Raw genomic sequence first — 72,089 nt, 5'->3', positions numbered from 1 at the left:
TGGAGTACCCTGAATAATATCACAATATTAAAGACAGAATACTGGAGTACCCTGAATAATATCACAATATTAAAGACAGAATACTGGAGTACCCTGAATAATATCACAATATTAACCACAGCATAATGCGGATCTGACTGTCTATTCTTCTGATAGCAGGTGTTTAATCAAAGATCCCCGCTTTTCTAGGACCAATCAGCATAGTATGGGTGGGTTCATTTTCCATTGATGGGGATTTGATTGGCTGTTTACCTGCGGTCGCAGGATTAATAACGTTAACGTTAGTTCGGCCAGATAAACAATTAAAATATACTAATTAAAATGGTTGGACCTGTGAGATTTGTACTTTGTACTTTGTAGGTCTGCATTTTAAATGTAAGGAGTAAAAAGTATGTTTTTTTTCTCTGAAATGTAATGGAGTAAAAGTACAAAGTATACAAACCTAATAATACTCAAATAAAGTACAAATCCCCCAAAACAGTACTTAAGTATTGTAACGAAGTACAATTACTCAAGTACTTTACACCCCTGCGTAAGGGGCTAATGCCAATGCAACTCACGTCTTTCTGCCAGAGAGGACCACCCAACCCAACACATAGTAGCATACTACAAAAACCTAGGGGTCCGCAAAGACGACTTCAAACTGGAAATGGTAACAACAGATGAGGTACTCAAAAAACTGAGCGCCCTCCAACCTAACAAGGCCACTGGCCATGACAACATCCCCTCCAAATTTCTCAGAGACTCAGCAGCCGCTATCACCCCAGTCATCACACACATAATAAACCATAAAACAGGGACACGTCCCCAAACTTCAAAATTGCGAGAGTGACCCCCCTGCACAAAAAGGGCAGCAAATTAGACCCAGGCAACTACTGCCCTGTTTCTATTCTTACCTCCATCTCGAAAATCATGGAAGAAAATGTCTACGAACAGGTCGAAAAGTACCTAAAAAAAATCGAATCTACGAATTCCAATCTGGCTTCAGAACATCCCACTCCACTGACACATGCCTTCTCTATTTGAATGACCACATCAAACAAGAGGTGGACGCGGGCAAATACTGCGGCATGGTCATGCTGGACCTACAAAAGGCCTTCGACACTGTCAATCACTCCATTCTGATTGACAAGCTAAAAGCAATTGATTTTGATAGTCTATCAGTGAGCTGGATGCAATCCTACCTTGAGGGGAGAGAACAGATGGTGGAGGTAAACGGTACTCTACCCCCCCCCCCCCCCCCCCCCCCCTCACAGTGAGCTGTGGTGTTCCACAAGGAAGCATACTAGGACTGCTACTGTTCCTAATTTATGCAAATGACATGTCGTCAGCTCGTGACTGCAACTTGTTCTTGTTCGCGGACGACTCAGCCCTGCTGGTCTCTGACAAGAACAAGTTAGAGGTTGAAAAAACCCTCAGCTCAGAACTCGGCAGAATCTGCACCTGGCTCGCTGATAACAAACTATCATTACACCTGGGTAAAACAGAGTCCATTCTCTTCGGATCAAATAACAAACTCAGCAAGACCGACGGCTTCTCAGTTACAGTGGGTGACAATATTGTCACAAGGAAAGATGATATTACCTACCTGGGTTCCATCCTAGAGGCAAATCTTTCCTGTGACAAAATGGCATCCAATGTAATCAAAAAAGTCAACCAACGAACTAGATTCTTGTACCGGATCTCCTCTCTGGTAAACAAGAATACCCTGAAGACTCTGGCAGGAGCACTCATTCAAGGGTACTACGACTATGCTTGTACCTCATGGTACCAAAGCACCTCAAAGGCGCTAAAAACAAGATTACAAACATCACAAAACAAACTGGTCAGACTACTACTTGACCTTACTCCTAGAACCCACCTCACCCCTGCCCACTTTGACTACCTAGGATGGCTTAGAGTAGACGACAGAGTACAGAAACTTGCAATGGGTCTGGTCTTCAAGATACACTACACGACTAAGGTACCCATGTACATGTGTCAAAATACTTCTCAAAGGTCAGTGAATACCATGACCACAACACCAGAGGGAGCTCCACAAATCGTGTTAAACCCAGATTTGGCTCAAACAAGGGACTAAACACGTTTCGCAATTATGCCACATCAATGTGGAACACCCTACCCAAAGCTGTAAAGGAATGTGAATCACTACCCACTTTCAAAACCACTCTCAAAGAGCACCTACGGGAGACTGCAATTCGAAACTGGCCCCTGTAAATGTCCTAACCCAACCCCCTCCAATGTACAGTAAATGTCCTAACCCAATAATACACGAGACCTAACAAACTGAGACCTTACTGGGGCTCAATTTGGGAGATTCTCGAAGAGGTCACAGGGTTTGAGATCCCATGTACACCTAAATTAGCATTATTAGGAGCCATGTCTGACATTTCTCCAGATAAGAGAGGCAAGGTGCGGATCATTAAATTGGCCATGATTGCAGGGAACAAGTGTATTGCCATGCTGTGGAAAAGTGCTGAATCCCCCCCCCCATGTCTATGTGGCTTAGTGAAATCTCTTCGTACATGGCATCAGAAAAAATAATGTTCAATCTTAAGAAAAAACCACATCTCTTTGATAAATGCTGGGCTGGGTTTAGGCAATACTTAGAACATATTACATAGTAGGTTGACGATGTAGGCTATTATTGAAGCTCCCTTTTGTCTTTCTGATGGGTATATATTGCAATGAATGATACTGTAAATGTTATTAGTTGCTCTTTGAAGAGAAAAGATGTAGCGTTAGATATTTATTTGTTTGGTATAGAAGTATGGGCACCTGTTAGACGGGTGTAACTGGGTTTACTAAATTCTCAAAATGTGTAAAAAAAAAGAAAAAAATGAATTTGTTGAGGTCCTAGTCTGGGGGAGGGGAGGGGGGGTCTGGCCTAGAGGTTTTCTTTTTGTTTATAATGATTTTTTATTTTTATTTTAGGGGGGGGGGTGGTTTATTTTGTATCTATTTTTCTGTAACTCGGGGAGGGGGGGCAGTTGGCAGCATTTCCTTTTGTATGGTTGTTGAACTGTTGAACTGATGCTGTAAAACTGAAAAAAAAAGAAAATACCAATAAACATATTGTTTAAAAAAAAGAAAATACACGAGACCCTCTTCTTGGGACCAAGTAAGGTTTCGTCGATATTCCAATGTACAGTTTCCCCCACCCGCCTATAAGATATAAGATAGTTCCCCTTTAATGTATAAAGCCACGTGAGTAAACACAGAACACAAGAGCACATAAATCGCTAGCACAGTAATGAATAACAACAGCGAGTGCAACCGCAATAGCTGTCCCCTCTGGCCGCGGTGCCAGATCATTCGTTCCCTCCCACTACACAACACAGTCAGAGGAGAACACGAACCAATACTGTAGTCACTACACCAGCCCCCCCAGTGTTCACCTCAATATACAAAATCCTCACGGTGAGGAGGGCGTATGGCCCGGCCCCTACGATTGTAGGTAAAGTCAGGCGGTGCGGGAGGGGGTGTGACAACGTCCGTCACATCCTCCTGCCGAGCAGGATGGGGGTCAGTGACCAGACGCTTGCGAGCTGCGGGGGTCTGAGGGTTCACAGGGGGGAATGGCCACGGCATGGCAGGGGAGGTAGGACCGGGGGCCGGCCTCTGCGCGGCGGCAGGGCCAAGTCCAGGGGCAGTTCAAGGTCCAAGTGGGCTGGCTTGAGGCGATCCACGGACACACACTCAGGCTTACCCCCCACGTCGACCACGAAGTTCTTGGCCCTGGCCTCGATGACGCGGAAGGGCCCGTCATAAGGAGGACGTAGCGGAGTCCTGTGGCCATCGTGACGGATGAACACGAACCTCGCCGAGTGCAGCTCCGGGGGCATCCTCGACGTAGGGACCCCATGATGCGTAGTCGGGACCGGGACGAAGGTCCTGGCGCTGTCCAGCAGCGAGGAGCGCTGAGCAGCGGCAGACCAGGGCTCTGTCGACCTGGGAATGAAGTCACCGGGGACCCGTAGCGGCTGTCCAAAAACCAGCTCGGCCGACGACGACTGGAGGTCCTCCTTTGGCGCCGTCCTGAGCCCCAGCATGACCCACGGGAGCTTGTCAAGCCAGTCGCCGTCCGTGAGGCTGGCTCGAAGGGCGGTGTTGGAAATTCCCCACTATTTTGCCATACTGTGTTTTATTATTTCTATTCAGGCATTACTTTGGACAGCCCAGGGGGTATTCTTGTTCCTAGTCAGGCATCTCTCCAGACAGCCCAAGGGTCCTTAGTCTGGTAATTAAATACAGGTGGTGAATTGCCGGCACCTGTGTTTCCATTTGCAGACTGAGAGTGCGTCCTTGAGGAAGTAAGTTATCACCAGCCTCCAAAATGTAATGCCTGTGGTTTATGCTATAGGTAAATGTAGCCTGCATTGTGTGTTGTTGGGGCGCTCTGATTTATGTGTATGATTATGGCTTGGGGTTTGCTGCTTTGTGTTGTGTTTGGTCCGTGCCGCTAATTGAGCTAATGCTAGCCAGCTGGCTATGCTATATGGCATATTTCCATTGGCATGTCAGCACTGGCGCTGGCTCGGTTGGCCGCATGGGCCGGGCATGGCACGGGGTAGCGACTAGCCATGGACATGCATATGGGTCACCTAGCGGCCTAATGCAGGCAGTGGATAGTGCATGATGCATATGACCTTTACCTCTGCTAATTATGTATTATAATTTCTTGTTTCTGCTTCATGGAACGATGAAAACGCTCGCAGAGCCCATTTGCGGTCGTGCGGTGGAGCTTGACCCCCAGACTCTCCGCCACCATCGCCCACAGTTCCGAAGTAAACTGTGAGCCACGGTCAGAGGAGAGATCAGCAGGGGTGCCGTAGCGGGAGACCCACACCGCGATGAACGCCCGGGCCAGGTCGGGGGCCGTCGTTGAGGAGAGCGGTACCGCCTCCGGCCAGCGAGTCGTCCTGTCCACCATGGTGAAAAGGTAGTTGTATCCGTGCGAGGGGGGCAGCGGTCCCACCAGGTCCACGTTGACATGGTCGAACCTCCGCTCGGGCATGGAGAACTGTTCCAGGGGGGCCTTGATGTGCCGATGCACCGTGGCGCACTGGCAGGCGGTGCACGTGTCGACCCAGGCTCTCACATCCCTCTTGAGCCCCTGCCACACAAACTTCTCCGACACCAGTCGCGAGGACGGCTTCCTGCCAGGGTGAGACAAGCCGTGTATGGCCTCGAAGTTGTGGGGACTACCGGCCGCGGCTGACCCATGGAGACGTCGCACAGGAACGTAACCCCTGTGTCGCCGAACACCACCTCCTCCAGGCGCAGTCCAGTGTCCGACAACTTGAGAGCTTGGACGGCAGGATTGGCGGCCTGGTCCGCAGCCATGCTGATGTAGTCCAAGCCCAGCTGCACCGCACCAACCACCGCCCTGGAGAGACAATCTGCCACCTGGTTGGACTTCCCAGCAACGTGCTGGATGTCCGTGGTGAACTCTGACACGTAGGCGAGCTGGCGCTGCTGGCGGTCAGACCACGGCTCTGCCGCCTTGGACATGGCGTGCGTGAGCGGCTTATGCTCCACGTAGGCCGTAAACTCGCATCCCTCCAGCAAGAAACGGAAGTGCCTGACAGCAAGCCACAGCCCGAGGAGCTTCCTGTTGAACGTGCTGAACCTCTGTTCCCTGGGCGACAGCTGGCGGCTGAAGAAGGCAAGCGGCTGCCAGGCGTCCCCAACCCACTGCTCGTACACCGCTCCCACAGCAAAGTCAGAGGCATCCATGGTGAGAGCGGTGGGCGCTGAGGGCGAGGGGTGGGCCAACATGGCCGCGCGGGCCAGGGCCTCCTTGGTGTCCTGAAAAGCCTTGACCTGCTCTGCCGTCCAGTCCACCGGCTGCTTCAGCGTCTTGCCCTTCTGGGCGTCGTACAGAGGCCGCAGGATGTGAGCGATGTGGCGGAGGAAGCGATAGTAAAAGGTCACCATCCCGATGAACCCCTTGAGCTCGCTGACTGTGTGGGGGCGCGGAAATGCGGCGACAGCTTCCACCTTCGAGGGGAGGGGGGTCACCCCCTCTGCGGAGACCCGGTGCCCGAGGAAGTCGATGGCGCCCCGCCCGAACTCACACTTCGCCGGGTTGACGATCAGCCCATGCTGGCTGAGCCGTGAGAACAGGGTTCGGAGGTGGGACAGGTGCTCCTCCTCTGTGGCGCTCGCTATGAGGATGTCATCCAAGTAGACGAAGAGGAATGGTAGGTCCCGGAGCACTGAGTGCATGAGGCGTTGGAAGGTCTGCGCCGTGTTCTTCAGGCCGAACGGCATTCGCAGGAACTCGAAAAGCCCAAAGGGCGTGACGACGGCCATCTTGGGGACGTCCTCGGGGTGCACCGGCACCTGATGGTACCCCCGTACCAGGTCCACTTTGAAAAAGAAGGGACTGCATGCCAGGTTCGCCGCAAAGTCCTGGACATGCGGGACCGGGTAGCGGTCAGGCTTGGACGCGTCGTTGAGGCGGCGGTAGTCCCCACATGGGCGCCACCCACCGTCTGACTTAGGGACGATGTGCAGGGGAGACGCCCAGGGGCTGTTCGAGCGCCGAACGATGCCCACCTGCTCCATGTGCGCAAACTCCGCCCTGGCGACGGCCAGCTTCTCCGGGTTGAGGCGTCTGGCCCTGGCGTAGAGGGGAGGCCCACTGGTCTCAATGTGGTGCTCCACCCCGCGTTTCACCGTGGGCGCGGAAAAAGTGGGCTTGCTAAGGTCGGGGAACTCGGCGAGCAGCCGAAGGTACTGGTCACTTTCGGCAAGTGTATTGGACCACCCGCTGTAGACGGCCTCCCCCTGCGTACATGCAAAGAAAGCGAAAGTCTGTGAGTTGACCAGGCGCTTGTTCCCCACGTCCACTAGCAGGTTGTGGGCGCACAGAAAATCCGCGCCAAGGAGGGGAAATGTGACAGCCGCAACGACAAAATCCCACAAAAAACATTGTCCTCCGAAGCATACGTCCACCGCCCTTGTGCCGTAAGAGCGGATGGGCGTGCCGTCTGCACCCGCCAACTGCGGACCGCGCTCCTCCTTTGCCACATCCGATCTCTCTGCCGGAATGATGCTCCACTGGGCACCCGTGTCGCAAAGGAAACTGCGACCAGAGGCGGTGTCTCGGATGAAGAGCAGCCTGTTGGTGACGCCAGCGCTCAGGGCCACTACTGAGTGCCGGCCCCGCCGTTTCCCATAGGTCCGAAGGTGCAGGGTGAGCGGCACCATCTGGCCTTGGCGCCAAACGTGGCATGGAAGAAGCAATGGCCCGCTGCGTTACCCTGCTGGCCGGAAGGCCTGGCGTCATCCCTCGCTCTCCTGCGACGGTCCGGTGGCGGGGCGATCGCGGGAGCGAGCAGGTCGGCGGACCGCTGAGGCATGGCCAAAACGAAACGGTCCGCCTCCCTGGCCAGGGCGCGGGGGCCCACGATGTCGGTGTTGGCCAGTGTCATCCTCACTTGTGCCGGCAGCGTGCGCATGAACAGCTCCGTAAAGAGGATCATGGGGTCTTCGGTACCGAGCAGATTCAGCATCCTCTCCCAATTCCGACATAGCAAATAGGCGATGCACCCTCTCTGCAGCGGACAGTTCAAATGTATCTAGCAGTAGGGCATTGAGGCGCTCATATTTGTTCGTTGTCGGGGGAGCAGACAAAAAACCTACCACTCGAGCTGCGGTGGAGCTGCCCAACATGGCCACAGCATGGTTGTACCGGTCGTCGTCATCATCCACATTGCTCTTGTTGAAATTCGCCTCCACAATAGCAAACCATGCAGCCGGAGACGAGTCCCAGAACTCAGGTAGCTTCAAGTTTCAAGTTTCTTTAATAGTTGTCATACAGAAGTACAGAATACTTTTGTACAAAATGCTTCTTACTGTTGCGCTCCAGAGACTGTGCAAGACAAGATAAGTATGAAATAAAAACATAGTAAAATTAGAAGTAAAAAAAGAGGTCACAGTGTTCAGTTTAGACATATGTACAATGTTCGATGCAGAATAGACGTAGTTACCATACAATATACAATACTGTGCAGTGTACTAATATACAATACTATATAGTGCAAGGCAGAAATGGAGAAATGGGACGAGGTGCAATTTAGGTACAATTCACAGTAGGTGTACGAGTTGTAGTGCAAATCCTTTATCAATAAATATAAAGTGTAAGTGTGTTTGTGTGATCTAAAGTGTGGAGAGTGGGTGCTGCAGTGTGTTGTTTGTTTGAGTGAGTGTGTGCGTGTGGGTGTGTGTGCTGTGTGCATTTGATGGTTGTTGCATAGTGATTATTGTTCGTTTAGCGATTATTGTTCGTTTAGCAGCCTGATGGCCTGGGGATAGAAGCTTCTTCTGAGTCTTTCTGTGCTCGCCTTAAGACTCCGGTATCGCTTGCCTGACCGCAGCAGTTCAAAGAGGCAGTTGTTCGGGTGGCTCGAGTCCTTAATAATTCTCTTAGCCTTCCCCTTGCACCGCTTGATGTAAATGTTCTGGAGGGTGGGAAGCCCCCCTCCAATTGTGCGTTCGGCTGAACGTGTCACTCTTTGTAGTCTGCTACGGTCTTGTGCAGTGCTATTCCCAAACCAGGAGGTGATGTTGCCGGTCAGGATGCTCTCTATTGTACATGAGTAGAAGTTCCTAAGGATCTTCTGACTGACTTGGAACTTCCTTAGGCGCCTGAGGAAGTAGAGGCGTTGTCGTGCCTTCTTCACAACACTGTCAATGTGTGTGGTCCATGTCAAGTCCTCGGATATGTGGGCTCCGAGGTACTTGAAACTGTTCACTCTCTCAACCGGTGCCCCGTCGATGCTGAGGGGGCTGTAGTCCTTGACCCCCGACCTCCTGAAGTCCACAATCATCTCTTTTGTTTTGCTGACGTTCAGGGAGAGGCAGTTCTCCTGACACCACTGTGACAGGTTCTCTACCTCTTCCAGGTAGGCCCTTTCGTCGTTGGCAGAGATCAGGCCCACCACTACTGTGTCATCAGCAAATTTGATGATGGTGTTGTTGTTCCGCTGTGCTACGCAGTCATGTGTGTACAGGGAGTAGAGGAGGGGGCTCAGAACACAGCCCTGGGGGGCCCCTATGTTGAGCGTGATGGATGAGGAGGTGCAGTTGCCGGCTCTTACCACCTGGGGTCTGCCCGTCAGGAAGTCCAAGACCCACTGGCACAGGTCATAGTTCAAGCCCAGGTCCCTGAGCTTGGCTATGAGTTTGGAGGGGACTATGGTATTGAATGCTGAGCTGTAGTCGATGAACAGCATTCTCACATAGTTCCCCTGCCTCTTGTCCAGATGTGAGGCTGGACAAGCGTGGGAGCTTGAGCGTGGGAGTGCGCGCACCACGCGTTTCCCTGACGGGGGATGGTGATGGCTGCCGATGGCCCGAACGTCTTCCTCGTCCGGACATTTTGCAAGAATGTTCGTTCGCTAATTATTGTACACAATTCGCGTCGGGGTCACCAGTGTAGTGCCGGAGGAAAGAGGAATAAACGTAGGTAACGTAATGCTTGTTTAATGTACAAAGCCACGTCAGTAAACACAGAACACAAGAGCACATAAATCGCTAGCATAGTAATGAATAACAACAGCGAGTGCAACCGCAATAGCTGTCCCCTCTGGCCGCGGTGCCAGATCATTCGTTCCCGCCCACTACACAACACAGTCAGAGGAGAACACGAACCAATACTGTAGTCACTACAGGGTACACTTTACGAAAGTCGATGCCGACGACGCACGTTGCCACAAGTGCAATAAAACATTTGCCAGTAAGGGTGGCAATACAAGCAATTTGTCAAAACATCTGTTGTCAAAACATAACATTAGTCTGCAGAAATGCGCCGTTTTCGACTGCTTTGCTCGCAGTGTTCCATCTCCATCCACGTCCACTGCAGGTAAGCCAAGATACGGAGTTAGCTAGGCTAATAACGAATTATTATGAATAGGCTAATAAATAAAATATAATTGCTTAGCTAATTGTTTAGCTACAAATATATTAGAAAGATGAAAGATCTTCAAGCTGAGGCTGCAGCCACCATGTCCCAGCCCACCCATCCTCCCTCTACCACCACCGGTCCCAGCAAGCCCAAAGTCCCTTCACCCTAGCAGCTAGAGGAAGGATGACAGAGTGTCACAGCCTCTACTATTAACATGGAGTATTGAACCGTTTTTAACAGCTGGGTATCGGGTGGGACATTCTGATTTAAGAACTTTCTAAATAAAATAGAAAGTCCCAAAATAGTTAATTTATCTGACTGCTTGTATTAATTGATAAAAAAAAAAGTAGCCAGGTGCAGTAATATAGTTATATAAAAGAATAATAAAGCAATGTCGATTCTGTTCTTAAAATTTTTTATATTTTTTTGCTAAATAAAAAAGAACCGATAAGAGTATCGATAAAGTACCGAACCGTTAAGCAGTATCGATAAGAGTAGTAGTATCGATAAAATCCTAACGATACCCATCCCAGGTAATATTTGGACAGGGTTGTAGCCAATGAGTGTAGCTTTCCAATGATACCTCTGGGTGAGATGCTATTATGGTAACACTGGATTTGACCGCTGCCTTTGATACAGTGGATCATAAGACCCTTTTATCCCGCCTAGAACAGTGTGTTGGTATCAGAGGTGCTGCCCTTATGTTAATTCAGTCGTACCTGACTGATAGGAGTTTCTCTGTTCATCTGGGTTAATTCTCCTCAAATGTGGCCCCTCTTACCTGTGGTGTTCCCCAAGGTTCCATCCTGGGTCCCTTGTTATTTTCTTTATACTGTATATGCTGCCCTTAGGTTCTATTCTACGCAAACATAATGTCTCTTTTCATTGCTATGCGGACGATGTCCAAATTTACCTTCCTCTGAAAGTAGAGTGCAAGGACTGTCTTGAACCGCTCTTGCCGACATTAAGATTTGGATGGATCTAAACTTCCTAAATCTTAATGACGGCAAGACGGAGGTAATTGTGTTTGGGCATCTGGACCGCTTGGGAAACTCTGCTGGTGTTTTAGGGCCCCTCGATGCCAAAAAACAAAATTTTATAAAAAGCCTTGGTGTCACCTTTGACAGTGATCTGAAAGTTGACAAACAGGTTGGGTCTGTGGTAAAAGGCTCCTTTTTTCAACTGAGGCTCCTGGCAAAGGTAAAGCCCTACCTCTCTCCCAAAGACCTGGAGAGGGTCATCCATGCCTTTATATCATCCAGGCTGGACTACTGTAATGCCCTGTGTTGTGAAGGATCAGATTAAACCGAATATATATATTTATTTATGGATATATATTGAATAGTATTTGTATATCGTTTGATATCCCTTGTATATTCCTTGTACATATACACGGAATATTCCTTTAGTCTACTATAGCCCATAATAGTTAATTCTCTTATTGGACAAGGACCTGGCGCCAGGGACAAGCCCCTTGGAGCCAAGTTCAATGGTACCGACGAAACATGTCCCTACTAGCCCCGGCTCTGCGCAGGAATACGGCTACCGAAAGGAGAGTGGCACTATTTGTTCACCGTGCATATAAATATGGCGCAAGTAAATGTAGACGACCCTTAGTCCTTTACCCTTCTACCCAACTAAGTAACAGAACGTGAAGCCTCACCCCACGATACCGCGTGTGGTGTAGTATGGCCTGTTTGGCCTTAGAATAGCATTGAGACCTCGTGCGAATTAATAGCTGAATTGTCAGAGTTTGGCACCGTATTTCTATTAAGTAATAATAGTCTATTATGTATGGTGCATCGTGCGGTTAGAGTTCTAAAGTGAGCAGCATCCCCATCGCTTCCTCGTGTTATCTAGAGTCTTAACCAGGTTGGGCAGACCACACGTGGTGCTTTCATCCGAGGAGTTCTAGGCGAGGACCGAGTGGACCTGTACATTGGATTACCTACCCGACGACTGCTGAGCCCTATGCGGCATGGAATATATATTTGCTTTGGTACTTTGATTTGTGGAGCGGATAATCGCCAGCACCGGTGAGTGTTGGATCTACCCCGAAAGGAGTCAAGGTGAGACGGCGCTCAGACCAGACTGAGGTCGCCTCGCTTCTTCTTCACTGTGGAGCTACAGCTACAGCTACAGCCTACAAGAGAGCCAAGGTGTATTCATCTGTGGATCAAGATTCTACTGCACTGTCTTCTGTACGTGAAGTCTCCCTAGACATCGTTGACCAGACGGGATACTGCCGACGGCTCTCCTACCCCCCCTACCGGCTTACAACCGGGAGGACCCCTATAGTATATCCAGCTATAATCATTAAGTGTGCCATCGTTATAATTCCCTAAGAGCCAGGTTGTATACTTGCTTCCTGCGTAACCAGAGATTGGACATTCAGTGTTGATTTGCCTACGAGTACTCATTTGCCTTACAAGAGCATTCAAATCATAAACGTAATGGTGAATATTATATGTACCCTTTGCTATATATTAAATATTTGATTATTACCTTTGTGTGGACCTGGTTTCATGGTGGGAAAGTGTTCATCATATTTAGATATCGTGTACTGTATGGCCAGTAGTTAAAGTACCTAAAGCGGTAGTGGTTTAATGATACCATACTTATCAATACAGTCAGGGAATTGTACCCCTCAGTTACAATTGGTCCTTCGAGCCGGAGGGTAATTAGTGTAATATTAATATAGTGGTATTAATATTGAAATGGCCTATGATGAACACTCCACGAAACGGTCCTCCTAAAGTAGAACGCCCGCAGCGTAGACGACAGCGGAGGATTAGAGGATTACGCTGCCAGTATACTACCTAGCCTTCTACAAACGGTAAACGCGGTAAAAGTAGAAAGTAAAATTATGTCCGACCCTATCAACCAGGATACCCCGACCACAGAGGCCCTAGTGGGTTCTAATGTAACTGACCAAGCTCACGGTGGGGACCAGGAGGGAACTGACACGACTTTACCCCCCGCCAAGACCGAAGAAGTAGTCCCCCAAGAGCTCCGGGAGGAAGACAACCCTTCAGAGATGGAACTCTGCACGGAACAAGATGAGGAGAGCGCCGAGGAGATAGAACTCCAGGACTCCCCGCAGGGGAACGCATCCCCAACGGGTACTGCCAGGAGCGGCTCACCTCAACAAGCGTCTTCCCCCAGCGAAGCGGAGAGGATGCTGTCACAGGCGTTCCTCGCCACCCTGGCAGCCTCTACCGAACGCGATCGACTTCAGGGTGAACGCGATCGACTTCAGGGTGAACGCGATCGACTCCAAACACAGCAACGGAGCGAAGAAGAGCACATACGTCTGGAGCTGAGACGCCTTCAGACGGAAGAGAATATGGCAAGAGACCGGGCCGACACCCAGCGTGCCGCTGCCGGTGCCCAAAGAGAAGCAGATCTCACCAAGCGCGACGCCGAGCGCGACAGACTACAAGGCGAGCGCGACAGACTACAAGCCGAGCGCGACAGACTACAAGCGCAGCTAATGGAGCAGCTGATCACCAGGGCAACACCCCCTCCCTCCACAAGGGGTTCCAGGGCCTCGTCAAGACACGTGTCAAGGGCACCCTCCCCTGACCGAGCAGGCGACCTTGAACTCGACCACCCGAGAGAGCCTACACCTCCCTCCGAACTCCTTCCCCGACCGGTCCAAGTGCGACCCAGCTACAAGGAAGGAACAGCGGACACCGCGGAGAGGCTAAATAGACGACTACAGGATCTAGAAGACCTGGCAGAAGAAGAAGAGGGAGAAGAGGAGAGTCAAGCCCGACAGCAGCACATTACTCCACAGGACCAGGAGGTCCAGTACAGCCCAGGCTATACCCCCGCGGCTCTGCGCTACAGACCCCCGACTCGATTCACGGGTGAGCATGACGCACGACCAGTCCCGAGGAATAGCACCTGGACCAGCGGGCCATGGTACCCAGCCAGTACCAGCCCACCAAGAGGCGGAAGAGGAGACTCGCCCAGGAGGCCTCTCTTCCAACGCTCACCGATGTGCCAGCCATCCACGGCGTCATACATTGGCACACCGACGTTTCCAGACTTCACCCATGAGAACCGAGCACAGTACACGGAGCTACGGATGTGCTTAGAGACAATGATGGTGGATGTAGCTGATGAACGCCACAAGTATGCGATCCTATTGAAGCACCTGAAAGTGCCCAGAGCGCACAACATAGCGCTGGCCTATGCCACCTCTACTACCCCATACACCGCGGCTCTAGCAGCACTAGACCAAAGATATGGACGTATATGGGATTACGTAATACAAGAGATAAGGCATATTGACCGCCTACCCCCAGCAACAGACAATCGCTCACTAGACGACCTGTCTATCAAAGTACAATCCCTGGTAGGGATGCTGGGGGCGCAACGAGAAAAGGGTATGCACGAACTATACGCAAACTCGAACGTCGAGAGGATTTTAGAGAAGCTGCCGCCCGCCCGACAGGAGCGCTTCAGGCGGCAAAGAGACCACCGTGATCCTAACGGTCCCGAGCCATCCCTCCTAGACCTAGCCGACTTCCTGGCGAGAGAAGTCAGCAGCCTACGGCTGGATACGTTCGTGCAGAGCACACCAAGCTCCAGAGAGGGACCTAGGAGAGCAAACGATGGCCGAAGATCGGTGACTGTCATGCACCAATCAGAATCAGTACCGAGCAGCAAGAACCACAGTACCCCCTCGATGAAAGAGAAGTGGAAGATGGTGTGCCCGTACTGCGAGAAAGAACACTGGTTGTCACAATGTGACCAGTTCAAGAAGATGACCGCTGAAGAAGTGAGTCACTGGATAAAGTCCAACAGGCGCTGTTACCGATGTGCGCGCAGTCACATGGCAGCCGAGTGCCGCCTAAAGAAGAGGTGTAGTCGGTGTGACGGAGCCCATCTAGATGTCCTACACGACAGTAACAAAAGAAAGCCTGCACCATCCAGCAGCACAAAGGCAAGTGTTATGTACATTGACCCCGCTAGCAGCAGCGGCGCCCAGGTGCTCTTAAAGGTGGTCCGTGTAACACTGAGTTACCAAGATAAGGTCATGGACACTTACGCCGTCCTTGATGACGGGTCAGAGAAGACCCTTCTCCTCGCGTCCGCTGCGGCCCAGCTGGGGCTACGGGGGAGCGAGAACCAGATGACGATTCGGACAATAAGAAGAGATCTAAAGACGATAAAGGGCGAGAATGTCTCCTTCACTATCGCAGCCAGCGGGCAGCCCGAGAGACGGTATAGGATTACTAATGCTTTCACCAGCCAAGAAATAGGACTCTCGCAGTACACCTACCCCATCGCCAAGCTGATGGATAAATATGTGCACCTGCGTCAACTCCCTATCCCGCTCATAGACGGTGCCACCCCGACCCTGCTGATAGGCTCCGACCATGCAGACCTCATAGTCCCGATAGACCGGGTCCATACAGGACCCAGAGGTTGTCCTGCAGCAGTCGAGACCCGCCTAGGATGGACATTACAAGGCCCCCTCGCCAAGTCTCTTAACCGAACAGCAGCCACTAGCTGCCTCCACTCCAGAGTGACAGAAGGAGACACCACACTCCTGCAGCATGTCGAGAGGCTATGGACACTAGAGACAATGCCCTTTAAGAACGAAAAGAAAGACATTCGTTCTAAGGAAGATATCTACGCTATAGCCCTCCTCGAGCACGGGACAAAGAGAGTCAACGTCAACGGAGTGATGAGATACGCAACTCCACTCCTGAGGCGAGAGGGAATGCCCACCTTTCACGCCACAAAAGAGGCGACGGAGCGGTATCTATTGAACACAGAGCGGCGCCTAGCCAGAGACCCCGCTCAAGAGGCTGTGTACCGCGCTGAGATTAACAAGCGAATCACAGCGGGACACATAAAGAAAGTTGACTGGCGACGTCGTGCGCTGCTCCGCGCCTCCCTGATCAAAGACGGCTTTGATCTCCGGCAGCGGGCCAGCAGCGACCCCCCAGTATTGCGCAAACACGTCGCAGAGGACCCAGCAGCAGATGAAGAGGTCCAACAAAGTGTGACAAATAGTTTCTACGTGGACAACTGTTTACAAAGCGTCTCGACGCCAGAAGAAGCCGAGGCTCTCCTACTCAAGCTCCGCGCCTCCCTGATCAAAGGCGGCTTTGATCTCAGGCAGTGGGCCAGCAGCGACCCGCAAGTACTGCGCAGCCTCTCCCCCGATGATAAGGCAGCGAGCAGCGACACCTGGATGGCGACCATCCCAGGAGAAGCCCAAGAAATGACACTAGGACTAGTCTGGCGCTTCAAAACAGACTCGCTCCATTATAGACACAAACCCCTGATCAAGGAGCAGGGAAGGTCGACGGCAATACCGACCACCAGGCGGAGTGTATACAGAACACTCGCCAGACAATATGACCCGTTGGGATGTATTCTACCTTACACCACCAGGGCAAAGATGATTGTAAGAGCGCTATGGGACAAAGACCAGGGCTGGGATGATCCCATACCCGAACACCTTGCATCCACATGGAGAGAGTGGGAGACGGAACTCCGCTCACTCCCAGGTGTTAATATACGCCGCAGCTACTTCCCACCCACAGTGAGGCCAGAGACATGCAAGATCGACCTGCACGTATTCAGCGACGCCTCCGAAGTAGCCTACGGTTCGGTGGCTTACTTGCGTGCCCGAGAGGAGGGAGGAGAAATACATACTGCTTTCATCCTGGCTCGCTCAAGAATAGCCCCACGCAAGCAACAATCTATCCCGCGTCTAGAGCTCTGCGCAGCCCTAGCAGGAGCGCAGCTCGCCACGTTAATCCAACGTGAACTCACCATCCCGGTGCAAAGAACAATCTTGTGGTCAGACTCCACGACCGTACTCACATGGATCCGGTCTGATTCGTGCAGATACAAGGTCTTCGTGGGAGTCAGAGTCACCGAGATTCAAGAGTTAACAGAAGTAGCGAGCTGGAGGTATGTGGACACCAAACACAACCCAGCTGACGTCATCACCCGGGGAATGTCCCTGGATGACCTCACCCGTCACAACCTCTACAGTGACGGACCAGAGTTTCTCAAGCTCCCCGAAGAAGAGTGGCCTACACCCACCCCACGGGAGGCGAGTAAAGAGGAGGCAGAGAACAAGAAACCTATGTTCTGTGGGTTGACACACACACTCGTCCCCACAGACCCGGTTCTAGACGATTGCCTCACCCTAGAGAGTGCGCAGCTAAAGACATTTATGTGGCACCACCCAGAGGTTCAGCCCACAACTGACATTTCAGCAGCTGACTACGAAGAAGCAGAACTCCTTCTACTACAACAAGCCCAGAGAGACTCGTTCCCCGATGAGCTAGCCTGTCTACAGGGAGCAAAGCCCGTCCCATCAGACAGCAGACTGCTCCACCTAGCCCCCGAGAGCGACGCCCATAATCTCATCAGAGTGGGTGGTCGTCTGCGGAGAGCCCCAGACCTACCGGATGACGTTAAGTACCCGATAGTCTTGAACAGCCGACATAAGGTCACAGAGCTGATCATAAAGAAATACGACGAGGATGTGCACCACGCAGGGGCAGAGAGAGTCTTCGCGGAGATCAGACGTCGTTATTGGATACTGCAAGGGAGAGAAGCAGTGCGGCGCTTCCAGCGAACCTGTCTAGACTGTCGTAAGTGGCGCGCGCAGCCCAGTATACCCCGGATGGCTGACCTACCTCCCTGTCGCCTCCGACTCGGCGACAAGCCTTTTCACTCCACCGGTATGGACTGTTTCGGCCCGCTGTATATAAAAAGAGGAAGAGGAACCGAGAAGCGGTGGGGTATTGTATTCAAATGCATGACCACCAGAGCGATACATATCGAACTCCTCCCAACCATGAGCACAGACTCATTCCTTATGGCCTTCCGAAGATTCACATCACGGAAAGGAAAACCGTCTACATTGTTGTCTGATCACGGGACAAACTTCAAAGGCGGAGAAAGAGAGCTGAGAGAGAGCTTCCAAGCTATGGGCCCAGAACTTAAGACCCACCTCGCTCCATCCCAGATTGACTTCCAGTTTAATCCCCCGAACGCACCTCACTTCGGTGGAACCTGGGAACGAGAAGTACGTTCCATAAAGACAGCCCTGTACGCCGTGCTTGGGGCCCAGACCGTGGCGGAAGAAGTCCTAATGACAGTCCTCACGGAGATCGAGGGAGTATTGAACTCAAAGCCCCTCGGTTACGTCTCAAGTGATGTAGCAGATGTCGACCCAGTCACCCCCAACACACTCTTGATGGGGCGGCTGGACCCCGCGCTACCACAGATAATGTACAGGCCTGAAGAAGCGAACGGCCGAAGAATGTGGAGGTACAATCAAGTACTGGCTGACAAGTTTTGGAACAGCTTCCTACTCCACTACCTACCGTCTCTACAGACCCGCCAGAAGTGGGTAAAAGAGAGAGACAATTTGACAGAAGGAACAGTCGTCATGATTATCGACCCAGAGCTATGTGGCCGGCTGGCCGCGTAAGCAAAGTGATCACCGGTGCCGATGGAAAGGTCCGAGCAGCTGAAGTGCTCGTCCAAGGACGGACTTACACCCGACCCGTGGCGAGGCTAATAGAACTGCCAAGGCTCCCCGATACTATCGATGACGACCATGACCCCATGACTTTGTGAGTTGACTGACCCTTACAGCGGACATTGAGTAGTGGACAGTGCGGTTAATCTGTCTCTGCTTAACTAATTAGGTGGGACTAATTAGGGGGCGGCTGTTGTGAAGGATCAGATTAAACCGAATATATATATTTATTTATGGATATATATTGAATAGTATTTGTATATCGTTTGATATCCCTTGTATATTCCTTGTACATATACACGGAATATTCCTTTAGTCTACTATAGCCCATAATAGTTCATTCTCTTATTGGACAAGGACCTGGCGCCAGGGACAAGCCCCTTGGAGTCAAGTTCAATGGTACCGACGAAACATGTCCCTACTAGCCCCGGCTCTGCGCAGGAATACGGCTACCGAAAGGAGAGTGGCACTATTTGTTCACCGTGCATATAAATATGGCGCAAGTAAATGTAGACGACCCTTAGTCCTTTACCTTTCTACCCAACTAAGTAACAGAACGTGAAGCCTCACCCCACGATACCGTGTGCGGTGTAGTATGGCCTGTTTGGCCTTAGAATAGCATTGAGACCTTGTGCGAATTAATAGCTGAATTGTCAGAGTTTGGCACCGTATTTCTATTAAGTAATAATAGTCTATTATGTATGGTGCATCGTGCGGTTAGAGTTCTAAAGTGAGCAGCATCCCCATCGCTTCCTCGTGTTATCTAGAGTCTTAACCAGGTTGGGCAGACCACACGTGGTGCTTTCATCCGAGGAGTTCTAGGCGAGGACCGAGTGGACCTGTACATTGGATTACCTACCCGACGACTGCTGAGCCCTATGCGGCATGGAATATATATTTGCTTTGGTACTTTGATTTGTGGAGTGGATAATCGCCAGCACCGGTGAGTGTTGGATCTACCCCGAAAGGAGTCAAGGTGAGACGGCGCTCAGACCAGACTGAGGTCGCCTCGCTTCTTCTTCACTGTGGAGCTACAGCTACAGCTACAGCCTACAAGAGAGCCAAGGTGTATTCATCTGTGGATCAAGATTCTACTGCACTGTCTTCTGTACGTGAAGTCTCCCTAGACATCGTTGACCAGACGGGATACTGCCGACGGCTCTCCTACCCCCCCTACCGGCTTACAACCGGGAGGACCCCTATAGTATATCCAGCTATAATCATTAAGTGTGCCATCGTTATAATTCCCTAAGAGCCAGGTTGTATACTTGCTTCCTGCGTAACCAGAGATTGGACATTCAGTGTTGATTTGCCTACGAGTACTCATTTGCCTTACAAGAGCATTCAAATCATAAACGTAATGGTGAATATTATATGTACCCTTTGCTATATATTAAATATTTGATTATTACCTTTGTGTGGACCTGGTTTCATGGTGGGAAAGTGTTCATCATATTTAGATATCGTGTACTGTATGGCCAGTAGTTAAAGTACCTAAAGCGGTAGTGGTTTAATGATACCATACTTATCAATACAGTCAGGGAATTGTACCCCTCAGTTACACCCTGTATGTGGGTCTCGACCAGCTCTCCCTGCGACGCCTGCAGCTAGTGCAGAACGCTGCTGCACCTGCATGCCTCTTGACTGGCACAAAGAGGCGTGAGCATCAGACCAGTACTGGCTTCTCTGCACTGGCTCCCTGTTCGCTTCAGGATTGATTTTAAAATTGCAATGTTTGTGTTTAAGGCTTTAAATGGTCTGGCCCCTCACTAGCTGAACTTCTCCATGCTTGCACCCCAGCTAGAGCACTGAGGTCATCAAACAAACTACTTTTAGATGTCCCAATGTCTAGGCTAAAAACAAAAGGTGACCGAGCTTTTGCAGTGGCTGCCCCTAAATTGTGGAACAGTCTTCCACTACAAATTAGGTCTGCTCAGACCCTAGAAAATTTTAAGACTCAGCTAAAGACTCACCTATTTTCTTTGGCATTTTGAGGCTTAGTAAGCCATACATCCCTGGTCATGTCGTGATTGTTTTAATGTATTGCAGCTTTTGATTTTGTGTATACTGTCTTTTGTATTTTTTTTGTATTTCTCAGTTTTTATATATTGTATTTTTTAGTATTTCTGTTTTTATATTCTAAAGCACTTTAGTGCAACTTCGGTTGGTTTTAAATGTGCTATATAAATAAAGTTTACCTTGACCTTGATACCCCACATGGGGATCTAATACAGTCTCTATTGATCGATTTATGATAAAGAAAAGCAGGATCCCCTTATAAGAGGACCTTACAGCTTATTAAGAGTGGAAGCCGCTGTATGTCTATAAATTACATCTTAGTAATCCAAAAGAGACAAGAAAACTGCTTCAACAACTCTCTTTCTGCTAATCATAGGGAGGTTAGCTCTGTTCCTGTACAAAAATCCTTTGCTGCAATTTACTGGCAAGAAGAATTTGCTACCTTGGGTGGTTCCATTGGGTGGTTCCATTAGTGATCAAATGTCTGGTCTTAATCAAATCAAATTTTTTTGTAAAGCCCGAAATCACAAGTTAATGTCCCCATGGGCCAGACAAGTCTTCTTTAAACAAGTCAAGAAGAAACATGACAATAAATCAAGAACAAAAAAAACCACAATGAAATCCAAAATAAATGTTAAATAAATAAATGCAACACTCCGAAGTTGAGCGAAGGTAAGGAAAAACTCACTAAAAACCTAGCAATAGAAAAAAAGCACCACAGGCAATGTGGAGGAGAGAAACCTTAGAATGGCCGTTCAAGGGGGGATCCCCCTTCTTGGATGTCGGTGATAGTAGTGTTGCTATATATGATAGATGGGTGGAGAATAAAACAGGCGAAATAGTTGGTGTATGTACATATATGTGTAATAAAGCACAAATATGTATATGCAATAGCAACTGGGGTACATAAGAAAATTGTACATGCCCAAAGATTGGTTTGGCCCATATCATATCTTATTACCATATGAAAGCTCCAGAACAGGCGGATAGAAGTTTGTGTCTCAGCAGTGAAGCATTTGCCTGAGGAGACTGCTTTTCCAAGAAGATCCTGCTTCTTTTTTCTATTTTTTTTTGTGTGGATGTGTATCCTTTCCGGGGAGCGGGCCAGTAATGGACTCTAATGCAGCAAAGGAAATTACCACTCATGTCCAACCAGTACCTAGAAGGCCCCGATCAATACCAGGCCCCCCGAGGCTCAAAGACGGAGATTGGGAGTGTGTGGAGAGGAAGAAGAGGAGGCAGGATGGACTGCTTATCAACAAGTTTAAGACATGCTGTCAAACTGAATCTAAATAGAACTGAGAGGGGGGTGGGGGGGGGCATTTTAAACTGTCCAGATGGAGAGGGGGAGATCAATTGATGATTGGTGATAGATTAGAATCATGGTTGATTTGATTGTCAGGACGATGCCCCTCGTTCATGTATCAAATTAGTTGTTGGGACACTTTAAAACTCAAAACAGTGCTGCCTACATCCAAAGGCCTTTTTCACAGCAGACATTTGGACTTTTCATAGATGGGTAAACACACAGGTGTCGGAAGAAGTTGAGCATGCACATCCACTCTGGTGATCGGGTGCAGGACAAACAAAAGATCAGCATAAGAAATTATAGAATGCACACATTGTTAAACTTGATGAAGATCCTTTGATCGAAGCGTTGATCGTAATGAATACGATAGGAGTACGTTTTAACAAATGTTTTTTTTTTGACATTACACACAAACATTAACAGTAGAAATCCACTATAAATCACAGGACTATTACCGATATAATACTAACAATAATGGCAGCCCAGTTTAAAAATCTAAATAGATGTAGATTAAAAATATACACAAATTAATTACAATACATATATTATGCTCTATCGCTCTCTCGATAGGAGTAAGTTTAACAGTGTGCCATTATTAACATAATGAGTTATAATGAACACACCCACAGAATAATGAACTTGCGTCAAAATGTCTGATGTGAAAATGGCCTATAACAACAACAACAACATGAAAGGCCTAAGGGACCCCATAACATTGAATCATCTACGGTTTCACTGGAATTCTATTATAGGGAACAGTTTGGACCCAAGTGTATTTCCTGTCAGTTATTGTATTAGCAAACAATGCAACAGGAAATAAACTTGGGTCCATTTCAAATGTTTATGTTGTCAAGTAGAAACCGTCTATATACTAAAACAGTAACAGGTGTGTATCTGGCTTTATACCAGAATCACCTCCCATGTGTGATAATGCCTTGCAGTAATCTGCTCCCATCTCTCTATAATATGTTGTTGTGATCAATTAGTCTTTCTCTCTTCTTTCTCTCTCTCACTCTTAGCCTGCTTGTCTGCAGGTCTTCCTCTTTTTTCCCTTTGTCTGTGCTGTCGGAACACTAGCGTGCTGTGGGCAGAGTGCCCCAAACCCCTGAAACCATCCACAGCCACAAACACTCTGTGAGTCTCCAAAAGGAAGTGGACTGCTTGCCAAAGATATAAGTGAAGGACCACAAACGAGATGGCTCATTAGAGAGCTGGTGTGGCGGCAGAGAGCACCCTGCAGCCCCCCACTCCTATCTCCATGACATCATCTGAACAATGCTCTGAGTTATTGATAAATATAGTCTTGCGTTGGAGGGGAAAATAGCAGTGCCATACTTGAGGATATCCTCTTCTTACAAAAGCCACAAAATATTGCTGCAAGTTCACAAATGTTTGCCAGTAGTGGCAAACCTCTGGCAACAATGGTATTATTTGCCGCTAACAGTTGACTGCAGGCCTCCTTGACCATGGCCGTTCTCCTCGTCTTCTCTGTGACCTGGGAGCAAATGCTAGACCCGGCTGCTTCTCTCTGCCATTGTCCATGTTCGTCCATACACAGAACATAAAAACATCCTACCCATTCAAATACAAAAAATTGTACGTCTAAGCTTACCCTGCAGAATGAATTTACAGCACATTGAGACAAGTATGAGACAAATGTGGGTTCCGAAAATCTGCTCGTAATTCAGTCGCTGCATTCACTGTCCTAGACAGGCTATATAATAAGACTTTTTAAGATGGGCCTCCAAGGTCTTTGGTTACAACTAAAGTTCTACTAATACAGAACACTGGCCAGGCCTCTTGATAGGAATTGTAATATTAAAAAAAATATCCTGAATATAATTCTTATTAGCTTTTTCACTTCCAATTTTACTTTAAAATGTAAAGAAATTTGTAAAACACAGAAGCTTACGGTAGAGGCGGTTATGCTAATCACTAATCTTTGGAAACATGCCTAACATAGCATTACATAAAGATGTGTAAAACACAAATCGTTGGTGATATTGTTATCGACTTTGGACATGTTCTTCTAGATAAGACTTCAGGCTATGGCCCCAGCAGTGTTTTCAGAGAATAACTATAGAGTAGATCGATCTGCAGGCATCTGTTTGCAAAATAATTCAGACGAAAATGATAACAACTTTTATTTGTCCTGTTGCGGATGATAATTCAGTGTTTCCTTTCAAAGGAGGCCAGACTTGTGCATCAGCTACAAATGGTTCCAGAATAGAGTCCAATTTACTTTCAGTATGTAATCGACAGGCGTTTTATGAAAAATGTGCAGTACTGTTAAGAGGTTAAACAATAAGATGGAAGCACAAGGTTTGCATACAGGAAAAAACAAGTCGTTTTCATGAGAGGATGAGCTGCACCTGAGATATCTTGTTATGAGAGAATTGGTCGTTAAAGTGGTTCCAGACAAAACATGCCGTCTTGTACGCCAGAGAATTTATGCCCAGTAAGCTGGTTTATAAGCACAAGCAGTAAAGGGATAGTACACAAAATATTGAACAAAGAATGTAAGAGGGTGAACATATATTTCCATAATATCTGTGTAGTATCAACCATGTTGGAACCAACCCTATCTCCAAACATGCATGGTCTACAGTACTACTGAAGCCCACAGTGAGAGGTCAAGGCTGGCCCCATTCCATCCCTCGCTGACTTTGGCTCACCTGGCCCCATTCCAACCTCCGCTGACCTTTGCCAGCAAAAAGCATTGAGGCAACTGCAGCCTCACTTGGGGTTCTGCTCTGAATCAATACTCCTATAAGGTACAGCCAGGTCCTACACAGCAGCAGCAGGGACACAGGAAGCACACTCTGGAATGAAGCTCCAACCGGAGGTGCTTTATGCAGAGCTCATTTCAGACAATATTCACAGGATATTTTGTGATGGGCAAATCTCTAAAATAGGGCTGGGCGATATTGCCAAAATATATCACAATATTATTCTGTTGACTGTATAACAGTATTTAGTTTTTCAGTATAATTTATGATGTATTTTTTATGTCATCTTTTGTCACAGTGCCATTTCATTCAAAAAAATTATTATCTTTTACTTCTTAAAATACTGCTGCAAGGAAATGTTATTTTTTATCAACTTAAAATTATTTTATATATATTGTAGCATACTGTCTGGGGCCAAGTTACTGATGAACATGCCCATATTAGGAAATCAGGTGAGGTGAGACACTGTTGAGCAGAGCGCATCAGCCCAACACAGTGCACCTGTACCAGACTGGCAAGAAACAGGTGAGCCTAATCAAAGGGTAATTTCTCACTCTAGATTAGAAGATGGAAGGCTAGACAGAAGTGCATAGGAGTAACTACGGTAACCTCGTTCCCAGCTTTATCTCGAGATAAAGCCTGGTAAAGCACTACGGCCGAAAGTGGGAAATCAGGTAGGAAGTTCCGCCCCTGAAATCACGACATGGTGCTCATGAAAATGTATTCCGCCCAGAAACAACCTTGTTATCGCCTCCCTCGACAGGCTGACAGACCTGCTTGTTGTTTGTTTCGCTGGGGACTATAAACAGATCAGGGGGTGCCCGGAAACCCTGTAGCCGGTATTTCTGTATTTCCGATTCACATTTTAGGAGGCATAGCTTTACCAGCCTATAACTACGGTGAGACCTGAGAGAGAAAGGAAGCTATTGGTGTGTTTAACAAGTGCTGTGTATGACCATTTTTGGAAAGAGATCCCCGCTGTGTGCCCGACCCTCTGACTGTCTTGAGAACCCGCTTTGGAAACGACCCGCGCTTGCCCGACGTCTCTTCTCCCGGATCAGCCCTGGAACGTATCGGACGACGACTATTCTCCTGGATTACAGACTGGCTGATAATAACATTTACCTCTTCCTCCCCTCAAACAGCATTAAAACGGCTGTTAAATTTGATTCTGCTGTGTGTCGTGTGCCTTTTTATTCATTCGAATCTGGTGACTGCGCATAACACCCCCCCCCCTCCATTTTTACAACTTGTATACATGAGCGGTGTAATAAATATTATTACTTATGCATGGATCCATGAAGGTATACCTTCATATTCTGTAAACCTCCCAGGACTACTCTAAAATGTTTTTTTCTTTAACCACCAATCAATACAATGAAAAACTGAGTGAGAAAAATCTGTTTTAATGTATCACATCGGTGCTATATAGACCATTACAGTAACCTTCCAACCAGCATTCATATTAATTTATTCAAAGATTGGGGTGGAGTCCTTTTCAATCGCACATCATAGGACAATACATTTATAAATATTCTCATCAAAAAGCTGAATAATTACAGCACTTAACGAGGCTGCTTCTCTTGCTTGATGACTGAAATAGATGTCAAAATATTGGGAATTATGGATTGAAAACAGTATCCAGATTACAAATAGAATATAAATATTAACAGTAAGCCTTCAAAGATACTGTAACAATCACACCAATGTTATCCTGTGACGACGTGAACCAGCGGTTATTAGTTGATGTATATGATCCGAGGTCTCGGCTATAGGGAGGTGTAGTGGTTACGTTATTGCTGTTTCCGGCCGGTCCACCATCTTGAAAACGCAATGTCGTCTTGTTTAAAACAAATAAAGCATTAATATCTGCATGGTGTACCTTTCTGTGAGTATTCATCCACAATCTATAGCTCAACATGCAAATATTCGCAATCGTAAAAAGAAATCGCCGAATTTTATTTAAACCAGAAATGCTTAAACAATAATGTTAGTGATAGAAGGGAACACGTTTTGTGCAAAAATGGAAAGCTTTTCAATATTCATGAGGCAGAATTGTTACAATAGCCGATAATCCATTTTCCCAATGACAAATCCCTATACTGCTGGACCTTGCGGGCGGTCCAAAGCGACGTCAGACTACACCTCCCTATACGAGTAAGTAAGTTATAAGGTGCTTGGGCAATATGAAACCATGGGGGGGGGGGGGGGGGTCCAGTCAGTCAGGGGCTAGAACATGACTTGGCATCTGAAGTGGTGCTGTTTGGTTTTGTTGTGGTTCATCCCCATCTTCATCATCCATTTGGACTTCATCCTCTGAACGAACTTCATGTCCCTCTGACCTGTAGTGAAACTGTTCATAACTATGGAAGGAGGGAGAGAAAGAGAGAGGTGGGGGGGGGGGGGGGGGGTCAAACAAATGCCACAACAACGTTTTATTACAATCAATAAAATAATCTAACTAAAAGCGGCCATGCCTGGAAATAACCTCAGCCACAAAGTACTGGGTCCAAATTCACGGTTAAAATATTAAAAACACAATGCAACAACAAAATGAGAATACTTGGCCTATACTGAGGGTCCTTGAGGCGAGTTGCTGACAAAGCATGCAAGTTGAGGACTTGTACGAGAACAAATTTTTAAGTACACAACATGATGCGATAATGCAATCTCACAGGGTCAAAATGAAATTAACTCTTGAAGTGAAGTCCAGCTTTGCATCTAAAATTGCTAAACTCACTTAACTCAGTACAATGAAGCAGCAGAAGAAAAAAAATATTCCGCTTAGGAGCTGAACCACTGGTGGAATATATTGCCCCTTTTCCACTGCATGGTACCTACTCGACTCTACTCTACTCGGCATTTTCGGTTTTCCATTACCAAAGTACCTGGTACCAGGTACTTTTTGGATACTTTAGTCCCTACTCTGTCGAGGTTCCAAGCGTGTGTCAAGCGAGTAGAACTGGTACCAGAAAAGTCACATGAAACACTGCAGACCACTGATGGGTCAGAAGAGAGACGCGTCACTCGTTGGAGTCTGAACGAAAACAGAAAGCCGCCATCTTTAATGTCTCGCATAGGATTTCATTACGTTTGCAGCAGGCACAAGTGCAATAAACAAAGGATACAGTCACTGTGTATTCTGCCTCATTTATTGATTAAACAAAACCGACATCAACACAATTTGCCACCGAGCGGAGAGTTTAGTCTCGCAAAAAGATCGCTGACTTGTTAAGGCTTAAGCTTGTTGTTAGGTTAGGTGCTAATGTTGTGCTAGGGTTTTAGCATGGCTATGGTACATAGCGTGATCAATATAACTCGCTATTGATTGTTTGTATGAGTAACGTTAATGCTAGTAGAATAGACACAACGTGAGGTAATCACCATCCATTTTAAACCGGTTATTACCTAATGCTAACGTTAGCAAATAGACGCGAGACTGGTAACGTTACAGCTTTGTTGTTAGCCTAATGCTAACGTTAACGTTAGCATAGACAGCCTAGCTAACGTTAACGCTTGTAGAATAGACACAATGTGAGGTAACGTTAGCAGAATAGACACAAGTCTCGTTAATGTTGTTATTGATTGATTGAAAACTGTGTTTTACTCTGGCTTGCGCCTAGCTCACGGACATAGCTATGCTGGAGCTCTCACAGAGCTATGGAGCTCTCAGCTGTACACCAGCAGCCCCGCCTCCCCACACGGAGACAAACTGAGTACTTTATTTTAGTACCTGCAGTGGAAAAGGAACGAAGTACCAGGTACCTAAAGCGAGTAGAGTAGGGTAGAGTCGAGTAGGTACCATGCAATGGAAAAGAGGCATTACTCACCTGCAGCTAAGGTATACAATACCATTCATGAAGATAAAACCACTCAAATGTATATAAACCATATATTTGTGCATACATTAGGATATAGGGGGGTTGAAGGTATAGTTTTGATTTTCTTTAACAACCATTTTTTACTTAGGGTGTTTTCACACCTGTAGTTCGTTTGCTTTGTTCCGATTCAGGGAGACACAGGGACTATAATGATACAATGTTGCACTTGTCCCTTAGTTCGTTTGTGTTCACACGGCTGTGTTAACACTTTCAGAGCCCTTGCTTAACCTTGATTTACCGGTTGAATGCCCACCATCCACTTCAATGTTAACGCTAAAAACGCATAAACTATGTTTTAAATTATGGCTATGTGTCTAATCTGCCCGTCGCTTATCAATGACTCGTTTTCCAGTCAACATTGTCGAAGCGGATTGTTTTTTTATCGGTTCATTCTCGTTTTTATAGCATTTTGAAAAGCCCTCGTTTAAGGAAAATATAAAGATTCCATGATAAGACATTTACTGGAATATTCTAGAATACACAAAAACCGAAATTTTTCAGCCTATTTATGAATCGTTTTCAAATAAACGCTAGATTATCGATAGTATATGTGTACGTATGCACGCTATAGAGGCGATCTGAAAAATCGATTCTCTTATTTCCTCATCAGCGATCGCACACAAACAGACACACACACACATAGGGCAAACGCTGAGATCTCAGCGAATACAACTCTGATTATCCCAAGACTGGTAAAATAGATTCGTTACCTCAGATCAGATGTTCTCCAAAAAGATCATTCCAATTCCTGATCGCCATTCCAAATATCGATCACGCTTATTGATTGAGTATTGGCTGCTGTAAATATATATTCCAGGCCGATTCCCGTCCCGCGATGACTTCCATGTTGATCAGACTGCTCGCCAGCACAAGGAACCAGCTGGCTCCGCCCCTACATATCTACAGATCCTAGGTCAGTCTAAGCGACTGACCTGCAGTTACACAGGGATAGACGATAGGGGGCGCTTTTTTCCATTCTGAGCTCCTGCTGCTGTACCAACGGGAGACTCGGTTGATGAAATATGATTTCAGATCACTAATAAAACAATAAAACGATATTTGCCGTCATGGGCACTCAGTGGGGGGCCTAATAAAACGAGTTATGTCGTCCGTGGCACTGAAAGTGTTAACAGCGGACCAAAACAAACACGCGAGCAAACGGTCACTCATTGGTCAGATTTTGGGGTCTGCCCCCCCCCCCCCTAACCCTGAATCTCCGCGTCACATTGAAATCGGGGAGGAGAGAGCGGGGGGAGCAAACGAATGAATGTGGATGAGAGCTAGGCTTGGGCGGTATCATTTTTTTCATACCGTCATACCTTCCTGACATAATACCTCGTATACGGTATGACTTTCATTTATCAGCGGGGCGGGACGGGACAGAGCTAACAATATACTCGTTATCACCATACATAACGCTTATATTGAAACACGTTGACATTAGGGCCGTTCTTTCAACCTAAAAGTGCACTTTCTTCAACCTCGAAACTAAATTCCTTAGCAACCCGTGTTACCAAGTAAACAAATCACAGAACGGTAGCCAGTTAGTAGGTATCAACGTTATCTCCCGGAATGGTAGCTAGTTAGCCCGCACCATCCAGGTATCAACGTTAGCTCCCGGAACGGTAGCTAGTTAGCCCGCACCATCCAGGTATCAACGTTAGCTCCCAGAACGGTAGCTAGTTAGCCCACACCATCCAGGTATCAACGTTAGCTCCCAGAATGGTAGCTAGTTAGTTAGCACCATCCAGGTATCAACGTTAGCTCCCGGAACGGTAGCTAGTTAGTTAGCACCATCCAGGTATCAACGTTAGCTCCCGGAACGGTAGCTAGTTAGCCCGCACCATCCAGGTATCAACGTTAGCTCCCAGAACGGTAGCTAGTTAGCCCGCACCATCCAGGTATCAACATTAGCTCCCAGAGCGGTAGCTAGTTAGCCTGCACCATCCAGGTATCAACGTTAGCTCGCAGAACGGTAGCTAGTTAGCCCGCACCATCCAGGTATCAACGTTAGCTCCCAGAACGGTAGCTAGTTAGCCCGCACCATCCAGGTATCAACTTTAGCTCCCAGAACGATAGCCACGTAACCCTCTGCTGGCGCGTGCTGTGCTGTGCTACAATCAACTCAGTGTCAGTGTAATAGTCTGTGACGTCACGGTATTGAGAATCATACCGGCGGGATCTCGAAATACCCTGGTATACCGTAATACCGTCATACCGTCCAAGCCTAATGAGAGCCGTGACGTAAATCAGCCAATTTTGTTCTGATCGATTAGGAATGGCTCGCGCAGTGTTCAGGAAACTCAGGCGCATAAAAGTCTATTGGATCATGTCTCCAGCACCCCCACAGCCGTAGCTGCAACCACTTACATCACAGCTCTGATCCACATTCATTCATATGCTCCCCACGCAATCTCCTCCCCGATCCCAATGCAAAGCGGAAGTGCAGTGGTCTAACTAAGTGGCTAACTTTACCGATCTAGCTGCCTAAAGACTACAAACTGATCCCGCCCACAATTCAATGCAAAAGCGTCATCATGCAACGCGTATACAGTACGGCAAGTGAGTTGTGTCGGTTTGTTAAGTCGATTGCATTCTCACAGCGTACGAGTCACATCGGGTTCGGTTGGAAGTGCGCCGAGACCACCCTCTCTAGGCGGTCTCGGCCCGCTTGTTTTGTTCCGCAACAGAATGCGATTGCTGTGTTCACATATGCCCAAATGAACCGAAATAGGGGATAAACGCTCCAGGTTCCGGAACAACAGCTCCAAACGAGCTAGGTGTGAAAACGCCCTTAATCAGATGAAATATTCCTTTATTGGTCCCCTTGGGGAAACGTGGGCATCATAGCAGCATGGGGGAGGGGAGGTAAGGCATAGAGCATTAAATCACATCGTTTTACATATTAGGATCCAACATCTTAACCCCTTAAGCAGGGCTGTACAGTATGACATATATGTCGCACGTGCTACGAACAAATCGGTCTGTGCAATGAATGAATTTACTGCAGTAGCACCCGTACGATAGCCTGTGTGTGAGAAAATTAAATTGCTTGTGAAGTGAATCAATGGGCCACGCTATTCTACTTGGTAGTTGTAGTCTATCGTAAGTCAGACTTACCCATGTCTCCGCCCCAGCCCAGGGCCTTGTACTGGCGGAGGACCCGTCCCACTGCATTCCTGTTGTGGGCCAAAGCCACCGTCCTCTGGGTGCCGAAGCGCTGCTTGTAGTATCGCATGAGGGAGCGATGGCCGATTGTAGCACCTGTGGAGAATTACATTGGAGAATTTTAACACTTGGGTTCTACAGACTGATAATTGTGTTTTCCCCAAAATGATTTCATTCTGACACAGTGAAACCTAGCTGGACACATCAGACCCATGGAAGAGAGCTAGCTCTCCATCTGGTCTGAAAGCAGCACATTAGGGTGAATGAGGACCATTGAACGTAGAGAGATGGGATCAGCCCCTCCCTTTCCTCACTATTGGAACTCAAAACTAATTTCTCCGCTGTGCCTAGGGATGGGTATCGTTAGGATTTTATCGATACTACTACTCTTATCGATTCGGTACTTTATCGATACTCTTATCGTTTTTTTTTTTTTTTTATTATTGATCTTTCCCCCCCTCCATTTTCCTCCGATTTTTCTCCCATCCCAATGTTAGTCGTATGCCAATTCCCAGTCCCTTCCTGGTCGCTGCGCACTTACCCCCCACAGTCAGATCATCTGGGAGAGTGGAGGCTACCACGTGCTTCCTCCGACACACGTCCAGCCAATCACCGCTTCTTTTCACCTGGCAGCGCGGATTCTCATCGAGAGGGCGTAGCGTGTGGGAGGACCACACTATCCCCCTCAAGTCCTATCCGCGCTTAGCAGGCGCCCCGACCGAACTGTAGGAATCGCTGTTTACAACGACCCGGACCCACCCCGCCAGCTTCTCCCACCCTCTAATACAGCCAATTGTATTAGTGCAGACGGCCAGCCAAGCTGGTGACAACCCCGGAGCTGTGAGCTGGATTCGAACAGGCGAATCCAGCTCACAGCTCCGGGGTTGGTGACGAACGCAATCTCCGCTCGGCCACCTAACCGCCCTTATCGGTTCTTTTTGATTATTTTGCAAGAAAAAAAATAACAATTAATTAAGAACAGAATCGACATTGCTTTATTATTCTTTTATATAACTATATAAATATAAATAAATATTATTTCTTCAGCAGCAACAGCAGCAGCAATGTTTTAAATGTGTCTGAATTATAGACTTTTTATAATTAACACTTTGATCGCCAGGGTTAAATTCATAATTTACCATCCCTCGCCAGCCCTATTTAACATGGAGAAGTTCCCCTTCTTTGCAGGGCTATAACTTTTTAAATTGTATTGCTAAATTGACATTACTATGGCCCATTCAACGTCCTATATCTATTGTTCAGGGTGTAGCAACGTTATACTTTTTCATTTCATTCAAGTATAAGTATGTTTTTATCGTTTTCTGCAGCTTTCTCCAGAACTTGATTTATAGCCCCAAATGCATTATATTGATGATGAAATACAGTTTGATAGGAATCTGTGCGAGATAAAAAAATGTCAACTGGACGTGCTTCTAGGAGTTACTAAGTATGATCTGATGTTGACCGGATGGGCGGGGGGTCGTTTATAATTCCGTGGCCAACGTTATATCATTCATCTAGTGTGGGTGATATGATCATTAGAGCAGTTAGTATTGAACACGTTGAAAAATAACGCTGGATCTTACCGTATCTTCCTCGCGCCGTTGGACAATGAGCGTGGAACTGAAATATTCCTATTATGGGATGTAGCAATATCCGATCCATTTCCAGGTTGTATAATAGTATATACGTCCAAATCATGTTGTTTATCGAGTTATTTGCAACCGATCGATGTCCAGTGTGTCAAGATGGAGTCCCGCTAACGATAGCGAGTGCCCGGACGAAATATGGGTGAGCACCACTTCATCCGCATCACTTCCTGTTTGGGCGATCCGCCGATCGGCCACCAGATGGCGCTCTTGAACCGTTGGAGAGTTGAGAGGGGCTCAACAGTACATATCATGTCTCCGGGGAAAGACGCTGTCCAGCGTCTTCGGCAGAATAAGCATGGCGGGGAAAGACGCTGCCCAGCGTTTTTGGCGATTAAAGTGTTAACAACAAATGTAAGATAAAAAAGTTGGAGTCATACAATACTATTTTGATTGACAGTCGATCTGCCAATTACGTCACACCGCTTGCACCCACCTCTTCTTCTTACCACCAATCGGAAGCTCTCGTTCGTTTATTTACTTCCGGATTGTCAGCCATTATTCTACTCGGAGCTCAGGCTAATAACGTTAGCTCCCCGCCAGCCACATTGACAAGTACCAGCGCTTATACATTACTGGCAAATGACTTGTTGCACTTGTGGCAACGAGCGTTGTCCGCATCGACTTTAGTAAAATAGACCCAGACTTTTGAACGTTTCGTTCTGTCCGCCATGATGAGAGCAGAGCTGTCTGTACTCTGTAGCCTACAACAGCACCAGTGTGTGTGTGTGTGAGTGAGTGTGTGTGTGTGTGTGTGTGAGCACAGCACAGCACAGCCCGCTCCTCGCGCAGGCAGAGAGAGACCGAGGGAGGAGAGATATAGAAAACGGCCAACAAGATTAGTTTGCAACGTTTAAATTCCTCAAAAAAAACCTCCATAATTGCTCGAGTACCAAAAGCAGTACCGATGACGTCGGAGCTTATAAATACTCCGGTCTTTTCTAATATAGTACCGGTTCCCGTTTAGAACCGGGGTCCGGGGGTCATCGCTAGCTGTGCCTGTGAGCGTTTCCAGGATTAATTTAGCTTAGCTCACGAGAAGAGTTGTCACAGGGCTGTCGAACATAGGGCTGAATAGCTAGATGTCGTAGCTTCTAAAATGTACGGTCCGCGCTGGTCTGTGTCTATGACAATTGCGCGTCATTGGAAATCTTTTTATTTTCTAACTGGGCGGGTCTTAATCTATCTCAAGGTACCGTTTTACCAATAGGTTAAAGTGTTATTAACTCTTTGGATGCCAGACCCGAGGATAGTTGGGTTATCTCGCCGACCGTTCAGCGCCAGACACGAGTATAGTCGGGTTTTCATTGTTATTTCTTTTATTCGTTATTTCCATTCATTACAGGCACACGGACTCAGGGTTAACATGGGGAATCATCCTGAGAATGCTAAAGTGCAATACCGGCCGCATCCACCCAGGTGGCAATATCGAGCACCCTTTGAAACATTATATCTAGGCCTGTGCGTCGATCAAATGTCTCCGGGCTAGGGCTGGGCGATATGGCCTAAATATGATATCACGATATTTTCTGACCTTTCGGCGATACACGATACGCATCACGATGTTTTTCTTTTTTTCCCCAAACAATTCATTATGAGGCTTACCAAGACAGTATTTGAGTTTGCAAGCTAACATTAAAGACAAAATAAAATACCCATGCATTTAGCATTTTTATATTATATATTAGATTTAGATTATTGGATTATTAGATTATATATTGCATATATTTAGCAATGAGATATTATATGATTTAGATATGAAATATGATGAATTGAAAATGGGGGACCCTGATGTAAACAAGACGAAAGTCTCTCTCTGGTCTGCATCCTCCAGTCCACTGTTGACTTGTTGTATTGAGCTGTACTGTATTGTACCCATGCTGCAATCTGTTAATAACGTTCTCATTCATTCAGCCGGCAAACAGAATCATTTTGATTGACAGTCGCGTCTGCCAATTACGTCACATCGCATTAGCACCCGCCCTGCTGTTCTTAGGGGTGGGAATCACCAGTTTCATCATGATACGATACGATATCGATTCTTTGGACAACGATACGATATTTGCCGATATCACAAAGTCTCTCACGATACAATACGATTAGATTAGATTCAGGTGCCTGCAATCGATATGAGATGATATCATATGCCCATTTAACACAATCAGTAACATTTAGATCAACTAAAAAAAGGTAACGAAAATATCATTTGACATTTGTATTTTTGAGCTCTTCCAGACATTTAAAGGAAAATCAATCTATTGTTTTTAATACAAATAGACCTCCTGTTCACTGTAAAGTGCCACGTTTTGATATATTGAGGTTTAAACTTTAAGCTCCATTTTTTGGAACTCAAAACTCAACCTAAAACCCCTCCCTACCTCCCTCTCCCAAACCGTTCCTACAACAATTTGTTGATGTTGCATGATCATGTATAGGCCTACATTTATTATGTATTATATTGTTTATGTTTAAATAACATTTAAACATCAAACTCCTCTGACCTCATCTGGTCTTTTCAAAGACGCGCGCACACACACAGAAAGGGAGAATACTATGCTGTAACGTCTACACACACGGAGCTACTGCTGTTGTTCTTGGGCGGATATGAGACTCGCCACAGGATTTTCAAAATAAGAGTATCGATATGAATCGATCTTATTACATTGAATCGATCCGATTCGATTGTTGATAATTACATCGATGTATCGATCTGGATCGATGTATCGTCCCACCCCTAGCTGTTCTTAGCACCAATCGGCAAGCGCGTATTCATTTTTTACTTCCGCCATTGGAGAGCTCAATGACAATAACAATGGCAGCTCGCCGCGGCCGACGTTTAGCTTTTAGCTCCGCAGAAGGACTAAACGACTGGAGGCATAATGATTTTACTGCAACGGATGTTATAATAAAAGCCTTTCCATACATCTGTCTGATTGAAAACTTTATTAGCAGACCGCAGAATGGGCACAACTGAGTCAGCACAGGCTGAGATATGAACGACTAACGCTTGCTATATCTAGGTCGACCTCGGTCGTTGCTATGTAAATACGCTGAGGTTATTGAAAGTGTAACTATATAACGTCAATGCCACAAAACGAATGCATTTGTTATCATAAGTAGTAACTTTTGATGCAGTAGTGTGTGTGGGGCGGCGCTGTTCAAAAGTGTCAACGTGTGGACCAGATTGACGCGACACAAGCCTCTTGGTCAAAACATCACGATATCCACGATACGTTTAAAAAGTGTATCGTTAATGAACTGTACCCGATATTTATATAATATAGTCATATCGCCCAGCCCTACTCCGGGCGCACTTTTCTTTGTCAGGCGAGGCGAGCGGGTATCCCGATCACATTGAGAAGCGTCAAATGCCTCCGATGCATCTGTTGTGGTGGATTATGTTGGCGACACGATGGACACCAGTACTTGGACTCGCGATCAGACAATTGGAATATTCTTTTTGGGGTACCTCCTAGTGAAGGTAAGGACTAAATTATATCAATCCTGCTTTGATCTAACCATGATTTGACCTTGATCGCAACGTATGCCGTTGGTGACGATCAAGGCATCAAAAAACATGCATTCATGATGAAACATAATACCCATTATATTCATTTGATTTGGAAATAGTAGCGTGTCCAGGCGAGAAACAACAACGCTTTTAGTGAAATTCACGTTTTGCTGCATATCGTCGTTTTCTGGGATTAGACAGGATCACTCTAAAACTATACTTATATTCACCACGGTATAACACGCAACGTATTGATGGAAAAAGTCATTCTTTTTCACATATTGAATGCTAGATAGTTGATGTCAAATGGGCCATAGTATTGTATCCATAGCTATAATATAGAATATATATATATAGCCCTGCAAACACCACCATTTATTCCTATCTTTTAGAGCGTTGGCGTGGTAGGAACTAAGATGCTCTAGGCCTCCGGCGCTGAATGAGTTAAGATCCACAATCGTTCACTATTTGGGCAATTTTACACAATTCCTGTGAGTCTATGGAACACATCTAAGGTTTTTTTTCAATACAATTCATTGTTTTGTATTTTTAATCAAGTAATTTGGTGCACCACTTTCTCCCCTTCCAAAGTACAAGCTGTACAGGCTGAACAGCGTGTAGCCCAAAAACTGCCCCTGCCCTGGCTCATTGCTTGTGGAGCACGCACACTTTAAGAAAATAACTTGTTGTGATTGTTGCATAGTATAGTTAGTAACAGCAAGTATAGCATTATGGACATAGAAGAAAAACTGCACATTGTATAGGAGTGTACATAGGATCCAGTGCCTTGAAGCGATTTATTAACATGTCTATTTACCATGTCTATTCTAGTTACCTTTTTATTATTATTACTATAACTATTGTTTTATTGCACAATCGTAGCAGGCATGGCCAACCGCATTTCACTGTATGCCCTGGTTTGTATGTGATGAATAAACTCTTGAAACTTGAATATCATTAGGAAACTATTAGGAACACTGTCGAACACTTTTGAGGAAGTGCTGACAGTGGAACAGCTGAAGGTGGCAACTCTGCTGTCGAAACCGCTTACACATTATTTCCACTCGCTGCTTGCCCGTTTTGCGCATACTTTCAACGTTATGCTAACTCCTCCAATCACAGTTGATTGTGGGCGGGCGGTGGCAGATCAGATTTCTTACACGTCACAGATCGAGTCAATTCAGAATGGCTCGTTTCAGTGGGGGGCGTTATTGTCTCAGCTGAACTGCAGTAACGGGACTTGGTACAGATTTCATATTTTGTCAGTGATGGTACAGCCCCACATTGCTTGAAAACAATGCAAAACACTGGAAAAGGCCATTTTTACACTAGAGGACCTTTAAAGAAATATCAGTTTAGGAATTATATTCATAAGCTAGCGAATTTCAACAGGAAATAAATGTGAGCGGCCATTTTGTTGTAGTCATTATCATGAAGGACACTCAGGTCTTTCAATGAGCGTCGGAATTTCTAAAAACGACAATACCCAGCTCAAGCCAGCTACTGTAAAGCAAATGACTTGTGGATGGATTTTCTTTATTTCTCTTATTTTTCGGGATCATCTACCACAAAACTGAACGTTATTGGCATATAGTAGAACACAGTTAGTTTATCTACCTTTCTGTGAACGTTTAGCAAATATTCACGTTGCAATCAGATTCAAATGGCGGACCAGTCTCCATAATAAGAAAGTAACTGTATTTACAGTAGATTTCATTCACGGTTCTTGCTGCACGCCTGGTGATACTAAATCCAAATTCACCTCTGCCATTTTGTACACGTGATCTTAAGAAGGTGCTGAACGAGCTCAGTAGCCGTTTTTTCGTCCCTGGTGATGCTCTGCAAGGCCTCTACTGCAACTGTCTTCAGTTCCTGTTTGTACTTGGGGCATTTTCCCTTCAGCTTTGTCTTCAGCAAGTGAAATGCATACTCAATTGGAGTTGAGACCAAATGGAGCGCTAGCTTACGTAGTCTTCAGATAGTACAGCTTGATGAGGCCTGTTCTGTAGCTCTAGAAACCACACCAACAATCAGAGGCCAAAAGGACAGCTGATATATCATTATATTCACCTGAGGGGAGGGTTAGCTCCAGTGTCTCATCATCATACTCCACGTTCTTGTCGTCGGGCAACTCCTCATCCTCCATACCCACATCTTCTCCCTCCTTCCTGTCAGGGTAGCTACTCCTGTTGGCACAAAGAACACAACCAGGTTAAAATAATGGAAATGGTCAAACTGCTACCCAGGGGTCACATTAACTGAATATTTTCCATCTTTGATAGATTTTTTTAACAATGACAGAACATGTTTAATGCTGTCCGTCATTGGAACGATAAAATTCATAACGAGTAGCCACCTAACTGCTCGTCGCGCTGGCCAGTAGCCACCTAACCAGGGGAGGAAACTAACTTTTTGGCTTACCAGCCAACTGGCGAGTATCTGATTTTTTTTACCAGCCAAACAGATTTTTTACCAGACAAAAAAAATCGCTAATTGTGATAATTACTTCTTTGTATGTCTTCGTCTAAATAGATTTTCAATCATAGTAAAATAATCACACCGTGTCTCTACTCTTTAAAATATGTATTAGCATAAAACTTAATAAATAAAATTAATCTCTACTCTTCACAATATTAGCATAAAACATATTAACATGAAAGAGGTATCTATTCTGGACTGGGTTGGGCTGAAGTTAACTGGGCAGTGAAAGATGCTGGGTTGGACTGGGTTGGGCAGTGAAAGAAAAAAACCGAAGTATGTTGTGAAGTGTATAGATAGATGTGAAATATATAGATGTAGCAGTAGTCTATCTGTATGTCATATGTTATGATGAATTGAAAATGCCGTACTGTATTGTACCCATTCTGCAATCTGTTAATAAAGTTTTCAATCAATCAAGTTAACTTTGAACCTCGGTTGTCAAGCCTCGTCAATGTTGTGTATGCATCTGGGTAGGCACACTGTGCCTTTAAGACAGCACGGTGGTCTTACGACAGTACCGTCAAGTGTTGTGGTAACGTCAGTTGGGTTGGTGTGCTGTTGTACACAGTGCACTGGTTGAGCTTAGCTAGCCCCTTTCGTGACTGCGATGTGCAAGCCAGGGGCTTTTGAGCATGAAATAAAATGTCTAACCTTACGTCGTAGTCCGGTGCTTTTTTGGAAACATTATAGTCATAACAGATACACCTAGCTGGCTGCTTTGAGCACACGGGGCTAACGTTAGCTAGCAAGCAGCTATCGCTAAAACTAGAAGCTAACCACTGTATACATTTCCAGTAGACTAACATTACACCTCTGTGATTTAAATGTGTCCTTAGTAACTTATACTCAAGGGTTGTACTAGGGTTGGATGCAGTTCCCCGTTGGTCAGTCTGTCTGTTTTCCATCTTCTGCTGTGTTTAACGTTATCCGTTTGCGAGTGCTCCTGATGGCTAGCCTAGTAACGCAGGACTTTTATCATTATATGTCCGCGGGTTGGCCAGTACTGCGCAAACTTTTATTAAACATTATATGTCCGCGGGTGGTCTTGTGCAGTGCTCTCGTGGCACTGTCAACTAAAGCGAGCACTCAGAAGACGCGCACCGTTTGCCAGTGCAGTGATTGCAGAATGTTTTTTTTTTTTTGTATACTCGCCAGACTGGCGAGTGGTCTTCATGAATCACTCGCCAAACGTAAAAAATACTCGCATTTGGCGAGTAAAGTGGCCTAATTTCCTCCCCTGCACCTAACTCCTTGTTACGCTGGCCAGTAGCCACCTAACTGCTTGTGTGGAAGCGGACAGTGACGGGTAGCCTTCGGGAGAGGTGTTGGTTGGACAATGCCTAGGCTACCCGTCACTGTCCGCTTCCATTCATTGTGCTGTGCTAGGCTAACGTGGAGCCAGATAGCCTTCTACTGAACGCACAGAGGAAACTGGGATTTATCTTCTTGCCTCTCTCTGGAGAAGACAAGCTAATTTCCCAAAATCTTGGCGTGTTCCTTTAAGGTTATAAATCTGCTAAATGCCTTTAATGTTAAATCTCTGATGTTGGGCTCATTGACTTCAACCACCTCCCCAGCAGTTACACGCATTAGTTACAGCCAACCAGCTGTAGTTTCCACATTCAAACAATTTCTCTGTTATTCGGTCACAACTCAAAATCCTTTGCGTTTTAATGCTGGATACTTTCACAAGATTTAAAAAGAATATGAGGCCATATCTTGCCGATATCAAACTCAAAACCTTTACAAGGATTTAAGACCTACGAAATCCCTGCTCCACATCTCTGATTACCTGAAGTCATAGAAGTCTGCAAACTCCAGAGCTGCGTCGCCATCGGTGAGGAGTTTACAGTGGCTTTTGTCTACCATGTGACCCTGCACCGCTTCTGTGGAGTAAAACGAACGCCCCTTCTCGTTGCACCATAAACACACGTTCCCACCTCCAACCTTCTCTCCTGCAAGAACAAGGAGATATTGGATTCAGAGTTAAGCAAATCCTTGGATTGAACGTCTGACTGATTTTAACTAGTGTATAACTCTGAGGAACCCCAGGGTGCCTATTCTTTAATTGGAGCCGAAGAGTGCTGCAGAGTGCTTCCGCGTTTTCCCTGATTGGCTGCGACACGCGGAGCGGAGCGGCAGAGCTTGCGGCATTATGTAGCCGTAATCCCCGATGTTTTTCCATCGACGCTTAGCTCAACTGGTACGCCGCCGTTCTGTGGAGCCTGCGGTGCGGTTGGTCACAAGTTCGAATCACTTCAATTTTTTTTCTTTTCTTTTTTACGTTTATCATCTCTCGCTATAAACGTGCATTCTTCCGCTGGTCAACACTTTGGGTGCCATGGGTTAAATTCATGATATACCATAGATTGCCAGCTCTATTTGTCTATGGAGAAGTACCCCTTCTTTGCATGGCTATAACTTTTTAAATTCTATTGCTACATTGCCATTATTAGGGCCCATTCAAAGTCCTATATGTATTGTTCATTGTGTAGCAACGTTAAACTTTTTCATTCACATATTCATAGTAAAGTATGGTCTAATGTATAAGTATGTTTTCATCTCTTTCTGCAGCTTTCTCCAGAACGTGATCTATAGCCCCAAATGCATTATATTGATGATGAAATACAGTTTGATGGCAATCGGGGCGATATAAAAAATTTCAATTGGACGTACTTCTAGCAGCGTTTCCGTTAGCCGGTAATTACCGGTATTTGACCGGCAAAATCTGTTGAAGTCTGACATATTTAATCTCTCCGGTCATAGTGTCCGGTGAAAATAGTTCCCTCTGGGCACAGTTTGATTATTTGAATTGTATTTGGATGGGCTGGAGTTGGGTGGCCTATGCGATGAACGAAACAATCATTGCGTTTGTTGTCGTTGCTTCGCTCAGCGAGAGCTTGCTGCTGGATTTGCGGAAGGCATGCAGCTGCAGACCCACAGAACCCACCAGCTTTGCTGGCACAGTGCGGTCCCCAGACCTGGAAAGCTGCTCTGCGGGTCTGCAGCTGGATGCTTCTTGCAAACTAACTGCGGCCGGCTCGCGCTGATAACAGCTTTCATTGTTGGACCGGCTGCTTGGTGGAGCAACGATGAAACGAATGTAATGAATCGTTCGTCGCATGGGCTATTTAATTTTGGCCTGTTTTGGTACGGTTCGGGTGGTCAAGTTGTGCTTGGAGGGAGTTGTTTTCACCGGACATTATGACCAGCACCAAGTCGTTGGGAGGTGGAGATATACATCACGCAAACCCACGATAATGTTGCCGTCTCTCTCTGCAAAATTTCTCAGTTCTTCGCTTGATATAATTAATACAAATGTCCAATATAACGGAATTCGTTAGCTCATAAAAATGTGATTATAACAGACTGCTGTTTAGTGTCAGACCGACTGCCCACATACGCGGTCTATTTTATTTCAAGTCAGCAGCAGCACGGAGTATCGAGGGACTTATTTTATTTGGAATATATTAATGACTGTATACGCAAAAGTAGCCTAGTAAATAAATAAATCTACATGCCTTGAGGATGACATTCTTTATATAGCCTGCCTATCAATTGTTTTAAAGCTCAATAAACTATGACCGGAATTAATCTCATTTGTCCGGTAGATTGAAATCTTGCAGGTCACGGAGACCGGCAACAATTTTTTCTAACGGAAACCCTGACTTCTAGAATGATCTACGTATGATCTGATGATGACCGGATGGGCGGGGGATAGTTTATAATTCCGTGGGCAGCGTTATATCATTCATCTAGTGTGGGTCATATATTCATCATAACAGTTTATATGGAACACGTTCAAAAATAACGCTGAATCTTACCGGATCTTCCTCGCGCCGTTGGACGATCAGCGTGGTGTAGACCGTTTTCGATTATGGGATGTTTATCCTGATGAACCATTTCCAGCTTGTATAATACTATATACGTCCAAATCATGTTGTTTATCAAGTTATTGGCAATGGATCGCTATATATTGTGACGAGCCAGAGTGCCGGCAGCCAAACCGAGTGCCCGGAAGTAATATGGCCGACCAGCACAACCAACAATAGATAGCTTGCCCGCGCTGCCGGCCAATGGAGAGCGACGTCACTGAACCGCCGCCATCTTGCTCCAGTTAGCCTTGAGTGAGAGTGAGTGAGCTGCACAGACAAAAATACTCATAAGTCGCTGAAATATTGACGGATTTACAAACGGTTTGGTTTATTACAAGCATTATTAACGTGGCTATGATTCAAGCGGTTTGTAAAAAAAAACATCTTTAAATTTTTTTTATATAAGTATGCAGTATCATAACTACATCTTTGATGTTTATAGCAAACCAACCCGTTTGTAAATCTGTCAATATTTCAGCGAGTTATGAGTATTTTTGTCTGTGCAGCTCACTCACTCTCACTCAAGGCTAACTGGAGCAAGATGGCGGCGGTTCAGTGACGCTGGTGACTCCGCCTTAAGCTATCTAGTGTTCTATAGATATCTATGAGCACAACCTCCACAGCACTTCCTGTTTGGCGATTGCGCCGATCGGCCACCAGATGGCGCTCCTGAACCGCCAGAGAGCTCAGTGGGTCCTCCTGGTGGATCTCAGGCCAGCGGAGGGGAAATATGAATCCGATCACAGATTTTTGAAATATTGATATTAAAGACGCTGTAAAGCGTCCTTCGGCAACTTGAGCATGGCCGGGAATGACGCTGTAAAGCGTTTCCCGGCAGTTAAAGTGTTAAGTTTAGGCATTCTTTCGGAGTTGGTTAAGGTTAGGGTTAAGTTAAGGTTAGGCATTATTTCGGAGTTGGTTAAGGTTAGGGTTAAGTTAAGATTAGGGAGGGTTAAGGTTAGGCATTATTTCGGAGTTGGTTATGGTTAGGGTTAAGTTAAGGTTAGGCATTATTTCGGAGTTGGTTAAGGTTAGGGTTAAGTTAAGGTTAGGGAGGGTTAAGGTTAGGCATTATTTCGGAGTTGGTTAAGGTTAGGGTTTGTCACAGAGAATGCCTGTCTGTCTTTCTTGATGTGGAGGATGCAGCCTATTTCCGCACTGCCGCTCTCTCGCGCTGCCGCGGTCACATGGGCGTCATGGCCAATCAGAGAAACGCGACGCACTCTTCGGCTGTGATAAATATAGACGCCCCCAGGGTGTCCCCAGACAATTAACCATTATTCCATTATTTACTACACATTAGCACAATGAGAGAATGTACAAGAATGACTATTTGAGTCATAGTAGTTCATTCACTCTTTTCACTGATATCTCTCAGGGATTAAAGCAACAAAAGAAAAATCTCCTTTTTTCAGGCCAAGTCATATTCTTATTTTAACCTCCACTGTATTTTTTTATCGTTAGCGTTTTAAGGGAGCCTACTTCGTTCATCCAATGTACAGTTACCCCCCCCTCCCCCCCACCCAACCACCTCTAATGTACAGTTTCTTCGTCAAATGTATATACTCTTTTTTAGACTCTTATTGTATCACAAACAATACTAGGGGTGGGAATCACCAGTTTCATCACGATACGATACGATATCGATTCTTTGGACAACGATACGATATTTGCCGATATCACAAAGTCTGCCACGATATGATACGATTAGATTCAGGTGCCTGCGATTGATATGAGACGATATTATGTGCCCATTTAACACAATCAGTCACATTTAGATCAACTAAAAAAAGGCTACGGAAATATCAATTGACGTTTTTATTTTTGAGCTCTTCCAGACATTTAAATGAAAAACAATCTATTGTTTTTAATACAAATAGACCTCCTGTTCACTGTAAAGTGACACGTTTTTATATATTGAGCTTTAAACTTTAAGTAAAATGTTTTGGAACTCACAACACGCAAGCTAAAACCCCTTCCTCTCCCAAACCGTTCCTACAATTGTTTTATGTTGCATGATGATCATATGTTTAAATATCAACATTATCTGTCCATCCTCAGTAAATAATATCAATATAATAATACTCCCGACTTCATCTGGTATTTTCAAACACACACGCATACACACACAATGCCCCCGCCCCTCCTTCACCTCTCCTCTCTCAGTTTCTCTCTCTCTTAGCTTAGTTAGCTTAAGCAGCTAATGTAACGTTAATTTCGGTCTGCCCACGCGACGTGGGCATAAAAAAATGGCGACGATGCAAAGCATGTTAGATGCATTTGACCCGTTGTGGGGAAAAACTGCACAGACTTATATATCGGATCGCAAAATAGACGACTGAAGACCTGCTCTCGCTCTGCTGTACAGAGCTACACAGAGTTTCACCGGGGCGGATATGACGTTGCCGGATTTTCAAAATAAGTATAGCAATATGAATCGATCTTTTTACGTTGCATCGATCCTATTTGATTATTGATAATAGATCGATATATCGATCTGGATCGATGTATCGTCCCCCACCCCTAAACAATACTGTATTTGTAAATCTGGTATGTCATAAATGTATAGATGTAGCAGTACTGTCTATCTGTATGTCGTGTGTGTCATATATGTTATGATGAATTGAAAATGGGGGACCCTGATGTAAACAAGACGAAAGTCTCTCTGGTCTGCATCCTCTTAACAATTGTGTGTATTGAGCTGTACTGTATTGTACCCATTCTGCAATCTGTTAATAATAACAATCAATCAATCAATATTTAACAGATTGCAGAATGGGTACAATACAGTACAGCTCAATACACACAATTGTTAAGGGGATGCAGACCAGAGAAAGACATTCGTCTAGTTTACATCAGGGTCCACCATTTTCAATTCATAGTGACATACATGACATACTACAGGTATATAGTAATGTTACATTTGTGACATATACGATATGGAAATATACAGTACTGTTACCCATAGATCCTAACAGAGATTATATACATATGGGGAGGAGACTGTACATTAGGAGGGGGTACTGTGAAGTAACACGACAATGACAAATGTGTTGTTTCTGTTTTTCTTTTTGACATAGTTGCAGCCCACGGAACAAGTTTAACAACTCACCACTACAGACAGCCCCCAGTAGCCTAGGCCCTAGCCAGTCTCTTCAAACTTCCTCTCGCAACTTTCTTTTATTAGGTGGTGCCGCTTATCCTTTTCGTCTGAGAACACCGCGGTGGGTTCTCTTTTTAGTGGCCGGCTTACTCCTTCCATTAACGTCATTATGCCAACATTAGCTAATCGGTATAGCAGGCGTGCGTAACGTTAGTGCAAGCAGGTACTAAGCAGGTGGTGGATGCGACGTCGGTAAACAAGGAGAGATTTGACGCGCGAGGCGTAAGACTCGTGTTTTCTGACATGCGTTTCTACTGGATCTACTGCCTGTTCATGGTCTATGTATGCTGAAGGTCGGTCAGACCAAGTTTAAAAGAATAAAAGTGATTAAATCTATTACTCGTCTCCTGTAACATTTAAAATTTAAATGTTTAAAGAGAATGTAGCGTATATCAGCCTATGATTTATGGTAAAGTCCATTCCTGCGGGAATGAGTCATCTCCGTCAAAACATCTACCGACTTTTTTTTCAGGCAAAGTCATTCTTATTTTAACCTCCACTGTATATTTATATTTAATAGCGTTAGCTAAGAGGAAAAGACAACCCATATCAGGGTCTGACAGCACTACAATTACATTTTTAGCGCCGCCGCTAACCCTTCGATAAGCTTTGTGGTCCGGGCATAAATGTGTCCATAAATCCATTTAGTTAGATCTCATCCAACACTGTCTGAATGTATCTTGCGATTATTATACATTTCCGACGACAAACTATTAGCGCAATCCGGTCTCTCAAGTCGCTGCGTCCTGCCGATTGCTCGCAAATGACTATGCTTGGCGCGGCCGCGGTAAAAAAAAAGAAGAAGCCCTTTTTCATGATATTTGACACCTCTGATTGGCTCAGGTTAAAATCCGTCACGACTCCGAATCAAATGACGGAACTCCAAATCAAATGGACGGATATCAGTCTCAAGACGGAACGCTTTAATGCCTGTATCTCTGCACACAGTTAAAGGTAGAATCTGTAATTCTACCAATCTGCAACCTCTAGGCAAGAGCCGTGCTTTTTTTGTTTTGGTGCGACGTGTGGGTTTAGTAACTTATTATAAACCTGTGCATTTCTCCAAATCTCTTTTAGCAGAGCATGAGGTGTAGCCAGCAATAGCAACCCCTCCCAAATATGTAAACAAAGTGTAACGCAAAGTGAGGCTCTTTTGCCTAATGGTCACTGTTTCATGGCATTACCGCACATCCCTCTAATTTGATAAGATTTTGTTCCAGCGACCTCCATCTGAGAAGGCAATTGTTGTTCGCTGTGATTTAGTCCAGAATTCCCAAAGCGTCTATACAGCAGGAAGTGAGATAACGGTGGAGAAAACAACATTCTCATTGGGCTACTTTCAGTGAATGTAATAATTGGGACATTTCATTTGAAAAGATGAGTAACCAAGACACTTGAATTCGAGTGAAAAAGATAGATTTAAATGACTAAAATTACTAAATTAAGTTCTACACAGAACATGGTCAAAATAAACTCACTCCGACACAGTATTCCCTGGAGGAGAAATCATAATTTTCTTTTTTATTATTCTTATTTTTAAATCATGTTCTGTATAGAACTTGCCAATGTAATAAAGGCATCTCTATCCATCCTTTTCACCAAACCCCCCCCCCCCTCTCTCTCTTCCCCCAGGACCACCCCGGGGCATTGTGTGTCCCTGGTAGGGCTGTCCTCGACTAAAAAAAGTTATACGATTTTATCGACAAATCTGTAAAATGTGAGTTTTCCCACATACAATAATGCAGGACCTCTTTAAATCTAGTGCTTACCAGAGAATTGTTCATCATTTTTCAGGAAATTACTTCCTGAAATCGACTAATTAATGAATCGACTATGCGGGGGGGGCAGCTCTAGTCTCTGGAGTCCCAACCCATTGCCCTCCAACTCACCCAGGTATCGAATGAGCCCCTTCAGGTCCACCAGGAACTCCAGGTCGGGGATGAAGAAGCTGTGCACTTTGGTCATGTGGGCTACATTCTTCATGAGCGAGTGAGAGTGATGCGGGCAGAACAGGCAGTCCATGACGGGGATGGAACCAGGGAGAGCCGTGGGCTGAGGTGCGGCCGAAGCCGCGGCTCCTCCCTCCTGCTGCTCCTCCATCGCTGCCTCCTCCTCCTCCTCCTCATCATCATCGTCGTCGTCCATGTCGTCATCGCCAACGTCCTCCCATTCTTCTAAAAGACAGAACATTCTCAAGCCGGATTCCAACCTAGGACCTTGTTAAATTGTACCTGTATTAATCCCTGTGGGGAGATTTGCTCTCTGCATTTGACCCAACCTAACTATTTAGTGTTACTTTGCCAATTCTGAGCTTATTCTTAAGTGTTGTACCTTTTAGGATTAAGGGGAACCTAGTAACCTACCCTTTATTTTTGGTGCAGTGTAAAGTCACCATCATGCATCACCCTTTGTGTCGAGCATACAATATTTGACGTTAAAAAAATAAACTGCCAGAGTTTTGTTGAATAACTGCATAGTTTACCAGGGATTTTTTTTACCCCAACGTGGAAAGTTATATTTAGGTGTTTTGAACCGCCATGTGAAATCTGGTGCAAATACACTTTTTACACAGCAAATACACAGTGACAGCCATTTATTTATATATTTATACATTGTTCTGGGCATTTTTAGCAGACAATGTGAAAATACATTTGTGTTGATGTGGGCACGACACACAGCTTTAGAATGTTAATGTGTGTCCCTTAAACTATGAGTTTTCCTAAAAAACACAGTATCACAATATATTGCAATATATCGAATCATAGCCCCTGTATCGTATTGCCAGATTATTGCCAATACACAACCATACCATAGCCCTTCCTCCCTCTGCGGTGACAGAGCCCTTCCTCCTTCCTTCCTCTGCTGTAGAAGAGCCCTGCCTTACCTTCCTCTGCTGTAGAAGAGCCCTGCCTTACCTTCCTCTGCTGTAGGAGAGCCCTGCCTTTCCTTCCTCTGCTGTAGAAGAACCCTGCCTTTCCTTCCTCTGCTGTGACATAGCCCTGCCTTACCTTCCTCTGCTGTGACATAGCCCTGCCTTACCTTCCTCTGCTGTGGCACCCTGCGGCTGCTCTCCCTCTGCCATCCTCTTAGCTTGCTCCTCCAGCCACAGCAACCTGGGGGGTTTCTCTGGTCTCTCTGGCTTCAGTCTGTCCACTCCGCCATCTTGTCCCAAAGCCTCGGTGCTCCCTCTCTTGACCGGGCTGGGCCTCTGCTGCTCCTGCAGGGCTTGCCTAAGAGCCTCGTTCTTGGCATTGTGGTCCACCTTCTCCTCCCCCAGCCCCTTCTCCAGGTTCTTCTCGTTCATCCTCTCCACCTTCCTCTGTGCTGCCAGTACGGCCTGCTTCTCTGCCACCTGGTGCTTGTGGGACTGCAGGTGGTTCTGGTAGGCGTTGGCACTGGAGAACTTCTTGTTGCAGGTGGCACAGCCCTCGCTGACCGTGGCACTGTTCAGCTCCTGCTCAGTGGCGGCCCGCTGTGCTAGGACGCGCTCCTGGAAGTTCTCGGCGGTGACAGGCGGCATGTCGGCCACCTTGCGCTTGAGATTGTAGCGGTGCCAGTCGGTTTTGTAGTGGGCGCGCTGGATATCGCCGTCGGCAAATGCCACCCGGCAGCTAATACAGGTATAGGAGGACATGGCGTCCTGAAAAGAAGAGAAAACAAAGGTTCCACAGTCTCACAATTTCAAATCACCATGGATGCCAAAAAGAATGACGAAATCATGCTGCACCATTTTAAGTAATTTAGTAGTTCCAGTCATTCAGACAATGTTAATAATAATCTGGTTGTCACAAGTGATTACTTACCTTTAACCAGACAGTAAAACTACAAGTAGAAGTAGGGTCATGTATATGGTAAGATGAGAAAGGGAAGGTGGAAGGGATGTACGTCGTTGTCTGTGTCTTTTTAAAGAGTAGCCTAACCTCTTTATTTGTTTTTAAACTCACATTGTGACTATGACATACTGGCAGACATTGCAGTGATGCCTAGCCCTAGAATTGCAGGTATTCCATATACAGCCATAGCGATTTGCAATTCACCCCCCACAGGCCCACGGCATTCTAATTTGTTGTGCTCTGCGTTTACTCACCCAATAATTAATTGCTGTGACATGGGGTTAGCTGTTGTCATATAGTATCAAATCCCTTTGAAAGTTATGGCAGAAAAAACATTTAGTAAAATATCTCCACGAGATTCACACACCACATTCGGTGTATGCAACGGGATGACAGCACGATGATCGCATAAAACGTCCGTTAATCACAAATAAGGACAGTCGGACTACAACATATAACGCATGACGCATATCATGCCTCTTAGGGTACCTTATGTATACTGCACCTGTGTATACTGTATAATTTACTTAGTCATAGTATATATTCAGATTCTAAGTGTTATTGACTATACTTATTGTACGTATAATATAACTGATGGGGCATACACACCCTCGAAAATGAAAATGGGGGACCCCGATGTAAACAAGACAAAAGTCTTTCTCTGGTCTGCATCACCCTTAACAATTGTGTGTATTGAGCTGTACTGTATTCTCATTCAGTGCTTGTATTTAGAGTCAATTATGCCCATACCTGTACCTCCCCCCGTCCCCCATGCTGGCTGAATCTCCCCAAGGGGGTCAATAAAGGTATATCTTATTTACACAATTGTAAACGCACTTGGCTCATCAACGGAAGTTTTCATGTGATTGGTGCTGGTGTGTTTTCCATCACGTCGCATACACAGAATGTGATCCGACATGAATCTCGTGGTGAAGTGGAGATATTTTACTAAATATACGTTTTCTGAAAGAACCTTCGAAGGGATTTGATACTATACAACAAGTATAGTGTTCTATGGTTGTATATAGAGATGTTCCGATACCATTTTTTCCTTCCCGATCCGATTCCGATACCTAAGCTTTGGGTATCGGCCGATACCGATACTGATCCGATACCAGTGCATACATTAAAATAAAAAAATTAAAAATATATTATATAAATTATAAAACCTCTTTTTTTTTTATACAGCTACCGTTTTATATATACTGTTTTTTTAGTAATAACTATAAAGTAATGGTATTTATTCAACAGGTGATTGTATAGATTAGTATTAGTATCAGTAATTGAAAACTATCTCAATGAGTTCACCCACGGAAAGGTTGTTGCCACATTAGTTCCATACGGACATTATTCGTTGCTGCACTTGCTTCCACAAGAAGGCTCCGTTGGCTCTGTTGTTGTGATTTTTGCACAATAAATATTCAACATTCTCTTTTGAGACTCCGCCTCAGACTCTTATCATTTGGCACTAAAAGCTAAACATTGTCACCGATATGCTGTCCGCAACATGTCATTAATTGTGTACGCGAGGTGGTCGATCAGTGATGGCGCTAACATGAGCTAGGTTAGCTAGCATGAGCTACCGGTAGATGGAAAGACTAACGTTACTGGTGAAAATGTGATTTTACTTGGAATACTCCTTTGCCAACTTGCTCTACTTTGCTTGCAGGTCTGCAGCCATTATTGCTGGATTATGAATAGCCCCAACTTTAGCCAAGGTAATGTTAAAGCTAGCTTTCGGTTAGCTGTTCAATGCTAATAACACCAGCCACCAAGCGAACCCAAAGAGCTCCCCGTCAACAGCGCTCTGTCGGGACGATGGCATTTTAAGAAAGTATCTGTTCTGCTGTTAAAATGACAAATGAAATGGCATTGACACTTTAATTCATGGTCGATTAAGCACAAGTTTGTTTTATAATGCTCACTAAGCGAGTAGGGTATATCTGCAGAGCCACAGAGCCCAACGTCCGCAGTGTTGTTGATAAATTATGTCATATGGTATCGGAGCGCACCATTAGAGGGTACTCGCCGATACCGATACCAGCATTTTAGGCAGTATCGGCGGCTTTTCCGATACTGGTATCGGTATCGGAACAACTCTAGTTGTATATATAATACATGCAATGTATGGAATATCAACCATTCTAGGTAGTAGGTGGCGAATACGTTCGTAGATGTAGCAGTACTGTCTATCAGTCTGTATGTCATGTGTGTCATATATATGTTATGATGAATTGAAAATGGGGGACCATGATGTAAACAAGACGAAAGTCTCTCTCTGGTCTGCATCCCCTTAACAATTGTATGTATTGAGCCGTACTGTACTGTACCCTACGGATCTCTACAGATCTCTACACTACGGATCTCCTCCCTGGTAAACAAGAATACCCTGAAGACTCTGGCAGGAGCACTCATTCAAGGGTACTACGACTATGCTTGCACCTCATGGTACCAAAGCACCTCAAAGGCACTAAAAACCAAATTACAAACATCTCAAAACAAACTAGTCAGACTACTGCTTGACCTGACTCCTAGAACCCACCTCACCCCTGCACACTTTGCCAACCTAGGATGGCTTAGAGTAGACAACAGAGTAGGGCTGGGCGATAAAACGATAACGATAACTATCGCGATAAATTATTTCCTCGAAATAAACATGAAACGTGGTCGCAAAGTTTCGATATATTCCAAGCTTGGCTCCGTTCAGCCTCGGCTCAGCTCACTCACTAACAACAACCAACGTTACGTGATGACGTGTTTACGCACAACAGCTAACAACCAATCAGTGAAGGAGATGGCCGAGAGCGAAATATACCCGGAAGGAGGTAGGACTCACTCAACAACAAGGCTTGCTAGGCTAATTAGCTTGCACGCCGATGTTTTATATATTTACGTGCCGAGTATGTGTGTGACGTGAATTCTGAGGCCACGTTTATAGTAGTGGGGATATACAGTGGACGTCGTTTCAATATATTGTGGCGGAAGAGAGTATTTTAGTGTAATATTTAGCACATTGTCATGGAATACACTGCTTAGATACTACAGGCTTGCTAGGCTAATTAGCTTGCACGGCGACGTTTTATATATTTACGTGCCGAGTATGTGTGTGTTTTGAATTCTGAGGCCACGTTTATAGTAGTGTGGGGTATACAGTTCGTTTCAATATATTGTGGCGGAAGAGAGTATTTTAGTGTCATATTTATTGTCATGAGATACTCCGCTTGTCGGCTAACTACTAACGTGTACTGTAAAGGGGTCCCCACACGGCGAGCGATTTTAGCCAGGCGACCGTTTTTTTTAGCGAGCCGACAGACAGAATTGTATCGCCTTCATTGTTATGAATGAGAGAACCCACACGGCAGGAGATTCTGAAGCAACGGTCGCGCAGCTATTTCTGTCGCCTCGCTCAAAATCGCCTCGATCCTATTTTTGGAGGCGACGGCAGGCAGGACAATGAGGAAATAACTGACTTCTACAGTAGTTCTACTGGTGTATCATTTGTACACCATTAATGTATCATTCAATACATTCATTGATCAATAACCTCCGTATTATTACCATGCTACTTATGTTCATTATTATTAATGGGAACAATTTAAATAAATAACGTTAGTTTGAGAAGCTGTAGTGGCCGCTTGTCATTAACTAATAAATGAACAATGCGCCACGATGCATCTACTAGTGTTTTTATACTCGGGTAACAAAAGAAGTTGTGGATGTTGACAGAGTTTAATGTCCAGGCTGCAGCTGATGTAGTTTGTAAGGTTTATTGTCCAAAGAAAATTATGGTTGAGAACAAAACAGTTTGCGTCTTCCGTGAAAAATACACTCTCTCAGCAGCTGCATAACAATACTTGTCCAATCGTTGGTAATGAACGTATCGTAGCGATCAGGCATGCAGTAATGTCAGGAAGAATGAGGAGAGGTTGTATTCTTATATGGTGGTTTAATTCCAGCTCAATATGGGTTTTACAGGTTAATATTCCCTCGTAACGCGCAACACAGCTACCTGCTAGTGCTAGTGAAGAGCTGCTAATATGCTCACTTCACAACAACATGACGTCCGGTCCCGGCGGTCCGTCCTCCTATATCTCCCGGGGGGAAACAAGTAACCACACCCCCAGCTAGACAGAGCGACGGTCGCCTCTGGTGTGGGGGGATAAGCGATTGTCGTTGAGCAACAGGCGATCGCATCGCCAGGCGACGTCTGTCGCCCGCCGTGTGCAGACCACTTAACGTGCGCGGACTGATGACGACATCAACTCGACTTGAGACATTCGCAGCAGCATAAGAAGTTAATTAAACTTGACGGACATTATATCGACGATAATTATCGATATCGAATTATATGAAAATAATTTTATAATTTTATCGCGATAACGTTTTTGGTCATATCGCCCAGCCCTACAACAGAGTACAGCAACTTGCAATGGGCCTGGTCTACAAGATACACTACACGACCAAGGTACCCATGTACATGTCTAAATACTTCCCAAAGGTCAGGGAATACCACGATCACAACACCAGAGGGAGCTCCACAAATCATGTAAAACCCAGATTCGGCTCAAACAAGGGACTAAACACGTTTCGCAATTATGCCACAACAATGTGGAACGCCCTACCCAAAGCTGTAAAGGAATGTAAATCACTACCCACCTTCAAAAACACTCAAAGAACACCTACGGGAGACTGCAATTCAAAAATCGCCCCTACAAATGTCCTAACCAGGGGAGGAAATTAGGCCACTTTACCCGCCAAATGCTAGTATTTTTTACGTTTGGCTGGTAAAAAAAATCAGATACCCGCCAGTTGGCTGGTAAGCCAAAAAGTTAGTTTCCTCCCCTGCTGGCGAGTATACAAAAAAATAAAACATTCTGCAATCACTGCACTGGCAAACGGTGCGCGTCTTCTGAGTGTTCGCTTTAGTTGACAGTGCCACGAGAGCACTGCACAAGACCACCCGCGGACATATAATGTTTAATAAACGTTTGCGCAGTACTGGCCAACCCGCAGACATATAATAATAAAAGTCCTGCGGTACTAGGCTAGCCATCAGGAGCACTCGCAAACAGATAACGTTAAACACAGCAGAAGATGGAAAACAGACAGACTGACCAACGGGGAACTGCATCCAACCCTAGTACAACCCTTGAGTATAAGTTACTAAGGACACATTTAAATCACAGAGGTGTAATGTTAGTCTACTGGAACTGTATACAGTGGTTAGCTTCTAGTTAGCGTTTTAGCTATAGCTGCTTGCTAGCTAACGTTAGCCCCGTGTGCTCAAAGCAGCCAGCTAGGTGTATCTGTTATGACTATAATGTTTCCAAAAAAGCACCGGACTACGACGTAAGGTTAGACATTTTATTTCATGCTCAAAAGCCCCTGGCTTGCACATCGCAGTCACAAAAGGGGCTAGCTCAACCAGTGCACTGTGCACAACAGCAGACCAACCCAACTGACGTTACCACAACACTTGACGGTACTTCACAGCACTGTCGTAAGACCACCGTGCTGTCTTAAAGGCACAGTGTGCCTACCCAGATGCATACACAACATTGACGCGGCTTGACATACAAAGAAGTAATTATCACAATTAGCGATTTTTTTTGTCTGGTAAAAAATCTGTTTGGCTGGTAAAAAAAATCAGATACTCGCCAGTTGGCTGGTAAGCCAAAAAGTTAGTTTCCTCCCCTGGTCCTAACCCAGTTGTACAATAAAGACCAAGCATGGCTTTGTCAGTATTCCAATGTACAGCCCCACCCAACCCCACCCCACCTACCCAACCTCCTCCAATGTACAGTTTCCATGTCAAATGTATGTCAGTATTCCAATGTACAGTGTGTCCCCCCCCCCCCCCACCTCCAATGTACAGCCCCACCCCACCTACCCAACCTCCCCCAATGCACAGTTTCTATGTCAAATATATATACTCTTCTTCTGGATATTTTTTTAGTATCACAAACAGTACTGTATTTGAAAATCTGGTATGTCATAAATGTATAGATGTAGCAGTACTGTCTATCTGTATGTCATGTGTGTCATATGATGAATTGAAAATGGGGGACCCTGATGGAAACAAGACGAAAGTCTTTCTCAGGTCTGCATCCTCTTAACAATTGTATGTATTGAGCTGTACTGTACTGTACCCATTCTGCAATCTGTTAATAAACTTTTCAATCAATCAATCATACCCATTCTGCAATCTGTTAATAAAGTTTTCAATCAATCAATCAAAAACGTGCCTGGCTGTGTGACGTTAAATTGTTAGCATATTATCAAAGAGCCACTTGGAGACATTGCCGTCGTTGTTGGGATTTCACTCACTCACACACTATTGTAAAACATGCTATTATGCTTATGTTATTATGATGCCTGGTCGTACGGCTCTATATTCTACATTACAGACACTACAGCGACGTCGTTACTAGAGAAGACAAGTTAACGTTGTGCCGGACGGCAGAGACAGCAAGAGTCACTGGCTAACATTTAATAAAATTAAACTTGTTGCTACATCAACTACAAACAAGGAGCCACTTAGTGACAAACATTGCACACTTGTTAAAACATTACAACTAAAATATAGTATGCGCGTTTTAAGTTGTTAGCTAGGGAGTTATCACTAGTACTAGCTAAAACATAGGCAGGTTAGCATATTAGCTATTTGGGTTTAGTCACCGCCAACACGCGTGGAGTTTAATAATAATAACAATGAGGCAAGCTGACAAACAACATGAAGGAAGCAACACTGTGTTTAGTAGTAACGTTAGTTAGTTAGTACTAGTAGCTAGCAAGCTGCTAGCTAACGTTGACGCATGTCATTAAAATGGCAAGACAGCTCTATTCTGACAAAACAGTCACAATGGAAAGGACTATTGGTTGACTGAAAGTCAACACTTAACGTTACCTGTTGAATTGGTGAACTGGCTGCGCCAGAATATGATATTGTTGCAAAGTGCAATGTTACTAGAGAGACGGTTCACTGTTACACGAGGGTTTCTTCTTTCTTCTTCTGTTTTGTTTTACGGCGGTTGGCAATGCGTCCAATAAGTTGCATTACCGCCCCCTACCATGTTGGAGTGTGCTTTTTCTTCCCAAATAAATTAAACAAAAATACAAACGTCGCCCTAAATAACTTAGGCCAATTTACGAACATGCCGTTGTGACTTGAGCCATTTTAAACCGGATTTAGGCCAAATTACTTCTTGAGTAAGTGACTTGGGCAAAACGTGTCACTTCTTTTATTCCCATTTCTTTGACAGACAATGGCATGGGGAAGGATAAGCCACACTAGCAGGGCACACAGAGAAGGTGCTCCCATAGTCGAGCAGACTGTACTATGGGGGGGGGGGGGGGGGGGGCTAGACTCAGGAGACAGAGGGCAGTTTGGCCGTGGTTGGCCCTTTACATTCAATAAAGCAAACTCAACAGTTACAACTCAAATCACTTATGAGGGCCGACATTCCACTCTACTGGTTAAAGTTGCTCAAGTTGATAAAGAAAAATACTGTCCACAGCCGCTCCAGTGTAAAACAAAGATATCCAAATGGTTTATTTCTCTTCCACAGCGAAGTCTTTCTTTACAGAAGTGGTCCTAAAGCTATTTTCCTAAATATTCACGTTACTACTATAAGGTAAGAAAACTGTATTTTCACAGTCTCCAAAATCACAGCCGACTCGACACATGAAAATTCCTCCACACTGGAAAGCTGTAAATCAACTTGGCTCTTTCCACAGCAAAACGGTAGGCTTGGCACCTTGGCACCTCAAACATAAACATAAAGACGGACAACACGCTCATCACAGACAAGCTGGATGTAGCCAATTACTTAAGACGACTTCAAACTGGAAATGGTAACTACAGATGAGGTACTCAAAAAACTGAGCGCCCTCCAACCAAACAAGGCCACTGGCCATGACAACATCCCCTCCAAATTCCTCAGAGACTCAGCAGCAGCCATCACCCCAGTCATCACACACATAATAAACCTCTCCATAAAACAGGGACACGTCCCCAAGGACTTCAAAATTGCGAGAGTAACACCCCTGCACAAAAAGGGCAGCAAATTAGACCCGGGTAACTACCGCCCTGTTTCTATCCTTACATCCATCTCGAAAGTCATGGAAAAAATAGTATACGAACAGATCGAAAAGTACCTCGCGGAAAAAAATCTAATCTACGAATTCCAATCTGGCTTCAGAACATCCCACTCCACTGACACATGCCTTCTCTACTTGAACGACCACATCAAACAAGAGGTGGACGCGGGCAAATACTGCGGCATGGTCATGCTGGACCTACAAAAGGTCTTCGACACTGTCAATCACACCATTCTGATTGACAAGCTAAAAGCAATTGGTTTTGATAGTTTATCAGTGAGCTGGATACAATCCTACCTGGAGGGGAGGGAACAGATGGTGGAAGTAAACGGTACCCTATCCCCCCCCCTCACAGTGAGCTGTGGTGTTCCACAAGGAAGCATACTAGGACCGCTACTATTCCTAATTTATGCAAATTACATGTCGTCAGCTTGTGACTGCAACTTGTTCCTGTTTGCGGACGACTCAGCCCTGCTGGTCTCTGACAAGAACAAGTTACAGGTTGAAAAAGCCCTCAGCTCGGAACTAGGCAAAATCTGCATATGGCTCGCCGACAACAAACTATCATTACACATGGGCAAAACAGAGTCCATTCTCTTCGGTTCAAATAACAAACTCAGCAAGACCGACGGCTTCTCGGTTACAGTGGGTGACAATATTATCACAAGGAAAGATGAAATTACCTACCTGGGTTCCATCCTAGAGGCTAATCTTTCCTGTGACAAAATGGCATCCAATGTAATAAAAAAAGTCAACCAACGAACGCGATTCTTGTACCGGATCTCCTCTCTGGTAAACAAGAATACCCTGAAGACTCTAGCAGGAGCACTCATTCAAGGGTACTACGACTATGCTTGCACCTCATGGTACCAAAGCACCTCAAAGGCACTAAAAAACAAATTACAAACATCTCAAAACAAGCTAGTCAGACTACTACTTGACCTGACTCCTAGAACCCACCTCACCCCTGCCCACTTTGACAACCTAGGATGGCTTAGAGTAGACGACAGAGTACAGCAACTTGCAATGGGCCTGGTCTACAAGATACACTACGCGACCAAGGTACCCATGTACATGTCAAAATACTTCCCAAAGGTCAGTGAATACCACGATCACAACACCAGAGGGAGCTCCACAAATCATGTAAAACCCAGATTCGGCTCAAACAAGGGACTAAACACGTTTCGCAATTATGCCACATCAATGTGGAACGCCCTACCTAAAGCTGTAAAGGAATGTGAATCACTACCCACTTTCAAAAACACTCTCAAAAAACACCTACGTGAGACTGCAATTCGAAACTGGCCCCTACAAATGTCCTAACCTAGTTGTACAGTAAATGACCAAGTAAGGCTTTATCAGTATTCCAATGTACAGTGTAAAATGTGTGTGTGTCCCCTACCCAACCCCCCACCCCCCCCCCCCCCCACCTCCAATGTACAGCCCTCACCCAACCCCACCCCACCCATCCAACCTCCTCCAATGTACAGTTTCTACGCCAAATGTATATACACTCCTTTTCTGGACACTTTTGTATCACAAACAGTACTGTATTTGCAAATCTGATATGTCATAAATGTATAGATGTAGCAGTACTGTCTATCTGTATGTCATGTATGTCATATATGTTATGATGAATTGAAAATGGGGGACCCTGATGTAAACAAGACGAAAGTCTTTCTCTGGTCTGCATCCCCTTAACAATTGTATGTATTGAGCTGTACTGTACTGTACCCATTCTGCAATCTGTTAATAAACTTTTCAATCAATTCAATCAATGGTTGAGAAATGCAGCCTTCAGTCTATGTTGTTTAGTCTATCTGTTGAGTCCTGTTCAGTCCTGTTTCAAGATACACACTGCCTGTTCTGTCTTCTTCTTCTTCTTCTTCTTCTTCTTCTTCTTCTTCTTCTTCTTCTTCTTCTTCTTCTTCTTCTTCTTCTTCTTCTTCTTCTTCTTCTTCTTCTTCTTCTTCTTCTTGTGAATTTCCGGCAGTCTAGACACCTTCTGGCGTATTGCTGCCTAACTGTTCAATCTTCTCACAAGTTCTCTTCTCCTTCTACTTTATCGCCATCTATTGTAATCCGTCATCCCCTTCATTGTCCAATGGAGTGCAGCTAATGCTGCTACTTCCTGACCGAGCCCCCCTCTGCAAGACACTCCTTGCCCCCTGCTGCCTTATTCTGGACTGCTTGATCCCTCACAACCCCCTTATCCAATTCCCTAACCACCTCCTCCCATTTCAGACCTTCCATTCCCAAATGTTGAACCGCTATGCTAACAATCATCTTTACCCTATCTGTTCCTCAATCTCTACTACCCCTGCCACGAAGGCCACAATACCAATTTTCTCCTCCCACAACCTCTCTCTATCCTCCTGCTCTACCCTCTCTGCCAAATGCCCTTCCCCAAACCCCTGCACCCTATCTTGACTTCCCTGTCCTACCCTCCTAGCCGCCTCTGCATACGCTAACTTACCTTCCCTTCTCACTCTCTGAACCACAACCTCCCTCTTCATCACCTCACTGCCTGTTCTTCTTCTTCTTTAGAATTTCCGGCAGTGTAGACGCATCGTGGCGTATTACTGCCCTCCGCAATTCTTTTGATGGTCTCTTCCTCTTCTTCTTCTTTCTTCTTTTGAATTTCCAGCAGGCGTATTTCTTCCCTCCTCAGTTCTTATACTACACTAGTGCCATATATATATATGTTTAAAATAACACAAAGCAATGTGGCTGATTAACAAACCCAAAGATAAGAGTCACGAAATCTGTACACACATATATATTCAAAGCACTAAATTTACTGTACACATACTAACTCAGCGATAGAGTGCCTTAACCCTCTCTATCCCCCAGGCTCCACAAAGCAGCTTAGCCCTGAGGAGTAAAGGCAACATGACTGGGTGAGTGTGAGGCCCTCAGAAACGCTGCTCTACAGTCTACACAACCAGACCCTGGCCTTTTTGACTATAGGAACCCGAGTGACCTGAAGAATCGAGATAGAAATTCACACTAGACAATAGGGTACCCTAAAAAGACACCTTTTATTCTATTTTCAATTGAAAAGTCACATCAAGGAGGGAGTCGGGAACACGTGCTAGAATTATCGTATTTATATTTAATAAATTAACATTTATAATGGGCCCTAAAAGGGATCAGACTCTGATGCCCTGATGAAAGACCATGCTCGGGGCCCCTCTCCCATGGGCCCCACCCACATGCAGTGTGGAACTGCTAGTATTTTTAAGGAAGGGCCCCTTTATTTCGCCCTTGCCCCTGGACAAGTCTGTGCACGCCACACTACATGTGTGACCCTCTCTTGTCATGAGCCTCATACCCTTGCATGTGTACATGTTTGCCTCTGTGTATGTGTGTGTATGTACGTGTATGTGTGTGTACGTGTGTGTGTGTGTGTGTGTGTGTGTGTGTGTGTGTGCGTGTGTGTGTAGGGCCTTGTGCACGCCACATTCCTCTGAGGCAGAGCTGCGGAAAGGGCAGTGGCCCCACATCAGCAGAGGGGGATGGAAGGTCCACTGGTCCAGTGATTGATGAACGAGCTGCAGTGACCGGGATGAATGAAACAGGTGGATATACAGTAAATGATGGAGGACCAGTAGGTTAACGGAGGCCTATTGCAGTCATAGGGAAGCGACGGAATGAAGAGAGATGGAGGACGACGGCTAGGAAGTTGGACAGAAATTGATCGTGGGAGTTCAGAGGCTAAGACCGTATGAGTGCTCAGCGTGTGTCAACATTATATCTACACAGGTCAGCCTCTCAGAATACGCCAATCAAATAGATTTTAAATCAATAGTTATTAGTTAAAGGTGTATTTTACACAGACGTATCTGAACACACTGAGAACAATGTAAAAAAAAAAGACTAAAACAAGCAGAGGTCAAGTGATAATAACGATCTAAGAGCTCACAAAGGGAACTAATGAAAGCATTGTACCGTAAATAGCATAACAGAAACCAAGCAACACTTAGTCCCATCAAATAATGACACCTTGACTGTTCAATGGTGTAGATCCTACAGTCTCTCCTGGCTCCATATGCATGTTTTAGGTTTGTGTACGAGTGTATGTGTGTGTGTGTGTGAGAGAGAGAGATAGCGAGAGAGAGGGGGGGGAGATAGAGATAGAGAGAGGTGGTTAGTTGTCATCCTACGGTAATGAAGCCTGGTCCCGACCAGTCTCTCTGTGGGAGGTCTAGATCACTAGGCTGTGACAATAATGATGATCTTGAGAAAATAAACGTCCTCTCTGCGCTATAACTGATATGGTGCATTTGTATAAAAACAAACACATCGTCGCTGGCGGAAGAAACTTGGTTTTAACGTAATTGAACACCATGTCACAATAGTTGGTACAATGTCTTCATAAATGGTCAGTTACTTGCAGGTATCAATACATTATTAATATTTTACTCTGATAAAGTTCAAATGGAGTTACAAGGTTTTGTAAAACAAATGTTGTGAAAATATGGCTATAAGAGGTTTTGTTATTCAACGATTCAAACGGCAGTAACGTGTATTCCATAAATGTTACCAAGTGTCTACTGTATTTGCAAATACTCACCAGGAATTATCACTGACCCTTTCTGCTGAAAAACTACTTTATATTAAGTGCTTTTTTAATCTTAGGCCATGGTTAGACTAGTGTATTTGTGGCGTTTTTTTTATACGTTTTTGAATACGTTTCATGTCCCTATTACACAGAAATCACGCAGAATATGCGGACAGCGTGAACACTTTTTCCCAGAACTGCAACAATCCTCGCCAACCTCATTATCACTTTGAGTTGCCCCTTGATTACCATTTATAGTGTAAGCTATATACGTTGAATAATATTGACCAAAAGTTGGCTATAAGGGCATACAGTTCAGGCTGACTCAGCACATATATTATACAGGAAGAACATGTTTCCATAATAAATGTAATAATACATCATAATAAATCAATAAATAAATAAAAAAATTAAATAAATAAATAAATAAATAAATAAGCCATGACAACATCCCCTCCAAATTTCTCAGAGACTCAGCAGCCGCCATCACCCCAGTCATCACACACATAATAAACCTCTCCATAAAACAGGGACACGTCCCCAAGGACTTCAAAATTGCGAGAGTGACCCCTCTGCACAAAAAGGGCAGCAAATTAGACCCAGGCAACTACCGCCCTGTTTCTATTCTTACCTCCATCTCGAAAGTCATGGAGAAAATAGTCTTCGAACAGGTCGAAAAGTACCTGGCGGAAAAAAATCTAATCTACGAATTCCAATCTGGCTTCAGAACGTCCCACTCCACTGACACATGCCTCCTCTATTTAAACGACCACATCAAACAAGAGGTGGACGCGGGCAAATACTGTGGCATGGTCATGCTGGACCTACAAAAGGCCTTCGACACTGTCAATCACTCCATTCTGATTGACAAGCTAAAAGCAATTGGTTTTGATAGCTTATCAGTGAGCTGGATGCAATCCTACCTGGAGGAGAGAGAACAGATGGTAGAGGTAAACGGTACTCTACCCCCCCCCCCCTCACAGTGAGCTGTGGTGTTCCACAAGGAAGCATACTAGGACCGCTACTCTTCCTAATTTATGCAAATGACATGTCGTCAGCCTGTGACTGCAACTTGTTCCTGTTTGCAGACGACTCAGCCCTGCTGGTCTCTGACAAGAACAAGTTGCAGGTTGAAAAAACCCTCAGCTCGGAACTAGGCAAAATCTGCATATGGCTCGCTGATAACAAACTATCATTACACATGGGCAAAACAGAGTCCATTCTCTTCGGTTCAAATAACAAACGCAGCAAGACCAACGGCTTCTCAGTTGCAGTGGGTGACAATATTGTCACAAGGAAAGACGAAATTACCTACCTGGGTTCCATCCTAGAGGCAAATTTTTCCTGTGACAAAATGGCATCCAATGTAATAAAAAAAGTCAACCAACGAACTAGATTCTTGTACCGAATCTCCTCTCTGGTAAACAAGAATACACTGAAGACTCTGGCAGGAGCACTCATTCAAGGGTACTACGACTATGCGTGCACCTCATGGTACCAAAGCACCTCAAAGGCGCTTAAAACAAAATTACAAACATCACAAAACAAACTGGTAGGACTACTACTTGACCTTACCCCCAGAACCCACCTCACCCCTGCCCACTTTGACAACCTAGGATGGCTTAGAGTAGATGACAGAGTACAGCAACTTGCAATGGGCCTGGTCTACAAGATACACTATACGACTAAGGTACCCATGTACATGTCAAAATACTTCCCAAAGGTCAGTGAATACCACAACCACTACACCAGAGGAAGCTCAACAAATCATGTTAAACCCAGATTCGGCTCAAACAAGGGACTAAATACGTTGTGGAACGCCCTACCCAAAGCTGTAAAGGAATGTGAATCCCTACCCACATTCAAAACCGCTCTTAAAGAGCACCTACGGGAGGCTGCAATTCAAAACTGGCCACCGTAAATGCCCAAAACCCCCACCACCTCCTAATAGACAGTCTCCTCCCCACCGCATGTATATATTCCCTCCCCGCTGTATGTATATTTCTCTCCCACCCACCCACCCCCTCCAAATGTACAGTCCCCTCCCCATCATATGTATATACTCTGTCAGGATCTAGGGGTAACAGTACTGTATATTTGAATACCGTTTATGTCACAAATGTATCAGTACTAAATACCTATATGTCCCTATGCCATAAATGTCATGTAAAGCAGAATATCAAGCGATAGAACAACAACAAAATAAATTACGTTCAAGATTGCTCTGACAAGTAGGTTGAAAATACCTCTTGAAAATGAACTGGAACAGGCGATGAATATATGTATTGAAGAAATGTGTGTGTGTGTGTGAGAGAGAGAGAGAGAGAGAGAGAGAGAGAGAGAGAGAGAGAGAGAGAGAGAGAGAGAGAAATAAAGTGTTTTATTGAGTATGTTTACCATTTTCTCTATGTCTCTCTTTGTGCTTATGAGTTTTAGTGGGTTATGTGGTGTTATGTTAATGTGGTGCGCTATACGCAAGTGTACAGGCCACCGTACTGGGGGTCAAGGGGAGTTCGAGAGGAACCTAAGATGGACACCTGTGTAACGTAGCGAGGCTAAGCTAATAAAGATACTTACAACCAAAGCAGAGGACTCACGTATTTGTTACCGTGTAAAGTAACACGACAGGTTATAATTGACACTAATTAGAGGTAGTTGATGACGATAGAAAGTCTGAACTATGTAAAAAAAAACATCTTCTATCTATGAATCACGGTAAAATAGACACTGTCTCTTTAAAGCAACTCCTCCCCTGAACAGCTAGAACCAGGAAGCACCTCCCACCCAGAGCCACGCTCCCACCAAACACACGATCAGAGTTTACTCTATATAACCAGGAAGCACCCACACGATCACTCTTCCTGAGAAAACAAAACTTAGAGTGTCGTTGTCTTTGTAGAATAAAATGGCGCAGCAAGGACATGATCTGTACCAGGACCAGTTCTGCTGTTCTATCTGTCAGGATGTACTGAAGGATCCGGTAACTATTCCCTGTGGACACAGCTACTGTATGGGCTGTATTACAGACTGCTGGGATCACGGTGATCAGAGGGGGATCTACACATGTCCCCAGTGCAGGGAGACTTTTACTCCGAGGCCTGTTCTGAAGAAAAGCAACATGCTGGCTGAAGTGATAGAACAACTAATGAAGACAGGACTCCAAGCTGCTCCTCCTGATCACTGTTATGCTGGACCTGGAGACGTGGCCTGTGATGTCTGCACTGGGAGAAAGCAGAAAGCCCTCAAGTCCTGCCTGGTATGTCTGGCTTCTTACTGTGAAACTCACCTCCAGCCTCACTATCTATCTGATACCTTTAAGAAACACAAGCTGGTCAAAGCCTCCACACGGCTTCAGGAGAACATCTGCTCTCGTCATGACAGGATTCTGGATGTTTTCTGTCGTACTGATCAGCAGTGTATCTGTTATTTGTGTTCCATGGATGAACATAAAGGCCATGATACAGTCTCAGCTGCAGCAGAAAGGACGGAGAGACAGAAAGAGCTTGGCATGAGTCAGCAGAAAGTCCACCAGAGAGTCCGGGAGAGAGAGAAGCGACTCAAAGAGGCCCAACAGGCTGTTGATTCTCTCAATCGCTCTGCTGATAAAGCAGTGGCCAGTGGAGGACGGTGAGAGAATCTTTACTGAGCTAATACGCTCCTTGGAGACGAGGCGCTCTGGCGGCTCTGAGCTGAAGAAGGTCATCAGAGCCCAACAGAGGACCATGGTGACTCAGGCTGAAGAAGTGCAGAAGAGACTGGAGCAGGAGATAGCGGACCTGAGGAGGAGAGCCACTGAGCTGGAGCAGCTCTCACACACAGAGGACCACATCCACTTTCTACAGAGTTACCCCCCCCTCTCCATGCCCAGTGAGTCTACAGACTTACCCAGCATCAGTGTCCGTCCTCTCCTGTACTTTGCAGATGTGACTGAGGTCGTGTCTGAGCTGAGAGACAAACTAGAGGACGTTCTGAAAGAGCAGTGGCCCAGAATCTCAACAGTGAATGCAGTTATTAATGTTTTACTGCCACCAGAGCCCAAGACCAGAGCTGACTTCTTACAATATTCCTCTCAGATCACACTGGACCCAAACACAACACGCACAGGTCTGTCTTTGTCTGAGGGGAACAGAAAAGCAACACTGATGCAGCAAGAGCAGTCATATCCTAATCACCCAGAAAGATTTATTAATCAGTGTCAGATTCTGGGTAGAGAAGGTCTGACTGGACGCTGTTACTGGGAGGTGGAGTGGAGTGGAGACGTTTCTGTAGCATTACAAGACAGAACAGGCACCTGGGAGAACTGTGTATTTGTATTCAATTACAAACCCTGGGCTTTATTTTGCACACAAAGTGATTACTTCTTCACCTTCAGACACAATAACAAGTACATAACAGTACCGGGCCCCCGGTCCTCCAGAATAGGAGTGTACCTGGATCACAGGGCAGGTACTCTGTCCTTCTACAGCGTCTCTGACACCATGACCCTCCTGCACAGAGTCAACACCACATTCACTCAGCCTCTCTATCCTGGACTTGGGCTTTATTCACGCTCTGCGAAGGCTGAGTTCTGTGAGCTGAAGTAGAGATCAGTGACATTCACAGCTCCTCTACCCAGGGTTTGGGGTTTAAATTGATCTTGAAGATGCTGAGTTGTGAAAGATGAGTTAATTAGGAGTTATATTCACGCAGTCACTCTATCATTGTTCTGAGCGACACACACACACACACACACACACACACACACACACACACACACACACACACACACACACACACACACACACACACACACACACACACACACACACACACACACACATACACTATGTTTTGCTTTGTTTCTAGTTTCTAGCTTACCGGGGTAAAGTTTGTTTGGTTGGATATTTGCATATTCACATATTTAATTCCTATCTTCAATACCTCTGTTCCTTTGCATGTGGGGAAGTAAAAATCTTTATTTTCATACTCAGGGTAGGTTGGACCACAATATGCAACCATTTTATTTGTATTTGATCACCTTTGGTCATTTTGGTCATTACTGTGGGATTTTGGGTCTGTCCCTCCTCTCTCTGTTCCAGGGGGGGTTGGTAACAATGTGGGGGCCGGACCTCCACGGGGAGGTGGATTCAGCCTATAACCTTCTTCCTCACCTCTTATCTCTGGGCAGCCGGGACACTTCATACGGGACACTCTTCTATCTTCAAGGCCTTCGGTTGAACCCACAGCCAGGATGTGTGTGGCATGGGTCAGTCATAAATGCAACTATTTAGGAGAGAGAGAGAGAGTTGTTCTTTTGGTGGCAGACTTTGAGGGAGACAGACCTAGACAGGAGCTGGTTTAGGAAGAATGACCATTCATTGAATATTGTGCATTTTGTCTTTTGTTCTTGTGTTCTTACTAAATAAACGTGGACATCTAAACCCAAAAGGACCCGTGTGGATATTTGCTTGAAACTTGCCGTTTCACCGACTGAACCTCAATATAGAACTTTGAACAAAACGCAAAGGAATTGACTTGAACTCACTATTTCCATGTGCTACACGAGAAATGCAGTTAAAATCTAACATTTCCATTGTACAGTGATACAGGTATAAAGACAGTATGGTAATAAGTCATACTGGCCAGCAGCGTAACTAGTAAGAGTAGGTAAGGGATATGTACAGATATAGATATATAGATATATATCTACAGATATGTAAAGAAGACTTTTGTCTAGTTTACATCAGGGTCCTCCATTTTCAATTAATTAAGACATTTATGACATACAAGACATACAAATATACAGTAGTGTAAGAAAAAGAGATAATAAAAAAATATATACATCCGAAGAGGAAGAAACTACATTGGAGGGGGTTGAGTAGGTATATAGTCTGTTGTACTCCAATATTGTACAAATGTAAACTAAACAAAAAAAATTAACATTTACAGCCAAGAATACAAATACAATTACCTATTGTCTACTATGTCTAGTGTTAATCCTTGTATCGAGAGCTCAGTCAATCAACTACAGAATGAAAATGTACCTCCATTCTTAGGCTTCTTCTTATTTTTGGTGGTGGGCCATGTGTTTACATTTGGATCACTGATTGCTAGTGTCGGCCAATAACGAATGAACAAATTATTTTGAATGAATACATTTTAAATTGAATTCGGTGTGTACCGATCAGTCGTGAGTTCCCTGAAATGAGCCGTGCTTTCTGTTATTATTCTCATGAATTCCCTCTCCTCGGCCCACTCACTCAGGTCCAGTCCAGGTCCAAGTGTGTGAATGGAGGGAGGTAGTCATGTCTGGCTGCGATGCCATTGAGACAAACTGAAGCCAAGGCTTCACTAAATTGGATTCAGGAGGAGTCTCTGGGAGCTCAATCTGAGGGGAATTCTTTTTTTAAAACCCCCAAAACTCAAAAGACTAAGTTACATACATTTACTTGAAATGAACTAGTCAATAAGAATACTCTGACTGCCCTGCACTACTGATTGGTCTTTTAAAGGGCTATACGGGTAACAAAGACAGGTGCACCATAACAACACCATACTGGGATGATCCCTCTCATAGATTAAAGGCAGTGGTGGAAGAAGTACACAGTTCCTTTACTTAAGTAAAAGTAGAAATACCCAGATAAATGAGTACTCTGGTAAAAGGAAAAGTCCTCCATTCAAATTCTACTTAAGTAAACGTATAAAAAAACGCCACAAATACACTAGTCTAACCATGGCCTTAGACTAGTGTATTTGTGGCGTTTTTTTATACGTTTTTGAATACGTTTCATGTCCCTATTACACAGAAATGCGTTTCGGAGAAACGCTAAAAAACGCGCAGACAACAGCGTGTAGTCTGCATGAGCCGTTGTTGCGAAAACGCCCATGCGCAGTAGATACCATCTGCGTGCCCTTCCGGTGACAGAGAGCTGTCCCAAACCAAATAGCTGCAGCTACTATGTGTTGTCAAGTTATTGTTATAAGGACCCCAGTCCAAGCTACAACAGTCTGCATTCCCTTAACAATTGTTTGTATTGAGCCGTATTGTATTGTACCCATATGCAATATGTTAAAGAAAGTTTACATCCATTCATTCTGCTAGCATTACCGATTGGCACTGCCACTGGATAACATGAGCTAGTGTTAGCTATCAAACCCTGTTAGCTCAAAGCTCCTCTTTCAACTTAACAAGCATTAAACAAAATGGCCCAGTCATCTATTCACCTTTGTTTAAAGGGGAACTATCTTATAAATGGCCTTTTTGAGTGTTTAGCATTGTTTCCTAGCTATGTGAACTTATATTAATATGATCTATGTCTCAAAATTCTCATATTGGCGCATTCTTCCAATTCTCCTCTCACAATATTCACCCTCACTGAACTGAGTCGTTTGAAAATGTGCCTATATGTGATGTCATATAGTCACTGCTGCATGTTAATGTTCAGCAGACGGCGCAGGCCACACAGTGGTTTAGGTGGCACCTGCAGCTGCGGCTGCAAAACAGCTCGAAATCTTGAGGTAGAAAAATGCTGTTTTTGAGGACTTGATTAGAAATACAAAACAATGAATAAAAAAAAATATATATATATTACAGAGGTGTTCCATAGACTCACAGGAATTGTGTAAAAGTGCCCAAATAGTGAAAGAAATAGTAAAATAGTTCCCCTTTAATACACACAGCGTTGTCTCTAATGTTATCTAACCACTGATAGCTCCCGATATCATCAGTTTGGTGCTGGCTAAGTAGCGTGAGGCCGTGAGCTAACGTTAGCTTCTAGCCACAATGCTATACTGTTATAATGGCACATTCCATTGACGTTAGCATGCAGCTAACAATGCTACCGATCGTTTTTTAGACTAAACTATCCGCTCTTGGTGGTCAATTGTGTTGATGTTAGTTTTGTTTCATCAACAAATGACAGGCAGAACACACAGTGAATGTATCCGTTTTGTTTATTGCACTTTTATTAGGCTTTGCTGAAAAAGAATTGCTGCATTGGGTAACTAGGCAAAAGATGGTGGCCGCCTTGTTGACATTTGCTTTGCAGGCACATTCAAGTTCTGATTGGTTGAAATTGCCTTCATGTTTGCCACCTACTGCCACCTACTGCTTTGGCAGTGTACTACATCAGTGTGCTCGGGTGACAAAAACGAAAAAAAAAACGAAAGTGTGACTCGAGGCGCACGACGTCGCGGCGAAACGCATATGACAATGATACGAAAATGAAACGAAAGGTGTAACCGCACCTGCTCCCACCGCAGCCAGGGGGAAAGTCGCCTACGCTGCGCTGCAGTCTAATTACGTTGCAGGTCCTATTCCCGTTTCCAGACGTTTGGCTGTGTCTATTAGGGTGCGGTTACACCTTTCGTTTCATTTTCGTATCATTGTCATATGCGTTTCGCCGCAACGTTGTGCGCCTCGAGTCACACTTTCGTTTTTTTTTCGTTTTTGTCACCCGAGCACACTGATGTAGTACACTGCCAAAGCAGTAGGTGGCAGTAGGTGGCAAACATGAAGGCAATTTCAACCAATCAGAACTTGAATGTGCCTGCAAAGCAAATGTCAACAAGGCGGCCACCATCTTTTGCCTAGTTACCCAATGCAGCAATTCTTTTTCAGCAAAGCCTAATAAAAGTGCAATAAACAAAACGGATACATTCACTGTGTGTTCTGCCTGTCATTTGTTGATGAAACAAAACTAACATCAACACAAGTGACCACCAAGAGCGGATAGTTTAGTCTAAAAAAAGATCGGTAGCATTGTTAGCTGCATGCTAACGTCAATGGAGTATGCCATTATAACAATATAGCATTGTGGCTAGAAGCTAACGTTAGCTCACGCTACTTAGCCAGCACCAAACTGATGATATCGCGAGCTATCAGTAGTTAGATAACATTAGAGACAACGCTGTGTGTATTAACACTTTGGGTGCCGGGAAACGTCTTTTGACGTCATTCCCGGCCATGCTCAAGGTGCCGAAGACGCTTTACAGCGTCTTTGATCTGTTTACATCTTTTTTCGATTTTCCCCATCTGAACTTCACCGCCGAGCTTTTGGCAGACATTTTTTACCGGAAACTGCATTTCCTCTCAAATTTCACTAGGTGGCAGTGTCCCCCTATTTTCTAACACTATCACAAGAGGGTGAATATTGTACCCCACAATGAATCTGGCATTTGATTGGCCAGCATACCTGGCCAATGTGACCACAGGTATAAAACGTTTGCGCGATCCCAGAATCGACGAGGTTTTGGAGGAGAGAGAGAGAGAGAGAGAGATAGATAGAGCGATAGAGAGAGAGAGATTGAGAGAGATATTTGAATTGAGATCAGCCTATAGTCTATATTTATAGTGTTATACAGTATAGTGGTAGTATCAGAC

The 72,089-nt window shown here is 45.2% G+C and overlaps 1 protein-coding gene and 1 pseudogene across 3 annotated transcripts; one reads left to right on the top strand and one right to left on the bottom strand.

Annotated features, from left to right (window-relative positions):
- Window positions 1–25,893: 25,893 nt before the first annotated feature.
- On the bottom strand, window positions 25,894–57,086 carry znf622 (zinc finger protein 622). 2 transcript variants are annotated; one of them, XM_084327188.1, is made up of 7 exons: window positions 56,972–57,086; window positions 49,271–49,871; window positions 48,121–48,405; window positions 40,986–41,148; window positions 38,783–38,898; window positions 31,505–31,648; window positions 25,894–26,866 (listed from the first exon to the last, which is right to left on the bottom strand). In XM_084327188.1, the coding sequence occupies exons 2-7, from the start codon at window positions 49,863–49,865 to the stop codon at window positions 26,733–26,735; spliced, it is 1,437 nt and encodes a 478-aa protein (XP_084183314.1). In that variant the 5' UTR covers window positions 49,866–49,871; window positions 56,972–57,086; the 3' UTR covers window positions 25,894–26,732. The 2 variants fall into 2 exon arrangements, with proteins under 2 accessions (XP_084183314.1, XP_084183315.1); XM_084327189.1 differs by having other exon boundaries at window positions 48,121–48,402.
- An 8,547-nt stretch (window positions 57,087–65,633) lies between these two features.
- LOC311239527 (E3 ubiquitin/ISG15 ligase TRIM25-like) lies at window positions 65,634–67,311 on the top strand (annotated as a pseudogene). Its single transcript has one exon. The product of its transcript is annotated as an E3 ubiquitin/ISG15 ligase TRIM25-like (transcript).
- The last annotated feature ends 4,778 nt before the right edge of the window (window positions 67,312–72,089 follow it).

The sequence above is a fragment of the Notolepis coatsorum genome (genome assembly GCF_963971535.1).
Source record: "Notolepis coatsorum genome assembly, chromosome: 13".
NCBI classification, from domain to species: Eukaryota; Metazoa; Chordata; class Actinopteri; order Aulopiformes; family Paralepididae; genus Notolepis; species Notolepis coatsorum.
The sequence above is the reverse complement of the archived record's forward strand: the minus strand, read 5'-3'. Positions and strand labels throughout refer to the sequence as shown.

Coding starts and splice junctions, on each gene's coding strand:
- znf622 (XM_084327188.1), bottom strand. CDS start 49,865: ATGTCCTCCTATACCTGTATTAGCTGCCGGGTGGCATTTGCCGACGGC. Junction 41,149..48,120: donor GGGGCTCATTCGATACCTGG/GTGAGTTGGAGG, acceptor TTGTTCTTGCAG/GAGAGAAGGTTGGAGGTGGG. Junction 31,649..38,782: donor GGAGCTAACCCTCCCCTCAG/GTGAATATAATG, acceptor AATTCTCCACAG/GTGCTACAATCGGCCATCGC.